Here is a 68477-nt window from a genome sequence, read left to right on the forward strand (position 1 = left end):
CGAATTGGAATGTTAGGCTCTGCAGGTTACACTGGAAATCTAATCCCAGTAATGTGGGCGCGCAGAGTTGGGGAAGGACGTAGAGCCTGTAGTTCTTAATCTCCCTCCCTTGCACCGTTAGGTTCGCGATGCAGAACCCTTTGATCTCTACGGAGTGGGATCCTGCAGCTAGGGAAATCTTTTGCGTGCTTGGATGGATGGTCAGAAAACAGCGTCTTACCGTGTCTGGGTGAATAAAACTTTCAGTGCTCCCGGAGTCGATCAGGCATGGCGTCTCGTATCCGTTGACCAGCACCGTTGTTGTCGTCGGTGATGGTCTGGCGCTTTAACCGTGCAAGCTTGCGAGGACTTTGCCGTCTCATCGCGAGTTGGTGGCGCGCGTAGACCTGGTTAACGGGCCGAACGTAGATGCCCTTCAGCAATGCGAGCGCCGTCGGGAAATCCTCTGCGTCTTCTATGAGAGGGTAAATTTCCGGGCTTACCCTCGGATGCAGGACCTGCATTTTCTGGTCTTCTGTGATCCGGCCGGGGGCCGTTCGGAGGTAGCCTTCAAAGCATGCTTGCCAGTGTTTAAATACTGCTGCCAAGTTTGCTGCGTGGGGGCTGATCCGCAGGCATTCCGGGGCGATCCGGAGCTCCATAGTCTTTTAAGCTCGCTTAATAAATTGTAGCGCACAATGACTTACGAGAGAGACGAGAAGTGATGAAGTCGATTCAGGCTTTATTAAGCGAGACTTGTCCCCAGCAGCTCAGCAACAGAATGAAGCTGCGGGGAGAAGCTCGGGTTCTTATAATCCGCCTTCAGGGCGGACCCAGGAGTCGGCAGCCAACCAGGACCCGGGATCTGTCAGCCAATAGCATCACGGCTTCACAGTCCCACATGACCCCTAATACATACCACCTCAAGGACCAAGGAGGCTCACCTGTCACTTTACAAGTAAGTGAAAATGGTGGGTCGGGACAGATGGCCAGGTAGTAAAAATGGGTCCTGGGAAAAAAGTTTGAAAAACCCCTGTTGTCCATGACTTGCTCCCGGAGATCACAGTTGTATTTGTTAAATGGTGTTGGACTCACATCCAGTGCCTATGGCTGGGGTAACAGTTCGGTGCACATGTTCCCTCGTTCTCCCCAGTGTATCTGACGGAAGTGAGTAAATGCGGGAAGCCCCATTTACCCCGATTATGGCATCACAAAGAATACGCCCCTTTTGGTGTTGGCGCATCTGATTGGTCAATACCGGGAAGACTGGCATTCCAAGAGGCGGAGCTCCAGCCGCCTTTTGCTCAGCGGCGTTGGGTGAGGATCGGAGGGGATGGAGGGAGGCAGAGCTGACCTGGATCCAGACGGGACCGAGAGGGAATTCCAGCAACTGATCAACGCCATAGGTGGCAGGGAGAGCATCTTCCTGATCGGGGAAGTGTGCGAGAGCCGGGACCTCATGTTTCAGTTCGTTAACAACTTGTTCCCGTGTTCTGCGAAACTCCACAGTAAACTCTCCGACTCGGGGAGCAGTCAGCAGACGACGGAGCCGCAGTGCAAGGAGCCCGACAACGAGCGGGAGTGTGAGACCTTGTTGGATTCTCCGAGCAAGGTGACCCACACGGTTAATGGGACCAAGGAGCAGCGGCGGATCAAAGCCCGGCTCATTCTCTTCCTCTTCCACCAAGATTTCATCTGTAACAAGCGGAACGACCTCGTGATCCGGGAGCTCCTGAAGGATGTTCGGCACCGGTCCAGCTCCTGGGAAGACCTGCCCGCTCTCATTGGGGTGGTCCACGCTGACACTGTTACCGGGGAGCTCCATGTGGCTGTCCGCCTCATAGAGTACTACCTGCGGGCAGTCTTTCACCGGCACCCCGGTGAATGCGTGCAGGCTCTTCCCTTCATAGCCAACCAGCCAGACTCTATGACACAGCTGAAAAAGACCACCTGTGTTGTCCTCCGAGCTGTCTCGAGCATCACAACAGGTATCTAGCAAGTTTCCCGCTTAATGAAAGGCATGATAGGATACTGTATTTTTGAATGGAATTGTAATGCATATTTGTTTTTGGTGCATATTTATTGCCCTCTCCATCTATCCTAATTGAATGTAGTTAATCAAATATTGTTGTAAGCCAGGAATAGCAGTCTAAGCCATTTATCCATCTTTGTACAACTATTCCATTAAAAAAAGATGTGGAGATGCCGGCGTTGGACTGGGGTGAGCACAGTAAGAAGCCTTACAGCAGCAGGTTGAAGTCCAACAGTTTTGTTTCAAACACTGCTCCTTCCTCAGGTGAGGAAGGAGCAATGTTCCAGAAACATATATATAGACAAATTCAAAAAAAGACACGCGTGTTCAATTGGAGGCAGGGTGGGGGAAACTGGGTGCTAGAGATCCCAAACCGTTTTTGTTTGGCTGCTGTCTCAGAGTTATGTCCTGGCACGCATACTTTGTTTCTTAAAGTGTACCAGGTGAATGAGAAGTGTCAGCTGTTTCAGACTGTACTTGCCCATAGAATGTCCATGGAGGTTTTACAAAATAAGTTGTTAGTGGGACATCTAAGCAACACGACGCCCTCTACATGTATGAAGAGGGCAAGCAACTGTGGTTCTCAATCTGATTGAGCGAAACATAGACTTTGCACTTGAGCTCCAGGATCTTATTGCAACAAAATTATGTGTGCGCCCTCTGACTCATTGTACTGGAGCATACACAATGAATGACCAACATACAAAATACTGCAGGTCTTCTATGATCCACAATTCAGCAATGGGGAGAAACACTCGGATTGGGAAATGCTGATTATCACCATATTTAAACCACCTTTGACAGCTAATTCAGTACAAACAATAAACCCTGAAATGAGTCTTCCTCCATACCAAACAACATTGCCCTGGCAGACTGAGTGGAGACCAGTGAGCTGCACTGCACAACAACCCAAACCCCCACTGTACCTCTCCTAAGCGGGCCGTTATTTTGGAGATCTTGATGGTTCCGTGTCTTTTTTTTTTTAGAAAATATTTTATTGAGGCATTTATAGTTTTAACATTTTAAACAACAAAGAAATCCATCACACAAAAATCCCACTCCGTGTAGGTTTTAACCAATCTCTGCAATGCTAACACATGTGGTTACCCTTAATGAGGAACACAAGACTCATTATCATCCCTGGGGACAAAATCTTAACTCCAAATAAGTGCTGAGATCCTAACGCACGTGCAGTACACAGACTTACCGTACTTATTTGAGGCAAATGTGAGTCATTTAAAAGAAAATGTTCAAGTTTTGTCTGTAGTGGCCTTAATTGGCTTCAATGCAGTAGTGGTACTAAGCTATTTATTTTGTTTTGTATCTTGAGCAATATGTTGCCTTAGCCAAGAGAAAATCTTTGAACCCTAGAACCGATCACCCTCTGTGGTTTTCTGATAACCTCATCACAGCCCCAGTTTTGAAAGTGCTCCACTAGCGTAATAAAAGGGGGCATTAGAAGATTTTCGCCCGGTAACTGGTTGTCAGAATATTCCCTTTTCTCGTTGGTTAATTATTATTCACTCATCGTCCATTCAAAACCTTTCTTTAGTTTTGTAATCCTTGTTAAATCCATTTTTTTTGTGCAATGGATTTTTAGGTTTGACTTTTTAAATGTTCATATAATGCGAGAAGTAGAACACAGTGTTAATTCCAAAGACTATATATAGTAATGAAAGGGGCATCAATCACCCTAGGCTTGGTGGAGGAGTGGCTACGGAATTAGTGGGAAAGCCCCATTGGGACTATTCCCCCATGCGGTCCCTCCTGTGGGCCACTTTTCCAGGGGTAGGCTACCAAGGGGGTCGGCAGCTCATTCTCCATGGATGCATTGAAACCGATTAAGATCCAGTTTTTTTTCCCCCCCACAACCAGGGGGAAATTTTCCCCCACAACCAGGGGGAAATAATGTATGTAAATCATTTGAATACCTTACATTTGGCATAATATAAAATATCCAAACTGAGAGAAGTAAAAGGTTTAGCTGATATAGTACATAGGTTGTTTTCAGTAATAAAAGAAAAAGTAGGACTTCCGGCAGCGGCCATGGAGGAGTAGGTCGCACATTTGATAACTCCTGCCTGTAACGGACATTTGGACCTTTTTCCCCCTGGATTTTATGGGATAAATCGGTGATGAGTGAGACAGTAAGGAGAAATCCCCCTCCGGTGTATGGAGAATTGGACCAGAAGTGGCCGTGTGCGAAGACAAAGTCCTATAAGGGAGACGCAAGTAGAGCTGGTAACATGGGACAGCATGGCGGGGCAGCAGGGCCGTGGGGAGACGACACAGTGGTCGATGGATCAGCTGGTGAAGCTTTTCGAGGATTGCTTCACCAAGCTGAAGAAGGACACGCTGGACCCGATTAAGGCTTCGATTGATCCAAGTGGTTCTGAATCAGGAAACCCACGGGAGAGCGATCCAGGAGGTGGACCAAAAGTTCCATGAGAAGTACATAACTGTGCTGGAAAACAAGGTGGGGATGATGAACGACCGCCAGAAAAGAATGCAGGAGAAGCTGGAGGACCTGGAGATTAGGTCCTGGAGGCAGAATCTCAGGATTGTTGGCCTCCCTGAAGACAGTGAGGGATCAGATGCGAGGGCTTATGTGACGGACATGTTGGAGAAGTTGATGGGGGATGGGGTGTTCCCTTGGCCCCGGGAATTGGACAGAGCGCACACAGTCCTCGTGAGGAAGCCCCGAGCGAACGAGCCGCCGAAGGCCATGGTGGTACGTTTTCACCGTTTCATGGGCAAGGAACACGTTTTGCGGTGGGCCAAGAAAGAACGGAGCAGCAAGTGGGAGAACTATGAGTTGCGCATCTATCAGGACCTGGAGCGGATTTGGCCAAGAGGCGAGCTGGGTTCAATTGGGCAAAAACGACTCTCTTTTTAAGAAGGGGGTGAAGTTCAGGATGCTGTACCCAGCCCGTCTGTGGGTCACACATGAGGAACGGGACCTCTACTTTGAAATGCCAGACAAAGTATGGACTTTTATTAAAGAAATGAAGCTGGAGGTGAATTAAAAGACACTGAAGCCTTGGAAAAATACTGTGGCGGCGATTTGTTGTGCTGGATTGTATAAATTTAAGTAGCGCTATGAGAAATAATGGGCTGTGTGGATGGTTAAAGGTTGCTTTGTCTTGCAGGGAGCTGGTTAGAGGGGGGGGGGGTGGGCTTTGGATTTGGTTCTGCTTTTTGGGTGATTATTTTTCTAAAGTGACTTTCTGAACTGTTTTTTTCCCCTGATGTTTGTTTACTGGGGAATGTGATGCTTTTAAAATGTTTATTCATGTGAAGGGAGAGGGGAGAGAACAATAGGGAGACAGACTGCTTGGTGCCAGGGGCGGGCGCTATCCAGTCAGCATGGGTCAGCTGACTATTGGAAGCGCAGTGGGGGGAGGGGGGTGAGCAGGTGTTAAGCTGGAGCTTGACTTGGGGGATTGGGTTTCTAGAGTTGTTGCTAGGGGGGGAGGTGGGAGGGAGTTGCTTTGCTGACAGGGGAGGAACTGTTACTTGGGAACAAATGGGAGGTCGGGAACGGTGACTGCCCGAGTGGGGACTCGAGGAAGCGGAGGGCGCGAGCTCGAGGCTGGCCTAAAAAGGGTGATGGCTAATCAGCAGGGGGCGTTGTTGGAAGCCCCCCGTCCAGGCTGATCACATGGAATGTTAGAGGACTGAATGGGCCGGTCAAGAGGGCGTGCATGTTTGCGCATTTGAGGGGGCTGAAGGCGGATGTGGCAATATGACAAGAGACGCACCTGTAGGTTACAGACCAGATGAGATTGAGGAAGGGGTGGGTCAGCCAAATGTTCCACTCAAGACTGGACTCAAAGACCTGGCGGGTAGCAATCTTGATCAGCAAACAAGTGGCATTCGAGGCAGGGAAAATTGTGGCAGACAAGGGGGTAGGTACATAATGGTGAGTGGGAAGCTGGAGGGGGTGCGAGTGGTACTTGTGAACATGCATGCTCTGAATTGGGACGACGTGGAATTCATGATGCGGGTTTTAGGTAAGATCCCAGACTTAGAGTCACATAACCTGATCATGGGAGGGGACTTCAATACAGTCATTGATCTGGAATTGGACCGGTCAAAATCCAGGACAGGTAGGAGGCCGGCTGCGGCAAAGGAATTGAAGGGTTTTATGGAACAGATGGGGGCAGTAGACCCATGGAGGTTTGCATGACCGAGGACGAAGGAGTTTTCCTTTTTCTCACCTGTCCACAAGGTATACTCTCGCATCGACTTTTTTGTTCTGAGCAGGGCGCTAATACCGAAGGTGGTGGACACTGAGTACTCCTCAATCGCAGTGTCGGATCATGCCCCGCACTGGGTGGATCTCCGGGTTAGTGTAGAGAGAGGGCAACGCCCGCTGTGGAGACTGGATGTGGGGTTGCTAGCGGATGAAGCGATGTGTGGGAGAGTTAACAAGTTCATCCAGAACTACCTGGAAACAAATGAAAAGGGGGAGGTCTCTGCAGCAACAGTCTGGGAAGCTTTGAAGGCAGTAGTCAGAGGGGAATTAATCTCGATACGGGCCCACAGAGAAAAGGTGGAAGGGGCTGAGAGGGACAGGTTAGTTGAGGAGATACTCCAGGTGGACAAGAAACTTGGAGGCCCCGGACGCGGAGCTACTGAGGGAGCGGCAGAGGCTACAGACGGAGTTTGGGCTGTTGACCACAGGGAAAGCGGTGGAACAGTTGAGGAAGGCAAGGGGGGGGACGATCTATGAATACGGGGAAAAGGCAAGCAGAATGTTGGCTCACCAGCTCAGGAAAAGAGAGGCGGCTAGGGAGAAGGGTAAAGTAAAGAATAGAGATGGTAGTACTGTCCTGGACCCAGCTGGGAGCCCCAATTGAAATTGAGGAAATAATGGGCTGGAGGGCATGCAGTCGGGCAAGGCCCCGGAGCCTGACGGCTACCCGGTGGAATTCTATACGTTTTCAGAGATATTGAGCCCACTGCTGGTGAGGACATTTAATGAAGCAAGAGAAAAGGGAGTCCCCCCCCCCCCCCCCCCCAACAATGTTGCAGGCCTCAATTTCATTGATCCTGAAACGGGAGAAGGATCCGGAGCAATGCGGGTCATACAGGCCGATTTCACTACTGAATGTGGATGCCAAACTTCTGGCTAAGATACTGGCCACAAGGATAGAGGACTGTGTCCCGGAGGTGATAGGGGAAGACCAAACGGGCTTTGTTAAGGGCAGGCAACTCAAGGCCAATGTTCGAAGGCTTCTCAATGTTATTATGATGCCCTCAGAAGGAGAGGAGGCGGAGGTGGTGGTAGCGATGTATGCCCTCAGAAGGAGAGGAGGTGGTGGTAGCGATGTATGCCCTCAGAAGGAGAGGAGGTGGTGGTAGCAATGGATGCGGAAAAGGCTTTTGATCGGGTGGAGTGGAATTACCTGTGGGAGGTGCTGGGAAGGTTTGGGTTTGGTGAGGGCTTCACTGACTGGGTGCGGTTGCTCTATCAGGCACCAGTAGTGAGTGTGCGTACGAACCGACTGAGGGATATTTTAAACTACACCGAGGGACGAGGCAAGGGTGCCCCCTCTCCCTGTTACTGTTTGCTCTGGCCATAGAGTCATTGGCCATGGCGTTAAGAGCCTCTAGGAACTGTAAAGGGCTGGTTCGGAGAGGGGGGGGGGGGGGGTGCGGTGGAGCACGGGGTCCCGCTCTACGCAGATGACCTACTCTTGTACATTGCGGACCCGTTGGAGGGGATGGGGGAAGTAATGCGAATCTTGGGGGAATTTGGCAATTTTTCGGGGTATAAATTGAACATGGGGAAAAGCGAGATGTTTGTGATCCAGTCAAGAGGACAGGAGAAGCGACTGGGAGAGCTGCCGCTTAGAATGGTAGGGAAGAGCTTCCGATATCTGGGAATCCAGGTGGCCCGGGAATGGGAGGTACTGCACAAGTTAAACCTATCCCGGTGGTTGGGACATGCTCCCACTATCGCTGGCCGGGAGGGTACAGACCGTGAAAATGATGGTCCTCCCCAGATTTGTCTTTCAGTCACTCCCCATCTTCATCCCGAAGGCCTTTTTCAAGCGGGTGAATAAGATTATTTTGGGCTTTGTGTGGGCAAGTAAAACCCCGCAAGTGAAGAAAGTGTTGCTGGAGCGCAGTCGAGGGGGTGGGGGGGAGGGAGGGGGTGGGGGGGAGGGAGGGGGTGGGGGGGAGGGAGGGGGTGGGGGGGGAGGGAGGGAGGGGGGGGGGGAGGGAGGGAGGGGGGGGGGGTTGGCGCTGCCAAACCTCTGCAACTACTACTGGGCGACTAATATAGCCCTGATTAGGAAGTGGGTAGTGGGGGAGGGGGAGGCATGGGAGCGGATGGAGGCGGCGTCATGTAAAGACACCAGTCTGGGAGCATTGGTAACGGCACCTCTGCCGTTCCCGCCGGTCCGATACTCCACAAGTCCGGTGGTAGTGACGGCTCTGAGGATCTGGGGGCAATGGAGGAGATATACGAGAGTGGAGGGAGCATCGATTTGGACCCCGATTTATTTATTTTCTTAGAAATATTTTTATTCAAATTTTTACATTTTCAACAAACCCCCCCTTTACAGAAAAAAGAAAAACAAAGAACACATAAATGAACATCTTACACCTACATCACAAATTCCCCCAATATACAAACCCCCATTAAGCAATAATAAACACAGTAGAAAACACAAAGTACACCCCCCCCCCCCCCCCCCCCAAAACCCGGGGTTGCTGCTGCTGCTGACCACCTCCTAACGCCCCACTAGAAAGACTTTGAAAGGCTGGGGGCAGTGGAGGTGCCACAGGGGTGAGGTAGAGGCTTCAGTTTGGTCCCACGTGGACTCGTGCCCACACAGGACGCCATCTCCAGCCTCTTCTACGCCGTCCCCTCTCCCTCCATTACCCACGTGCGTATCATCGCCACATTGGCAGCCCAGTAATACCCACACAGATTAGGTAACGCTAACCCTCCTCTGTCCCTACTCCGCTCCAGAAACACCCTTCTCACCCTCGGGGTCTTTTTCGTCCACACGAATCCCATGATGCTCCTACTGACCAGCCTTGCACAGACACTCAAGGCAAATTTTACCCTTTCCAATTTAATGAACCCTGCCATGTCGCTGATCCAGGCTTCCACGCTCGGGGGCCTCGCATCCTTCCACTGTAGCAGAATCCTCCGCCGGGCTACCAGGGACGCAAAGGCTAGAATACCGGCCTCTTTCGCCTCCTGCACTCCCGGCTCGTCCGATACCCCAAATAGTGCCAACCCCCAGCTCGGCTTAACCTGGGTGTTCACCACCTTAGACATCATCCTCGCAATACCCCTCCAGAACCCATCCAGCGCTGGGCACGCCCAGAGCATGTGGGTGTGATTGCTGGGCTTCCCGAGCACCTCCCACATCTGTCTTCCACCCCAAAGAACCTGCTCAGCCTCGCCCCTGTCATATGCGCTCTGTGAAGAACCTTAAATTGTATCAGGCTAAGCCTGGCGCAAGAGGAGGAAGAATTAACCCTACCCAGGGCGTTCGCCCACGTACCCTCGTTTATCTCCTCCCCAAGCTCCTCCCATTTACCCTTTAGCTCCTCCACCGAGGTCTCTCCTCCTCCTGCATCTCCTGGTAGATCGGCGAGACCCTGCCCTCTCCAACCCACACCCCCGAGAGCACCCTATCCTGAGTGCTGGAAGCAGCGGGTACTCCCTCACCTGCTGTCTTACAAACGCCCTTACCTGCATGTACCTGAAGGCATTTCCGGGGGGAAGCCCAAATTTTTCCTCCAGCGCCCCAAGGCTCGCAAACGTCCCATCTAAAAACGGGTCCCCAATCCTTCTAATTCCTGCCCTGTGCCAGCACAGGAACCCTCCATCCATTCTCCCCGGGACGAACTGATGGTTCTCCCGGATCGGGGACCAAACTGAAGCCTCTACCTCACCCCTGTGGCACCTCCACTGCCCCCAGCCTTTCAAAGTCGCCGCCACCACCGGACTCGTGGTATACCTAGTCGGCGGGAGCGGCAGTGGTGCTGTCACCAGTGCTCCCAGACTCGTGCCCACACAGGACATCATCTCCAGCCTCTTCTACGCCGTCCCCTCCCCCTCCATTACCCACGTGCGTATCATCGCCACATTGGCAGCCCAGTAATACCCACACAGATTAGGTAACGCTAACCCTCCTCTGTCCCTACTCCGCTCCAGAAACACCCTTCTCACCCTCGGGGTCTTTTTCGTCCACACGAATCCCATGATGCTCCTACTGACCAGCTTAAAAAAGGCCTTGGGGGTCAGGATGGGGAGGCACTGGAATATAAAAAGGAACCTCGGGAGCACCGTCATCTTCACCGACTGTACCCTACCCGCCAAGGAGAGTGGCAGCATATCCCACCTATTAAACAACTCCTCCATCTGCTCCACCAGCCTCGTCAAGTTGAGCTTGTGTAGGGCCCTGGACCCCGATTTATAATAACCACAGGTTTGAACCAGGTAGGCTAGATGGCGGGTTCCGGAATTGGCAGAGGGCAGGAATTAGAAGGATGGGGGATCTATTTATAGACGGGAGCTTCCCCAGCTTGAAAACTTTGAAGGATAAATTTAAACTGCCAGCAGGGAATGGTTTTAGATATTTGCAGGTGCGAGACTTCCTGAGAAAACAGGTGCCGGACTTTCTGCTGCTGCCGCCACGGGGGATACAGGATAGAATAGTTTCCAGTACCTGGGTGGGAGAGGGGAAGTATCGGATATTTACCAGGAACTTTCGGAGGCGGAGGAAACCCCCATGGAGGGGCTTAAGGAGAGATAGAGGCGGGTCTATGGGCAGATGCCCGAGGCAGGGTTAATACCTCATCATCATGTGCCAAGCTTAGCTTGATACAATTAAAGTCGTCCACCGGGGACACATGACAGTGGCTAGGATAAGCAGGTTCTTTGGGGTAGAAGATAGGTGTGCGGGAAGCCCAGCAAATCTGTCCACGTGTTTTGGGTATGCCCGAAGTTTTGGCAGGTTTGCTGAGGCAATGTCCATGGTGCTCAAAACACGGGTGGTGCTAAGTCCGGAGGTAGTGATCTTTGGAGTGTCGGAAGAGCCGGGAGTTCAGGGGGCGAAAAAGGCTAACGTCTTGGCCTTTGCGTCCCTGATAGCCCGGAGACTGATCTTGTTAATGTGGAGGGACTCGAAGACCCCGAGTGTAGAGACCTGAGTTAGTGACATGGGCGGGTTTCTCAGTCTCGAGAAGATAAAGTTCGCCTTAAGAGGGTCAATGTTAGGGTTCACCGGGAGGTGACTTTCTCGGGGAAAATTAAAATGTCAGCAGATGCAGTCTTCCGGGGGGAGGGATTGTTGTTGTATGGTTGAGGTGCGAGAAATTGGGTTGGTGGGGGGGAAATGTATATTTTACCATGTTGATGGCATTATTTATGTTACTGTTAAATACCTCAATAAAATATTATATATAAAAAAAGAAAAAGTAAATGTTCTAATTTTATAGGCATGTACTTGGACTCTAGATTTCCAAATTGTTAAATGCCTTAAGAGAACCATGCTTAGAGTTTGCTACTTGCACTTTCTGGCTTTGTTTATCACTTGGCTGGTGAAGCAATAAGTCATCAGTTAGAAGGAGTTAATGTTCCTTTTGATTTACAATCACACCCAAATCCTTTTACACTTGAGCCCTGTCAAGTCTTTATGATAGACGAGCTAATCTATGTGATCTCTATCTGTACAAACATGTATGGGCAACATATCAGAAAACCATTTTGTATCAAAGCAGGACCATAGTGTTGTCTTCTGTGGTCCCACCGTTGCAATGATATACACAGAACATATAGGTGTTTAACTGGAATGATGATTTATTGGCTAACGAGTGGAAAGATAACTAACAGATTACTGTACAGACAAAGTTACTCGAATTCCTCAGAAGCTACTCCATAAATGCAACGATCCTGTTGTATGTCATACTACCAACTGGCGGGTCACTCCAGTCATTTGATGGATGTCTGACACCACCTGCTGGCAGGAGGTCATACCTATAGTTGCATGCTCTGATATGCTACTTTATACATTCATGTGTGCATGCATATCACCACACATAGGAAACACTGCTGAAAATTCACGCTGCAGGAATAAAACTTTTCATCATTCAGTCAGTCCTCTTGCTTAATGCCTGCTCAGAAGCAACAGGGTGTGCATGGCAAGGAAAGATGATATTTTAATTCCAAATTCATTTTTAAGAATGCGTACAGTTTTGCTTGAAGGAAGAATCCTGCTAGAGTATGATAATGCAGTAACTTTTCTCTTTGAATAGCTATTGAAAGGTGTGTAAATCCCACATTTACTTGTCTATTCCTGCAACACACAGCACCACACCACTGACAAAACCTGAGAACTAAGACAATCAACCGGAGAATGAAACACCCTTTGGGACAAGAGATGCAAATTGAAGTTGGGAAACAGATGATGAAAATACCACCTGTACAAACATTTTTTATTTTGCTAAATGCATGTAGCTGTACTGTGCTTTCCTTGATAGAGCTGCTGAGATTCTGAACTCTGCTTTGGAATTTGTAATGACCTTTTTTGCTTCAACACCTCTATAGCACAACTCTGACACTGCACATTGCAGGAATGGATGAGCCACTAGGCCACAGATCTTTTAATAAATAGTACCTCCAAGGGACAAGTGACTACAGAATCAAACTCTAGATTGATCACTCCAGCCATATTGTGTGTACCATCATTGGTAATCTCTGTAATTGAAATGGAACCTTAAATTGTTGCTAACCTGGTACAACATGTCCTTTCTATTCAAATTACTTCAGTTATGTTGATTCTATGAGAATGGCAGTGATAATATCCATGGACGAGTAATCCACTACCTCAGCTGGTGGAATTTACAGTCCATTAATAAATCTGGAACATAAAGTTAATCTTAGTAATGGTGAACATGACAACTTCAATTGTTCTAAAACACACCTGGTTCACTTAATGTTCTTTAGAGAAGGAAATCTGCTATTGTTACTCGGTCTGGCCTATATGTGATTCCAGACCCACAGCAATGTGGTTGACTGTAGTTTCACTGCCCTGTGAAAGGGCCTTGCCAGCCACTTTGTTCAAGGGCAATTAAAGATGGTATCAATCTTAAAGGAAAAACATTTAATTACACATGGATGGGTGACAGGTAAGAAGATTGAACAATATTTTTTTTTAAAATAGCAAAGAATGACAGAGTAACAAGGAGGAAAAAATTAGAGTACGAGAGAAAGCTATCTAAAATATATCGACAGATAGTAAGAGTTTCTATAGATATAAGTAAAGAATTGACCAAGTAAGCGTTTTCCATAGAAATTAAGGGCGGGATTCTCCCCTAACCGGCGGGGCAGGCCGTACCGGTGCCGAGGAGTGGTGTGAACCACTCTGGCGTCAGGCTGCCCGGAAGGTGTGGAATCCTCTGCACATTCAGGGGCTAGGCCGGCGGCAGCGGGGTTGGTGCAGCGCTGAAGGGCCTCTGCCGGCCGGTGCGAGTTGGCACATGCGCGGGAGCGCCAGCGTGTACTGGCGTCATCCCAGCGCATGGGTAGGAGGTTTCTTCTCTGCGCTGGCCATGGCGGACCGTTACAGCGGCCGGCGCAGAGGGAAAGAGTGCCCCCACGGCACAGGCCTGCCTGTGGATTGGTGGACCCAGATTGTGGGCCAGGCCACTGTGCCCCTGGGGCCAGATCCCCCCGCGCCTCCCAGAGGACTCCGCGGGCCGCCCGCAGAGCAATGTCCCGCCGGTACGGACCTGGTGTAATCTACACCGGGGGGACAGGCCAAAAACGGGCTGCCGCTTGGCCCATCGCGGGGCGGAGAATCACAGGGGGGACGCTGCCAAAGGCCCCTGACCAGCGCAACGCGATTCCTGCCCCCGTCGAAAAACCGGCGGCGGAGAATCCAGCAGCCAGCGGTTGGGTGGGATTTACGCGCCCCCCCCCCCCCGGCGATTCTCCGGCCGGGCGGTGGGTCGGAGAATCCCACCCGATATCTGGGAATTAATGGAAAATTTGGAAATGGCAGATGAATTGAATAGGAATTTAGCATCAATCTTCATGATAGACGATACAAGTAACATCCCAGAAATAGCTGTAAATAAGGAAATGGAAGGAAGTCCAGAAAATCACTATCACCAGGGAAGTGATACTGAGCAAGTTGTTGTTGCTGCGACTGGCAAGTCCTCCGGTGCTGATGGATTTCATCCTCGGGTCTTAAAAGAAATGGCTCGTGATAGTTGGTTTTAATTTTCCAAAATTTACTAGATGTGGGGAACGTTCCAATAAATTGGGAAATAGTGCACGTTCCTTTATTCAAAAGGGAGGGAGACAGAAAACGGGAAACTACAAGCTTAACATCTGTCATAAGGAAATTGTTTAAATCTTTTATTAAAGGTATGATAGCAAGGCCTTTTGATAAATCCAAGGTGATCAGGCAGAGTCAGCATGGTTTTTTGAGAAAGAAATCATGTTTAACCAATTTATTGGAGATCTTTGAAGAAGTAAAATGTGCTGCGGATAAAGGGGAACCAATGAATTTACTGTACTTGGATTTCTAGAAGGCATTTGATGAGCTACCACATCAACAGTTTTTGGGTAAATAAAATATCATGGTGTAGGAAATAACATATTGGCATGGATAGAAGATGGGTTAGCTAGAGGAAACAGCAAGTTGGCATAAATGTGTCATTTTCTGGTTGGTAAGATGTAACAAGTGGTGTGCTACCGGGGTCAGTGCTGGGGTTTCAACATTTACAATGTATATGAATCACTTGGATGAAGGGACCAAAAGGTATGATTGCTAAATTTGCTGATGCTACAAAGATAAGTAGGAAAGTGAGTTGTGAATAGGACATAAGGAGGCTACAAAAGGATATAGATAGGTTAAGTGAGTGGGCAAAGATCTGCCAAATGTGAGAAAATGGACGATGGTCCATTTCAACAGGAAGGATAAAAAAGCATGGTAAATGGCAAGAGATTGCAGAGCTCTGAGATGTAGAGGGATTTGGGTGTCCTACTGCACTAATCGCAAAAAGTTAGGATGCTGGTACAGCATGTAATTAGAAAGCTAAGAGAATATTATCATTTATTGAGAGGGCAATTGGATACAAAATTAGAGATAATGCTTCAATTATTCAGGGCATTTGTGAAACCACATCTGGAGTACTATGTATAGTATTGGTCTCTTTATTAAAGGAAGGATATAAATGTGTTCGAGGCAGCAGAGAGAATTACCAGACTAATACCAGGAATGGACGGGTTGTCTTAAGAGGAAAGGTTGGACAGGCCTAGCTTGTATATGCTAGAGTTTAGAAGAGTAAGAGGTAACTCGATTGGAGCATGCGAGATCCTGAGAGGTCTTGACAAGGTGGATGTGGATCGGACTTTTTCCTCTTGTGGGAGAATCTGGAACTAGGGGCCACTATTTAAAAAAAATATTAGGTGAGGATAATTTTCTTTTCTGAAAGTAGTAAGTCTTTGGAACTCTCTCTTCCTCAAAAGACAATGAAAGCAAGCAGAGCATTTGAATATTTTTAAGGCAGAGGGAGATAGATTCTTGATAAGCATGGGACAAGGGGTTGAAAGGCTATCTTGTGCAGTCTTACTGAATAGGAGAGCAGGCTCGAATTGCCTACTCCTAATTCATATGTTCATATGTAATTAGGGATGAGCAACAAATGCTGACTGTGCCAGCGATGTCCACGTCCTTTGAAAGAATACAAAAAAAGAACGAGCAAAGGCAACAACTTTAGGAACAGATCAGTGAAGAAAACACCAAACCGCATTCAGTACATGCAACCTAGAGCAGTGAAGCAGGTAAACGCTTCTAATTTTTGTTCCTGAATATCCTTGGATTCAGCATTTATGGGCGTTATTCGCCGGAACAATTTCTAAGTGTGGTAGAGAGTGGGAATTGCCACGAGCTTCCCGGCACTCGGCCCAGTGAGGCTGGCGACGCCATTCAATGTTAATTGATCTACTTAACGAGAGGCCTCATGAGCTTCTCGTTGCAAATGAAGGCTCGCCAGATGATTCACCAGGACCGCGCTCGCCAGCCCCCCCGCTAACAAGGTTGAGCAGCACTTAAAGCTGCACTTACTCAGCCAACCCTAACCAGTCACAACAATGGCGCCGAGGAGACTGGCCCCAAGATCGGGGAATGCTGATCTGGGGAAGCTGCTGATGTGGAGGCCAGGAGGGATGTCCTGTGCCCCCGACGGTCCCGGAGAGTCAGCCACAAGGCAGCCAGTGCTGCCTGGGATGAGGTGACGGCCGCTGTCACCAGGAGGACTGGCCTCCAGTGTCGTAAGAAGGTAAATGATCTACACCGGGCAGCACAGTGCGTAGACACCAACCCCCCCAAGGGAGCAACCCCCCCCCCCCACAACAATTCTTGCGACCCCTCCCTTTACACCCTCCCACCCACCATTGTGAACCATTCGTGTGGCTAATGATGCCCCCTCTGTATCTCCTTAGGAAAAGCTCCCTCATAATCAGCAGGAGGGAGCCCAAGACTGGCGGAGGGGTGCCGGACTTGAGAATCCTCACCTCCTTCGAGTAGCTTGCCCTGAAGGTGACTGGGGTGGCCAAGGACAAATCAGTCACTCACGCGGAGGCTGGCGGTCGGTATTGTTATTGTGAGGAGTTATTGCCTCACTGACTGACCCATCCCTCCCACCGACCACATGTCCATTCTCCCGCAGGTCCTCCAGCCGACGGCGATGGCCCATCCCTGGCTGCACCCTCTCCTGATTCCAAGGAGAACAACTTGGAGGAGGCTTCGGGGGTACAATCTAGAGAGCACCACACTGCTGATGATGCACATCAGGTGGAGGCAGGAACCCCCAGGCGAGAAAGCAGTCAGGGGGCTGCTGGATCCCAGGACTCAGCTGGGTCCTAGCCTGATGCTCTGCCTGTGGTACAGAGGTACTCTGAGCTGATCAGGGGGAGATGTCAGTGTCACTCCAGCATTTAATAGCCGATTGGAGGAGTCTCGGAGGCTCCGGGCAGGAGATGCCACTGGTAATGCATGGCACTGAGGCCAACACTGCTAGGGTGGCGACCATGGTGGAGAGCCTGATGCACAATGTCAGCACCATTAGTGAAGGTGTCCAAGGCGTCGCATAGTCAGTGTCTGCCATGGCTGAAGGTCTCGGCAGAATGTCTGAATCGCTGGGGGATGTCGCCCAGTACCAGGCCGACCTTGATGAGGTTATGTGGGACATGTCCTACTCCCAGATGTGCATGGCCGAGGCACAGCAGAGCTTGTCCCAGCCGCAGGTGGGCATTACTGAGGCGCTGCAGAGTATGGCCCAGTCACTGAAGAGCATCACCGAGGGCGTCGTCACGATGCTGCTGGGGAGCCGCCAGGGCTGGCAGAGCTAGATGATGCAGGGGTAGAGTGAGCACTTGCTGGGAAGTCCGCTAAATGACAGGAGGCTGTTGGATATGGGGTGCCTCCCATTAATTATATGGAAATTGGGCTTAAGTGGTGATAATTGGTTTCTCGGCTTGCTACGGCGAGAACCCGATTTTGTCTATGGGAGCGGGCCGTTACATTACAAACTGTTTGGTGCCCGGCACGGTTCTCGTTGTTGGCCTCCCTCTATTCACCGGCCTCGTTTTGCTTGAGCGAGAGCGTAACGAGGCCAGAGAATCGCATCGTATATCTCTTGTGCTTTTTCAGTCAGTTCTGAGCTTCTGAATGTTCCATTTTTAAAGATGCAAAAGGCAGGGGTTTTGTGAATGGGTTCATTAGTCAGTTGGTCAGTGATATTGGATTGTAATACAAATACAGAAAATGTACAATAAACAAAAATAGTCAGAATAAACTGAACATGTAAACATTGGACTCCTCCAGATTTTACTTCTTTGCTTACTGACCATTAATCATTAATATGTGGTCAATAACATACACCTTATGGAAATGAATTCAATTTGGATTGTCAGAACTTGGGATCAGCCAGGAACTCCTCTTGTATATTTATTGTGTTTGTAACTAACGATAACAAAGATTTGGTGAACTGTCAAAAATTCCCCTCTTTTCCTCTCTCTTCCCATCTCCATATAACGCCACCCACCTAAAATAAAACAATCTGAGACTCTATGGTAAGGGGTTAGAAAAGGGCATTGAACTAATGTCATTGAACTTTACTTTTTAAAAAATGGGTACCACCTCCAGAAATGTGTTCCGCACACAGTCCCGGGCTAGTGAGAATTTTTGTAAACTGTGTTCAAAAACCAAATGGTCAGACTTGGAAAAGCAGGATACTGTGAATGCTGGAAATCTGAAACAAAAGCAGAAAATACTCAGCAGGTCAGACAACATCTGTGACCACAGAAGTGCCTGACCTGCTGATTGTTTCCAGTGTTTTCAGTCTTCGTTAGATTTCAAACAGGGCTAATGAACTGGAGAATAAATGATTTCAAATACATGGAGGTACATTAATTGAAATAATTTATTTACAAATGTGGACATTGCTGGTAAGAACAGCATTTATTGTCCATTCTAATTGCCCTTAAGGCAATGGTGAGCCACTTTCTTGAACCACTCAGTCTATGTGGATTATAGCTTTTTGTAACATTTTTGATACTGCTAGAAGGTTTGCTAGGCCGTTTATAAGATAACCATTGTGTTGTAGACCTGAAATCGCTAAACTAGACCGGGTAAGGAAGGTTTCTTCGCTTCAAGGACATTAGTGAAGCAGATAGGTTTTTATGACCATTTGGCCACCATTACCAATATTAATGTTTTATTCCAGTCGTATTTAATTTACTAAATTCCACAGCCTCCATGGTGGCATTGGATTTATGGCTCTGGATTATTTATTCAAATCTTCAGATTACTAACCCATTTCCATAGCCACTATGCTATTATACCTATCTATGTCGGTACAGTAGGGCTTTTCCTGAGATGACTGAAGCTCAAGAGATGCTGTGAAACTATTGGAAGTATTATATTTTTTTAAAAAGCAAAACCGTAATATATTAATCTGTATGGAACAATCCTGTAATGTCTGTGGCAGATATTTCATAATTCTAATTTGCCCCATCATATTCTCTGCAAAGCAAACATGAAATGAAATGAAAATCGCTTATTGTCACAAGTAGGCTTCAAATTAAGTTACTGTGAAAAGCCCCTAGTCGCCACATTCCAGCACCTGTTCAGGGAGGTTGGTATGGGAACATAGAATATATGTTAAATATAGACGAGACCAAAGGTCATTTGAGAATGATGTATTTTCTCTTTTATTGGTGTTTTCAGCTGCTGCTTTAAGCACATCGCTGTAATAGTGTCCTCTTGTGGCCATGTGTGTGTATATTAACCAACCCGGATTGAACTAATATTCACTTTGGTACCAGACTTCATGTTGTACACAAGTGGTTTCAGTGCAGAAGCAGGCCACCCGGCCCATCGAGCATGTATCAACCCTCCGAAAGAGCACCCCACACAACCTGCACATCTTTGTACTGTGGGAGGAAACCGGAGCACCCGGAGGAAACCCACAAAGACACAGGGAGAACATAACACCACAAAGACAATCCAAGAAGACCAGAATCGAACTGGGTCCCTGCACAATATGAGGCAGCAGTATTAATGACTGTGACCAAGGATCTAGAGAGTATCTTTACTGCTAATATCCTCAAAGATATTAGCCCCAGTAAAGCCATAAGGCACGTGCTATCAGACGTTTTGTGTAAACACAAGTGGCGCTACAATCCTAAACTGCTGGAGATTACTGAAAGCCTTCACTTTGGAAGAAGGAATCAATTGCCCAGTGACAACATTGGAGCTTTTATTGGGGCCTTGGCAAAAGCTATACATTCATTGTCATTTTGTAGAATTTCAAGAGAGAGTGTTGCGGGATTGTGCGCAGTTTAATAAATGAACACATTTGCATTAAGTTGATGACATTGCCAAGGTTAACTTTCGACATGGCTTGTCAAATAGCATTGTCCACGGACATGGCAGAACGTGACTTGAGAAGTTTCACAATTGCCAGTCATGTACTGAAGTAAATAAGCTGCAGCTGAGAAAGCAGAAGGACCTAGTGACAGCAGTTGGTGGTAGCAGTTATACAAGGCGCTGTTACCAGCGCTCAGACCAACATTGGGCACAGTTTGTGAAGTCCCAAGTGCTACAGCTGCAAAAAGGAGGGTCATCTTGCCAAGGCATGTCCACAAGAAGGTTAACAGAGAGAATGATGGCTGGAAGAAAATATATTGGCTGCATACGGTTGTCGAACTGCAGCAGGTTGATGAGGGGTTCAGTTGAGATCCATTTGATCAGAAGCATAAGGATGCCTCATGGAAACCTGCAGGGTACTGGTCCAAATAAATTGAATAGAGCTCCAATAAACATGGATATCAACACCAAGTTTGTTAGGTGCCTCACTGAGATGTGGAGGCTTGTGTAGTTGAATGTAAACCGTTTATTGTTAGCACACAACTGTATACATATCTCCAAGGTATTGGGCTAACTAGGTACTATCTTCATGCGGACTTTTCAGATTCTCTCTATGCACACTATCTACATAATGCGGGCGATTATTGTGCCACATTAACCCGGACTAACTTGAACATCCTTAGGCTACAGACATTGGTGCATCAGTTAACATGATTTCTGAATCACTGTATCATGAAAAGTTTAAAAAATATAATTTTATTCCAAATAATACAGAAAGTTCCACATTCATAAAGGCAAAATCAAATTACAAACAATTTGTCATTTTTCATCTCTTTTACAAACTTAACTGATTCTGCACCCTGCCCCCCCCCCCCCCCCCCCACAACTCACTGGCGACAAACCGAGATGGACGACCGCCATCTCATGTCAAATCCCTCCTCTGACCCCCTAAGGGCAAACTTAATTATCTCCATTTGCAGAAATTCTACCACACCCCCAACCACACGGATGCCTTCGGTGGCACCGCCGACCGCTAACCCAGTAGGATCTATCGCCGGGCACTCGAAGGAAGGCCACAACATTGGCCCACTTCCCTCCAGCTCCGATATACCAAAGATTGGCACCAAAGGGCACAGCTCCACCCTCACCCTCATAATGTCTCAAATACCGATGTCCAAAACTCGCCCAATTTCGGGCAGGGCCAAAACATATGCACGTGATTTGCCGGTCCTCCGTCACACCTGTCACGTGTATTCTCCACCTCTGGGAAGAAACGGCTCAAGCGTGCAGTGCATGAGTCATATGAGCCCTGTGATCCACTTTTGCAAGTCCTGAAAGACGTGCTTATTAGGTGAATTGGACATTCTGAATTCTCCCTCAGTGTACCGGAATGTGGCATCTGGAGGATTTTCACAGTAACTTCAAGGCAGTGTTAATGTAAGTCAATGTGTGAAGATTATTATGTCAGGCTCATCTTGGCACAGGAGCAGGTCGAGTTCACCCGATACAATATCCCCCTCCCCCAGTGCCACTCCCAGCTCCCTCTTCCACTTCCCTTTTATCATAGAATTTACAATGCAGAAGGAGGCCATTCGGCCCATCGACTCTACACCGGCTCTTGGAAAGAGCACCCTACCCAAGGTCAACACCTCCACCCAACACGAAGGGCAATTTTGGACACCAAGGGCAATTTATCATGGCCAATCCACCTAACCTGCACATCTTTGGACTGGGAGGAAACCGGATAAACCCACGCACACACTGGGAGGATGTGCAGACTCCGCACAGACAGTGACCCAAGCCGGAATCGAACCTGGGACCCTGGAGCTGTGACGCAATTGTGCTATCCACAATGCTACCGTGCTGCCCCTAGAAAAAAATAAAATTGCTTATTGTCACAAGCCCCTAGTCGCCACATTCCGGCACCTGTTCGGGGAGGCTGGTACGGGAATTGAACCGTGCTGCTGGCCTGCCTTGGTCTGCTTTCAAAGCCAGCGATTTAGCCCTGTGCTAAACAGCCCCATTATATCTCTTCTAATGATGCCTTCCACATCTCCAGAAACCACCCATATATATCTGAGATTCCACCCCAGCTCATGGCTTGATGACAGTCTATCTAACAGCGTGAGTGTTGGCAGCTGAGGGAACGAAGGAAACTCATTTCGTACAAAGTCCTGCACCTGTATGAACCAAAATTCACTCTCCCTTGGGAGCTGATCCTTCTCCTTCAATTCCTCCAGTCCCACGAACCTCTCCTCCACAAAGAAATCCCAAATAGTCTCCGCCTACTCCCAACTCCTATAATTTGTGTCTATTGCCGCCGACACAAACCTATGATTTCCACAAATTGATGACTGTACCGACATGCCCCTGCAACCCAAAGAGCCGCCTAAGCTGATTCCAAATCTTAAGGGATGCCACCATCACAGAGAGGGGCCGTAACCAGCACCTTTAGACACACCTCCTCCAATTGCCCCCACTCCGACTTCACCCCCGCCCAACCGCCACACTTTTTTTCCACATTCACCACCCAATAATAATAGGGCAAATTTAGAAAGGCCTCCCATCCCCTCTGCAGGAACACTCTCCGAATCCTGGGTGTTTTGCCCGTTAAAAGACTGGGGTTAGCATGTTTGACTGCAATGGTCATTTTAAAAAGAATTCTGTTTTTCAGAGCCTGAGTGTTTTTAGCAGCCAGTAGGTGAAATTGACAAAAGATTGTGTGGTTTGACTGGGAAAGTCCCTGGGAATTAATGAGTTAGAACATAGAAAAATACAGCACAGAACAGGCCCTTCGGCCCACGATGTTGCGCCGAACCTTTGTCCTAGATTAATCATAGATTATCATAGAATTTACAGTGCAGAAGGAGGCCATTCGGCCCATCGAGTCTGCACAGGCTCTTGGAAAGAGCACTCTACCCAAGGTCAACACCTCCACCCTATCCCCATAACCCAGTAACCCCACCCAACACTTAAGGGCAATTTTGGACACTTAGGGCAATTTATCATGGCTAATCCACCTAACCTGCACATCTTTGGACTGTGGGCGGAAACCGGAGCACCTGGAGGAAACCCACGAACACACGGGGAGGATGCGCAGACTCCGCACAGACAGTGACCCAAGCCGGAATCGAACCTGGGACCCTGGAGCTGTGAAGCAATTGTGCTATCCACAATGCTACCGTGCTGATCTTAAGAACAAATTAATCTACACTGTATCATTCTACCGTAATCCATGTACCTATCCAATAGCTGCTTGAAGGTCCCTAATGTTTCCGACTCAACTACTTCCATAGGAGTGCATTCCATGCCCCCACTACTCTCTGGGTAAAGAACCTACCTCTGACATCCCGCCTATATCTTCCACCATTCACCTTAAATTTATGTCCCCTTGTAATGGTTTGTTCCACCCGGGGAAAAAGTCTCTGACTGTCTACTCTATCTATTCCCCTGATCATCTTATAAACCTCTATTAAGTCGCCCCTCATCCTTCTCCGTTCTAATGAGAAAAGGCCTAGCACCCTCAACCTTTCCTCGTAAGACCAACTCTCCATTCCAGGCAACATCCTGGTAAATCTCCTTTGCACCTTTTCCAAAGCTTCCACATCCTTCCTAAAATGAGGCGACCAGAACTGTACACAGTACTCCAAATGTGGCCTTACCAAGGTTTTGTACAGCTGCATCATCACCTCACGGGTCTTAAATTCAATCCCTCTGTTAATGAACGCTAGCACACCATAGGCTTTCTTCACAGCTCTATCCACTTGAGTGGCAACTTGCAAAGATGTATGAACATAGACCCCAAGATCTCTCTGCTGCTCCACATTGCCAAGAACCCTACCGTTAACCCTGTATTCCTCATTCATATTTGTCCTTCCAAAATGGACAACCTCACACTTTTCAGGGTTAAACTCCATCTGCCACTTCTCAGCCCAGCTCTGCATCCTATCTATGTCTCTTTGCAGCCGACAACAGCCCTCCTCACTATCCACAACTCCATCAATCTTCGTATCGTCTGCAAATTTACTGACCCACCCTTCAACTCCCTCATCCAAGTCATTAATGAAAATCACAAACAGCAGAGGACCCAAAACTGATCCCTGCGGTACGCCAATGGCAACTGGGATCCAGGCTGAATATTTGCCATCCACCACCACTCTCTGACTTCTATCCAACTGGCGAAATTTCACACTATCCCATGCCTCCTTACTTTCTGCAGAAGCCTACCATGGGGAACCTTCTCAAATGCCTTACTAAAATCCATGTTCACTACATCCACTGCTTTACCTTCATCCACATGCTTGGTCACCTCCTCAAAGAATTCAATAAGATTTGTAAGGCAAGACCTACCCCTCACAAATCCGTGCTGACTATCCCTAATCAAGCAGTGTCTTTCCAGATGCTCAGAAATCCTATCCTTCAGTACCCTTTCCATTACTTTGCCTACCACCGAAGTAAGACTAACTGGCCTGTAATTCCCAGGGTTATCCCTAGTCCCTTTTTTGAACAGGGGCACGACATTCGCCACTCTCCAATCCCCTGGTACCACCCCTGTTGACAGTGAGGACGAAAAGATCATTGCAACGGCTCTGCAATTTCATCTCTTGCTCCCCATAGAATCCTTGGATATATCCCGTCAGGCCCGGGGGACTTGTCTATCCTCCAGTTTTTCAAAATGCCCAACACATCTTCCTTCCTAACAAGTATTTCCTCGAGCTTACCAGTCTGTTTCACACTGTCCTCTCCAACAATATGGCCCCTCTCATTTGTAAATACAGAAGAAAAGTACTCGCTCAAGACCTCTCCTATCTCTTCAGACTCAATACACAATCTCCCGCTACTGTCCTTGATCGGACCTACCCTCGCTCTAGTCATTCTCATATTTCTCACATATGTGTAAAAGGCCTTGGGGTTTTCCTTGATCCTACCCGCCAAAGATTGTTCATGCCCTCACTTAGCTCTCCTAATCCCTTTCTTCAGTTCCCTCCTGGCTATCTTGTATCCCTCCAGCGCCCTGTCTGAACCTTGTTTCCTCAGCCTTACATAAGTCTCCTTCTTCCTCTTAACAAGACATTCAACCTCTCTTGTCAACCATGGTTCCCTCACTCGACCATCTCTTCCCTACCTGACAGGGACATGCATATCAAGGACACGTAGTACCTGTTCCTTGAACAAGTTCCACATTTCACTTGTGTCCGTCCCTGACAACCTATGTTCCCAACTTATGCACTTTGATTCTTGTCTGACAACATCGTATTTACCCTTCCCCCAATTGTAAACCTTGCCTTGTTGCACACACCTATCCCTCTCTATTACTAAAATGAAAGTTGCAGAATTGTGGTCACTATCTCCAAAACGCTCCCCCACTAACAAATCTATCACTTGCCCTGGTTCATTACCAAGTACCAAATCCAATATGGCCTCCCCTCTGGTCGGACAATCTACATACTGTGTTAGAAAAGCTTTCTGGGACTTCCGGGTGCGGCTATGCGGAGCTAAGCCGCATGATTCGGCAGCTCCCGCTACCACGGACTTTCTGGCTCGTTAGAGAAGCCCCAACGGAATTTCTTTTGACGCGACCCGTGGGGAAGGGAAGAGAGAGGTCCCCCTCCAACTTCTATGAAACGGACCAGAAGTGTAACGGCCAAAGGAGCGGCACTGGAGCAACGGGAGAAGCGAGGGAAAGAAAACAAAATGGCGGCGGCCAGGGACAAAGGGGAGCTGCAGGAGTTCATCAAGCGCTGCTTCGAGGAGCAGCGCGAGGAGATGCGCAAGGAGATGCTGGCACCTATGCTTTTGGCAATTGAAGGACTCGGGATCACCCAGAAGGCCCAAGAAGTTAAGATCCAGGAGGTACAGAAAAGAGTCAGAACGAGGACGAGCTCGTTGGCCTGGCGGTGTGAGTGGAGCAGAACGAGGCGCTACACAAGAGGTGGGCGGGAAGACTCGAAGACCTGGAGAACAGGTCGAGGAGAAAGAATCTGCGAATCCTGGGTCTCCCTGAGGGAGTGAAGGGGGCCGATGCCAGGGCATACGCGAGCACGATGCTCGAGGCGATGATGGGCACGAAGGCCCCGGCGAGGCCGCTGGAGTTGGACGGGGCACATCGGGTGCTGGCAAAGAAGCCCCAGGCAAATGAGCCGCCAAGGGCGATGGTGGTGAGGTTCCACCGGTTCACGGACAGAGAGTGGGTCCTGAGATGGGCCAAGAAGGAGCGGAGCAGTAAGTGGGACAATGCAGAGAACCGAATATATACCCGGACTGGAGCACGGAGGTTGCAAAGCGGAGAGCGGGTTTAAACCGGGCCAAAGCGGCCTTGTACCGGAAAGAAGTGAAATTCGGAATGCTGCAGCCAGTGCGACTGTGGGTCACATACAAGGACCAACACTATTACTTTGAAACGCCTGAAGAGGAGTGGACCTTTGTACAAGCCGAAAAGTTGGACTCTAACTGAGGGTTTGTGAGGGTGGGGGGCATGTTTGAGGTTTGATGTGTGATGGTTGTTGTATATAGGGGGTCAATCACGCGCAGGAAATGTTACATGGGCTGGGGTTTATGGATCAGATGGGGGGAGTGGACCCATGGCGGTTTGCAAGGCCGCAGGCCAGGGAATTTTCTTCTCCCATGTACACAAAGCCTACTCCCGGATAGATTTCTTTGTTCTGGGTAGGGCGCTCATCCCGAGGGTGGAGGGGATGGAGTATTCGGCCATAGCCGTTTCGGACCATACCCCGCACTGGGTGGAACTGGAGCTGGGAGAGGAGAGGGACCAACGCCCGTTGTGGCGGCTGGATGTGGGACTGTTGGCGGACGAGGTGGTGTGTGGGAAGGTGAGGGGGTGTATCGAAAGGTACTTGGAGGCCAACGACAACGGGGAGGTGCGGGTGGGGATGGTATGGGAGGAGCTGAAGGTGGTGATCAGGGGAGAGCTAATCTCCATTAGGGCTCATAGGGAGAAGACAGAGGGTATGGAAAGGGAGAGGTTAGTGGGGGAGATTTTGAGAGTGGAAAGGAGATACGCAGAGGCCCCGGAGGAAAGATTACTTTGGGAAAGACGACGGCTCCAGACTGAGTTTGACCTGTTGATCACAGGGAAGGCGGAGGCACAGTGGAGGAAAGCGCAGGGGGCGACCTACGAGTATGGGGAAAAGGCTAGTCGGATGCTGGCACACCAGCTCCGTAAGAGGATGGCAGCGAGGGAAATAGGGGGAGTCAAAGATGGAAGGGGAGCCACGGTTCGGAGTGCGACGAAATTAAACAAGGTATTTAAGGCCTTTTATGAAGAGCTGTACAGATCCCAGCCCCCAGCGGGGGAAGAGGGGATGAGCCGAGTCCTAGATCAACTGAGATTCCCGAGGGTGGAGGAGCAAGAGGTGGCTGGTTTGGGGGCACCAATTGGGTTGGAGGAGCTTGCAGGCGGGGAAGGCCCCGGGACCCGATGGATTCCCGGTGGAGTTCTACAGGAAGTACATAGACCTGTTGGCCCCGCTACTGGTGAGGACCTTTAATGAGGCAAGAGAGGAGGGGACCCTGCCCCCAACAGTGTCGGAAGCGACAATTCCTTTGATCCTAAAGCGGGACAAGGACCCACTGCAATGTGGATCGTACAGGCCGATCTCGCTCCTCAATGTGGATGCAAAGTTGCTGGCAAAAGTGCTGGCCACGAAGATCGAGGACTGTGTCCCGGGGGTATCCACGAGGACCAGACGGGATTTGTAAAGGGCAGGCAACTAAACACCAATGTGCGGCGGCTCTTAAACGTGATAAAGATGCCATTGGAGGAGGGAGAGGCGGAGATAGTGGCAGCTATGGACGTGGAGAAGGCCTTTGACCGAGTAGAGTGGGAGTACCTCTGGGAGGTGCTGCGTAGGTTTGGGTTCGGGGGAGGGTTTATCAGTTGGGTTAAGCTCCTTTACAGAGCCCCGATGGCGAGTGTAGTGACGAACCGGCGGAGGTCGGAGTACTTTCGACTGTACCGAGGGACGAGGCAGGGGTGCCCCCTGTCCCCCCTGTTGTTCGCATTGGCGATCGAACCATTGGCCATGTCATTGAGGGAGTCTAATAAATGGAGGGGGGTGGTCCGAGAGGGAGAAGAGCATCGGGTGTCGCTATACGCAGATGACCTGTTGCTGTACGTGGCGGATCCAATGGAGGGGATGGTGGAGGTCATGCAGACTCTAAGGGAGTTTGGGGAGTTTTGGGGCTCTCAGCTCAATGTAGGGAAGAGTGAGCTCTTTGTATTACAGGCGGGGGACCAAGAAAGAGGGATAGGGGACCTACCGCTGAGGAGGGCGGAGGGGAGCTTTCGGTATCTGGGGATCCAGATAGCCAGGAGTTGGGGGACCCTACATAAACTGAATCTGACGAGGTTGGTGGACCAAATGGAGGAGGATTTCAAAAGATGGGACATGCTACCGCTCTCGCTGGCGGGTAGAGTGCAGTCGGTGAAAATGGTGGTCCTTCCGAGGTTTCGGTTTGTGTTTCAGTGCCTTACCATCGTGATCACTAAGGCCTTTTTTAAGAGAGTAAGCAGGAGTATTATGGGGTTTGTGTGGGCGAATAAGACCCCGAGAGTAAGGAGAGGGTTCCTGGAACGCAGTAGGGACCGAGGAGGGTTGGCGCTGCCAAGCCTGGGGAGCTACTACTGGGCAGCAAATGTGGCGATGATCCGCAAGTGGGTTATGGAGGGTGAGGGGGGCGGCATGGAAGAAGGATGGAGATGGCGTCCTGTAAAGGAACGAGCCTGGGGGCGTTGGTGACGGCATCGCTGCCACTCTCGCCGACAAAGTATACCACGAGCCCGGTGGTGGCGGCAACGCTAAGGACCTGGGGCCAGTGAAGATGGCACCGGGGTGCAATGGGAGCATTGGTGTGGTCCCCGATCAGGGGTAACCACCGGTTTGTCCCGGGGAAGATGGACGGGGGGTTCCAGAGCTGGCATCGGGCGGGTATTGGAAGAATGGGGGACCTGTTCATCGACGGGACGTTTGCGAGCCTAGGGGCACTGGAGGAGAAATTTGAGTTACCCCCGGGAAATGCCTTTAGATATATGCAGATGCGGGCTTTTGTGAGGCGACAGGTGAGGGAATTCCCGTTGCTCCCGGCACAAGAAGTTCAAGATAGGGTGATCTCGGGTGTATGGGCCGGGGAGGGCAAGGTGTCGGAAATACACCAGGAGTTGAAAGAAGAGGGGGAAGCGCTGGTAGAAGAGTTGTAGGGTAAATGGGAGGAGGAGCTGGGGGAGGAGATCGAGGAAGGTCTGTGGGCTGATGCCCTAGGTAGGGTTAATTCCTCCTCCTCGTGTGCCAGGCTCAGCCTGATACAATTTAAGGTGGTCCACAGAGCGCACTTGACAGGGGCGAGGTTGAGTAGGTTCTTTGGGGTGGAGGACAGATGTGGAAGGTGCTCAGGGAGCCCGACAAACCATGTCCATATGTTTTGGTCATGCCCGGCACTGGCGGGGTTCTGGAGAAGAGTGGCGGGAGCAATATCTCAGGTGGTGAAAGTCCGGGTCAAGCCAAGCTGGGGGCTAGCAATATTTGGAGTAGTGGACGAACTGGGAGTGCAGGAGGCGAAGGAGGCCGGCATTCTGGCCTTTGCGTCCCTAGTAGCCCGGCGAAGGATCTTGCTAATGTGGAAGGAGGCGAAGCCCCCCAGCCTGGAGGCCTGGATAAATGATATGGCTGGGTTCATAAAGTTGGAGAGGATTAAGTTCGATTTGAGAGGGTCAGCGCAGAGGTTCTACAGGCGGTGGCAATCATTCCGAGATCTCGCGGAGCGTTAGAGGAAGGCCGGTCAGCAGCAGCAGCAACCTTGGGGGGGGGGGGGGGGGCACTGCCGGGGAGGGTGGGTGAGCAAGAGATAACATGAAGGGTTGGGGAAACTGGCACGTACGGGAGAGAGCCAGGGTACAAAGCTGTGTAAATATATCATTTTGCCATGTATATATCTTGCTCTGCGCAATTTCTTGCTTTTTTTATTTACGGCGCGGGGGGGGGGGGGGGGTTATTGTTTGTAAGGGAGAAAAATTGTGTTAAAAAACTTTAATAAATATATTTTTTTTTTTAAAAAAGAAAAGCTTCCTGGGCACACTGCACAAACACCACCCCATCCAAACTATTTGATCTAAAGTGTTTCCACTCAAAGTTTGGGTCTCTGCTACTATTGGGGGGCCTATAGAAAACTCCCAACAAGGTGACTGCTCCTTTCCTATTTCTGACTTCAACCCATACTACCTCAATAGGGTGATACTCCTCGAACTGCCTTTCTGCAGCTGTGATACTATCTCTAATTAACAATGCCACCCCCACCCCCCTGCCTCTTTTACCAACCTCCCTAATCTTATTGAAACATCTATAACCAGCGACCTCCACCAACCATTTCTGCCCCTCTTCTATCCAAGTTTCCGCGATGGCCACCACATCGTAGTCCCAAGTACCGATCCATGCCTTAAGTTCACCCACCTTATTCCTGATGCTTCTTGCGTTGAAGTATACACACTTCAACCTATCTCCGTGCCTGCAAGTACTCTCCTTTGTCAGCGTTCCCTTCCCCACTGCCTCACTACATGCTTTGGGGTCCTGAATATCGGCTACCTTAGTTGCTGGACTACAAATCCGGTTCCCATTCTCCTGCCAAATTAGTTTAAACCCTCCCGAAGAGTACTAGAAAACCTCCCTCCCAGGATATTGGTGCCCCTCTGGTTCAGATGCAACCCGTCCTGCTTGTACAGGTCCCACCTTTCCCAGAATGCGCTCCAATTATCCAAATACCTGAAGCCCTCCCTCCTACGCCATTCCTGCAGCCACGTGTTCAACTGCACTCTCTCCCTATTCCTAGCCTCGCTATCACGTGGCACCGGCAACAAACCAGAGATGACAACTCTGTCCATCCTGGCTTTTAACTTCCAGCCTAACTCTCTAAACTATTTTATTACCTCCACACCCCTTTTCCCACCGTCGTTGGTACCAATGTGCACCATGACTTCTGGCTGCTCCCCCTCCCCCTTAAGGATCCTGAAGACACTATCCGAGACCTCTCTGGCCCTGGCACCCGGGAGGCAACATACCTTCCGGGAGTCTCGCTCGCGACCACAGAAACTCCTATTTATTCCCCTAACCATTGAATCTCCTATTACTATTGCTTTTCTATTCTCCCCCTTCCCTTCTGAGCCCCAGAGCCAGACTCAGTGCCAGAGACCTGGCCGCTAGGGCCTTCCCCCGGTAGGTCATCCCCCCCCCCCAACAGCATCCAAAACGGTATACTTGTTTTGAAGGAGAACGGCCATGAGGGATCCCTGCACTTTCTGCATGTTTGTTTTCTTTCCCCTGACTGTAACCCAGCTACTCTTGTCCTGTACCTTGGGTGTGGTTACCTCCCTATAACTCTTCTCAATCACCCCCTCTGCCTCCCGGATGATCCGAAGTTCATCCAGCTCCAGTTCCCTAACACGGTCTCTGAGGAGCTGGAGTTGGGTGCACTTCCCGCAGGTATAGTCAGCGGGGACACCGGTGGTATTCCTCACCACCCACATCCTACAGGAGGAGCATGGAACTGACATCCTACGGGAGGAGCATGCAACTGGCCTAGCCTCCATCCCCTCTTACCTGACAGAATATAGCTGCCCTGTGGACCAACTGGACCTCCGCCCTCCGACTCTGCTCCCAGTCAGCTGCACTCTCTGTAAACTCCTGGCTCCCTTCTCGCTCGTTGAGGAAATGAAATGAAAAGAGCATCTTGCTCCCTCCTCGCCTTACTCCCATAGTCACCAAACTCTCACTATAACACTCAAATGCACCAAATTCAGCCCTCCCTCAGTCACCAAACTCTCACTATAGCACTCAAATGCACCAAATTCAGCACTCAATGCAAACAAAGTCTGTACTGTAGGTGGATCACTTTTATACTGTGAATCTAGCCTCTGAAAAACTGGCCTCATCCAATTAACTAATTAACAAGCTCCAGCTGCAAGTACCTCCAAGTAGAACCTTTGTTTAAAGCTGATTGAAAATTCACCTTCTTCTAAACCAAACAGCAACTTTAAGTTAATTAACTAAATAAAAGAAAGACTAGACTTTAGATAAAAATGACCCCTTATACTCCCTCAGTCACCAAACTCTCACTATAGCACTCAAATGCACCAAATTCAGCACTCAGTGCAAGTTCTCCAACCTGCAGAGATAATTTGTTTTTCAGCTTGGGGAGATGAGGTCATTGCTGGGTGGAGCCAAGGACTGCAGAGAGACATTTTGAAAAGCTTTCGAGAGGGAAGTTTTGGAGAAAACTTTGGAGAGAGGAGTTGAATTCTGATCTGATTTGCCTGACTCTGATCCTTTATTCCCCCACAATAAGATAGATTGGGAGCTGTATGTTTATTTTCTTGTTGTTTAATGGGAAATTGGAAAGTAATGTGTAAGAGGTAATTGTAAGCTGTTCTTTTGGTGTGAAGTTGACTAGTTGAATATTGTATTCATAATAAAGTTTTGTTTTAAAAATAACCAAGCCCTATTTCTTCATGCAATCTCTCCTGGAGCAAATTATTCTTTCTGTACAATCTTACTAAAATATTGTCTTTTAGTCCAGTATCCTAGCCACTGTTGGGTTCTGGTCTGGGATCGTAATGATAACAAGAACCACAGTGAAATATGCAGCAAATACAACTGGCTAACTACTATCTAATTCCTAATCCCCCACTTTATCTTGCTATCACCTTCTATACAGGCAAACAGAGGGGACGGAGGGGTGTAAAGATAATGAGAATAAAAGATAAGAGCCTTTGTTCAGATTGTTGTTTCTAACATACCTTGCTTCAATGCAGGCTTTCACTTTGAGGTTTTCACTGTAGATTCATTCAGATTCTGTGTACAGCTGTATAGCTTTACTGGAGAAAACACGAGGGAGAAAAAGAGAGCAGGTCCTTGTCAGTGTGTGTGTCCAGGTATCAACTCTGCTTTCCTTAAGTCTCTGGAAATCATCCCACTTGGGCAGGATCACTCATCACCTGTTACCGGGCAGAATGTGGCCTTTTGGCCAATCCACTGCCCAACCAATCAAACTGAGTCCCACCCCATCCCTCGGGTGCCACAAAGTCTGAGTTCTCCCGTTTGAAAACTAGCAGCACCATATACTATGTTGCAACTTCTTGAATTCCACATTCCCTCTGCTGCTTGGCTGTAAGATCCATTTTCATTAAGTATCCAAGGGTCAAAAACAGCAAAAGTAAAGAAAAGGGAAATAAGGGAATCATCAGGATGGATCCTTACAATAGTCTATATATGTCTTGTATTTGTGGGCTCCATTCTGGGACCTGACTATCCAATAGTGACACCAGCTAGGATTGTAACAAACCGAAAAGACTTGAGGCTGAAAACTCATTTCCAATGTAGAGCATAGTTATCGGGCTATTCCTATAGTAGTAGTAGTACCAAAATCAGATAGTATTGTACGGATATGTGGTGATTACAAGGTAACTAAAGTATTTGTAATATAATCCACCAGATACTTTGCCAGACAGGGAGGATCTGCACACACTGTTTCATAGATTATCATAGAATTTACAGTGCAGAAGGAGGCCATTCGGCCCATTGAGTCTGCACCGGCACTTAGAAAGAGCACCCTACCCAGAGTCAACACCGCCACCCTATCCCCATAACCCAGTAACCCCACCCAACACTAAGGGCAATTTTGGACACTACGGGCAATTTATCATGGCCAATCCACCTAACCTGCACATCTTTGGACTGTGGGAGGAAACCGGAGCACCCGGAGGAAACTTTTTTGTATTAACTTTTTTTTTTGTTGAGATTTTTTATTTAAACCAAATGTGTAACATTTACAGAGAGAAAAAAGGCCATATGCAAAGAGCCTTAACATAGTGAAAACGAACAGTGGGAAAGAATAAACATGTTAATAAGGCACTTCCCCTGTCAGCTCTGTTTGCCCATGCCACACGTGTTCAACTAAACTAATGTGGCTCTAACACCCCCCCACCTCTTTGACCTCTCCTGCCCTCCCGAGACCTGACCTGCCAGGTCAACCCTCCGCTTGGCCCTCGCCCACCCCTCCTCCTACTCTTCCTGGTGCCCCCTGACCTACGCTAGCTACGCTGACCCCTGCCCTTGGCACCTGTCTGTCTCCCGCCCTCTCCCCACCCACCAAGGACCCATTAACCTGATTGTATCTCATCGTGCCCTTTCAAGTCCCTTAACCAGCCCAAACCCCCCCCCCCCCCCCCTTCCCCCCCCCCCCCCATCAGAGGCCCCAATCTCCTGCCGAAAGGTACCAAGTGCAGGGCCCCGTTTGCAGGCGCCCAAAAATACCCTACACAATGCGCCCTCCAGCCCCTGCTCTCTGTCCTGGCTGAAAACAATCTTGGATAAAACATTACAGTACAGGATAATTTAACAAACCGCTGCCACACAAAAGCTCTGAGAGCCCAGAGTCCTTTAGTTCAAGTCCAGCTTCTTTTAATAAAAGTCCACTCCTAGTCACAGCAAGTTAGGTTAACAGACCGCCGCCACTGTACAGCACTAAAAAAACGAAGTGCCTGTTAGTTCAAGTCCAGTTTCTTATCTTTAATGAAAGTCCAAACCTGTTCTGGTGTCTCAAAGTAGTAGTGGAGTTCCTCAAACGTAACCCAAAGCTTCGCAGGATACAGCATTCCAAACCTCACCTCCTTTTTGTAGAGGGCTGCCTTTACCTTGATGAATCCTGCACGCCTCTTGGCCAGCTCCGTTCCTAAGTCCTGGTAAATGCGCACCTCGCAGTTCTCCCATCTGCTGCTCCTCTCCGCCTTGGCCCATCGCAGCACACGTTCCCTGTCAGCAAGCCGATGAAAGCGGACCACCAAGGCCCTCGGTCGGTCGTCCATCCTGGGCTTCCTTGCGGGGGCTCTATGCGCCCCATCCAACTCCAGGGGTCGAGGGAAGGCCTCCGGTCCCATCAGCACCTCGAGCATACCCATCACGTATGCACCCACATCCGATCCCTCGCAGCCCTCGGGGAGGCCAACGATCCTCAAATTCTGCCTCCTGGCTCTGTTCCCCAGCTCTTCAAGTTGCTCCTGCATCCTCCTCTGGCGGGCGTTCAGCTCCTCCACCTCGTGCTCCAACTCCGTTACCGTGTCCGCCTGGCTGGAGAGCTTCACCTCTACCTGCCTGAGCGCCTTCTCTTGGACCGCCTGTGTCTCGACCATTCGGTCCATTACCGCCCTCATCGGGACCAGCGTGTCCCTCTTCAATTCAGTGAAGCAATTCCAGAAGAACTCCATCTGTTGCTCCCTTAGCCAGTGAGCCTCCGCTCCCTGGTCCCTGCCGTCCGCCATGCTTCGCCGCCCGGCCTGGGGTCCCCGCTGCTCCCGCTTCGATCCTTGCTGCTCCACTCGACCACTTCTGGTCCAGCTGTCCATACCCCGGGGGGGGGGAAAGCCTCTTCCCTATCGTCTCCTCCACCGATTCAGGTCGCCAGGTTCTGAAAAAGTCCGTTGGAAAAGGTCCGTTTGCCCATCGCGGGCGGGAGCAATCTGACCTGCGACCTGCTTCCTCTAGGGCGCTACCGGAAGTCTTGTATTGACTGTTAACATGCATTGGTTTATTTCAGTTTCGTAGGCTGCCAGTTGGTGTTTCTTCAGCTCCTGGAATTTTCTAAGGGCTGATGAGTCCAATTTTGCAAGAAATATGGATGATGCACTTCAGCTCCCATGATGACAGACTTAAATAGGTGCTCTAAGATTTAAGGATGGAGTTTGGGTGAAGGCACATAAATATGAAATGTTTAAAAACTGGAGTATTTGGGTCACGGATAGATGAAGATGGTTTACATCCTGCCAACAGCTAGATTGAATCATCACCACACTGGCCGAATATCTCTTGAGCTCTCTTCCTTTTTGGGCCTCATGAGTAACTACGGTAAATTCATGCCAAATTTGGAAACTTTATTGCAACCATTGAATGAACTGGTGTGACATAATGTTCAAATTGTGTAAAAATTACGATGTCAGTCGACACGTGCACGAGTCTGAACCATACCTGCCGACAATCAAGAACCCAGTTTAAGTTAATTAAACAGCAATTAGCTGATAGTTTACGTTACCTGTCTGTTTTCACAGTTGGTTGGCAGTGCAGCCATTGCAATTTAGCTGCAATCTTAATCCAGGGTGGGATGAAATTCAGGACTCAAATAAAATTAACAAAATGTGTCTGAGGATTGAGGTCTATATATGATTGAGCTTCCCAGGCTCTCTTGGCACAGTTTTTCCACTGATTATTTTTTTACAGGTCGACAGTGGCTGTCCCGCTGAGGGAGCACTTTGGAACTGCCAGCCCACACATTCCCTTTTCTTTGTGCCTGTCCTGGCAGTGCTCAGTCATTCAGAGCACATTTTGCACTGGATGGCTGTTAATTGGCCATCCATCGTAACATCACCGCAACAATGTGATCTTGAGTGGGAGCGGTTTTCACATCCCCTCCTGCCCACGCAGACTTTGGGCATATTCTGGACATAAAATTCAGGCCATTGATTTTCAGGGTAAGAAGATTTTATAACTACTTGTATGGTTGTTGTAGTTCACAATTTAAACTCATCATAAGCCACTGATAGCTATTTTGAACCTACTATCCACTTTGTCTGTAGCCGGGGTGCACAGATGGACTTTGATTTTATCTGCTTGTCAGTGCAACATTAAGCACAGACTATTGAAGATCATTGCGATGTCTAGATCTGCATCAGAGGTAGAGCCCAACAGGGGGGCTTTATTTTTCTTTTCGACGTAAATGAGCTGCCAATCACATCAGATGACATTGGTAGAACAACTCGTAGACAAGGGTATATGACTATATCGCAAATGGGTGGCCAACACAGATACTGTATTTGGAATTCAGGCCATTTTTATGTGCAAGAATGAACTGTAGGTTGATGAATGTTGTATTATGTGGGGTGCCAAAGTTGTAATTTCGGAGAGTTACAGATCGCACTTGCTATTTTAATTTCAGGGTCAACACTTAGGCCGTCAGGGCTGGATAAGGACATAGAGGACACAGTGAAACAGTGTTCTACATGTCAAGCAGTAGAAAATAAACTTTGGTTTGGGAAAGAAAGAAGTTTGGGAGGCCGAGGGAGAAGGAATTTTCGTTCTTTTCCCATGTGCACAGGGTGTACTCCCGAATTGACTTTTTTGTGCTAGATTAAGACGCTGCCGGAGGGTTGTTCGGCATGGAGTATTCAGCAATTGTTGCGTTGGATCATGCTCCGCATTGGGTGGAATTGCGGGTAAACAAGGGAGGGGGCCAGCACTTGCAGTGAAGCTTGATGTGGGGTTTTTGTTAGATGAGGAGATTGGTGAGCGGGTGAGGGCGGCCATTTGGGGGCACTCTGGAGTATGTGGAGCTGAACGACACGGGAAGTTTTGGTGGCCATGTTGTGGGAGGCATTACAGGCGGTAGTGAGGGGGGAGCTTATTTCGATACGGGTGCACAGGGAGAAGGCGGAGCATGTGGAGATGGAGAGGCTAGTGGAGGAGATCTTGCAGGTGAACAGTGAGGTATTCGGAGGCCCCGGAGCGGCAGGAACTGCAGATGGAGTTTGGGCTTTTATCCACGGAGAAAGCGGTTGGGCAGCTGAGGAGGGCGAGGGCGGTGTTTTATGAATATGGTGAGAAGGCAAGCAGGATGTTGGCACATCAGTTGAGGAAACAGGAAGGTAGATCGGGAAAGTGAAGGACAAGGGGGGGAATGGTCTTGGACCCAGTGGGGGTGAATAGGGTGTTTAGCGATTTTTACAGTAGGTTGTATGGGTCAGAGCCCCCAGCCGGGGTGGAGGGGAGGAGGCGGTTTTTGGAGGGATTGGAGTTCCTGAGGGTGGAGGAAGACCTGGATTGGGGGCTGGGAGCCCCCAATGGGCTGGTAGAAGTGGTGGAGGGGCTGGAGGCGATGCAGTTGGGCAAGGCCCCAGGCCCGGACGGATACCCAGTGGAGTTTTATAAAACTTTTTCATGGGCCTTGAGGCCCTTGTTGGCAAGGGCGTTTACCGAGGCGAGGGAGCAGGGGGTTCTCCCCTCCCGACGCTATCGCAAGCCTCGATCTACTTGATTTTAAAGATCCAAAAGCAGTGTGGGTCTTATAAGCCGATCTCACTACTAAATGTGGACGGCAAGTTATTGGCCAAGATCTTGGCCTCGAGAATTTAGGACTGTGTGCCAGGAGTGATAGGGGAGGACCAAACGGGGTTCATGAAGGAGAGGCATCTGGCGGCCAACATTAGGAGATTATTAAATGTGATAATGATGCCCCAAAGGGACGGGGTGGAGGTGATGGTCGCCGTGGATGCGGAAAAGGCCTTTGATCGGGTGGAGTGGATCTGTGGGAGGTTCTGGGGCGGTTTGGGCAGGGTTTTGTGGACTGGGTCCGGCTGCTGTTCCAGGCACCGGTGGCTAGTGTGCGGACAAACCAGGTGAGCTCGGACTATTTTGGACTGCTTCGGGTGACGAGGCAGGGATGCTCACTCTCCCCATTGCTCTTTGCCTTGGCGATGGCGTTGGGAGCGTCGAAGGACTGACAGGGGATAGTATGGAGGGGGGGGGGGGGTGTAGCATGGGTCTCGCTCTATGCGGACGATTTGCTGTTGTACATTTCGGACCCATCGGGAGGTATTGGGGGATTATGGGGATCTTAGAAGGATTTGGCTGTTTTTTGGGCTATAAATTGTATATGGGGAAGAGGGAGGTCTTTCCGATCCAGGTGAAGGGGCAAGAGAAGAGATCTTTCCGATCCAGGTGAAGGGGCAAGAGACGAGATTGGGAGAGATGCTGTTCAAGGTGGTGGGGGGAGCTTTCAGTTCTTGGGTATTCAGGTGGCGGAGGGGTAGGAGCAGCTGCATGAGCTACATTTGGCTGGGTTGGTAGAGCAGATGAAGGGGGACTTTAGGAGGTGCGCTCCCGTTGTCATTGCAGGGAAGGGTTCAGACGGTCAAGATGACGGTCCTCCCGAGGTTCTCATTCGTGTTTCAGAGCCTCCCAATTTTTTTAGGAAGGTGGAAGCAGTGATTTCAGGGTTTGTGAAGGTGGGCTACTTATGGGCCCAAATTGTTTGTGTACTACAAACAAGAGGCCCCAGCAGCGATCCCTGTGGAACACCTGTAGTGATTTCTGTATATGTTAATACATGATTAGTTAATGTGCAGTCAGTACAGTCAGATGATCACTAGATGCCAACACGAACAGGAACTATATAAGGAGTTTCCCGCTCTTTCTTAGTGTTTGTGTATTGCAGCTAAAGTATAGAGGTGACCAGCTCAGAATGTAGTGTATTATATTAATTGTTAGTTTAATCTAATCTTAGTTAATTTTATTACTAGTCAAAGTATTAAAGTAAAAGAACGCACTATATTATTTTGTTACTGAATAAAATAATTTGTCATCAACTGGAAGACTTTGACTGTTTATCATCAAGTTAAATAAAACTCGGCAAGGCAAATGAGTAATATATATTAGATCTCTGTAATATAACAGTCACAACCTTCCATTCAGACACAACTTTCCATTCAGAAAAACACCCTTCTACTGCTATCCTCTGCCTTCTGTGACCGAGCCAGTTCTGTATTCATCTTGCCACCTCACCACTGATCCCGTGTAACCACCTTTTGTACCAGTCTTCCATGAGACACCTTGTCAAAGACTTTACTGAAGTCCATGTAAACAACATCCCCCAATCTCTCCTCATCAATCATCTTTGTCACCGTCTCAAAAAACTCGATCAAGTTAGTAAGGCCATGACCTCCCCGTCACAAAATCATGCTGTCGTTCGCTTATAAATCCATTTGTTTCCAAATGGGTATAAATCCTGTCCCTGAGAATTCTCTCCAATAATTTACCTACTACCGACGTGAGGCTCACCGGCCTATAGTTTCCTGGATTATCCCTGCTACCTTTCTTCTTTTTTTTTTATTTTAAAAAATTTAGAGTACCCAATTCATTTTTTCCAATTAGGGGGCAATTTAGCGTGTTCAATCCACCTACCTTGCACATCTTTGGGTTGTGGGGGCGAAACCCACGCAAACACTGGTAGAATGTGCAAACTCCACACGGACCCTGCTACCTTTCTTAAACAGCGGTACCACATTAGCTATTCTCCAGTCCTCTGGGATCTCACCGGTAGCCAATGAGGATACAAAGATGCCGGTCAAGGCCCCAGCAATTTCCTCCCTTGCTTCCTTCAGTATTCTGGGGTAAATCCCATCCGGCTCAGGAGACTCATCTACTATAATGGTGGTCCCCGCCTCCCCCCTCCTGCTCACAGCTTCGTTCTTCCCAAAAAAGTCGATAGACGGCTGCCACTTCGGGCAAATCCTACATTCGAGCCCCCTCAGGGCGAACTTAATTTCTCAAGCCTGAGAATCCCAGCCATGTCACTCACCCACACCGGGGGGGTGGATGTATATAAGTTGTATGGAACTTTTGTATTTTTTTTCATCGAGGGAAAAGCATGATAGTGCCCTCTGATTTGAGTATGTATGGTTTCATCTTGGAGTTTACTGTCCAAAGGCAGGTCAGACCCACAGCACCATGACCTCCTTCACAAGAAAGACAAGGGGGCAAGTCCTGAATGTACCTCAGCCGGAACAGGAATCAACCCCAGTGCTGTTGGCACCAATCTGATCCATACTCCGCCCTCAGAGTTACTGAGGCAGCATGAACTTTCACATAATATTGTGGTCTGGAGCTATGAATAATGATGGTAGAGGCGTGTTGTGTGTGTCTCTGTCTCTGACCAGAGTAAACCAGTCATTCCGAATAGAGCACAAGTAAACGGCAGGCAAAGACGGTAGTACTGAGTGTATGAATGTGTGAATAATACATCCAGTATGTTTTTTAAAAATGACTTTGAAATAATTGAGGGATGAAGTAAAGACCAAGTAGTACCAGGTCAGATTTGAGCTGCTTGTCAGGATGTAAAACATGGTGGGGAGTGGGGCACAAGTCAGTTATTAAGTTAATTTGCAGATGCAAAGGCATGCAAGCTTTGTAAGCACTCATTAAAAGGGCGCCTGAATGCCTTGGCTTCACCTATTTGCCGTAATCCTTCATTTTTGTCTAACCAGTTGTCTATCCATGCTGCTACTTGATTTAAAGCAATGAGTCAAAATCCTGGACTCTCTTCCTATCAGCACAGTGGATGTACCTCGACTACATGAACTGTAGTGGTTAAAGAAGATAGCTCACCACCACCTTCTTGAGGGCAATTAGGGATGTGCAACAAATGCTGGCCTATTCAGCAATGCCCACATCCCGTGATTGAATTTTAAAATGTCTTTCATCGCTAATCTCAATTTCCAAGGTCCTTGAACATGTCATTTCCCTGATCTAGGGGGCAGCACGGTGACCTCATGACGCCGAGGTCCCAGGTTTGATCCCGGCTCTGGGTCACTGTCCGTGTGGAGTTTGCACATTCTCCGTGTTTGCATGGGTTTCACCCCCACAACCCAAAAATGTGCAGGGTAAATGAATTGGCCACGCTAAATTGCCCCTGAATTGGAGAAAAAAAAAATGAATTGGGTATTCTAAATTTAAAAAACAAAATTTCATGTCCTTTTGTACAAAAGCTCTTTTTTGTATCTCTCCAATCAATTTGACACATTCTAAGTCTACCCTATTCAAACAATATACCCTCTGACTCGGGTGCGTTATGCCTCTCTGTGACCTTTCTAGCCTTTGAGATAGTTCATTACAGCATTCCAGTGCCGCCACCCTATTGTCCAGCTTGTTTGGACAGTCTTCATTTGACTCTGCCCTTATCTGTCCAGTAACATCGATCGCATTGTTACAACGATTTCTCCTCTGAACTCAACATCATTACCTCCAGAGGTTCCCCAAAGATTCATCCTCTACTCCTTTGCATCATCTAAATGCTTGTTCCCTCTACTTTATCCACAGAGGAGAGTTGTTTTACACATGCATGCTGATGCCATCTCGCCGTACCTTTCCTTCAATTCTTTTGACCCTTCTAATGCCTTTTATGCTATTGGAATATTACTCTGATATCCAGTTTTGGATTAGTCCTAATTTCCTCCAGCTAAACATTGGGAAAACCATTGGTTTTTGGTACAACTCCACACTCCATCTCACTCTCTTGACGACACCATGTTGAACAGAATTGTTTGCAAACTTGGTATCTATTAGAAGCTAAGCCAAGTTTCTGAATCATTGGGCGGGATTCTCTGTCCCACCAGCCCTGTTTTCCACCCACGCCGGCAACGGAATTCTCCGTTCACACAGCCGGTCATTGGGATTTCCCATTGTGGGCCATTCCACGCCGTCTGGAATCGCACAGCTGTGGGTCCGCTGACGGCAGGATGGAGGATCCTGCCAACGGAGAATCCCGCAGGAGATCTTTATCAGCACACAAGCTGCCTACTTCCACTGCTGTAACATTACCTGCCTGAAAGCACCTGCTGCAGAAACTTCCATTCATATATTTGACAATTACTTCTATTTTATACACCCTATAATTTCTGCTCACTCTTTAGATCCAAAGGCTTAGGTTTGTAGATTTTCATGGAATCTGCAAAAATTACAGTCCTTAAAACCTACTGCTTTGGCACGCTTTTGGCCATTTACCAAAATATCTCTCTGTAGCCCGGTGTCTTGGTGAAGCACCTAAATGCATATTTTAAGAGATTGAAGAAATTCTGTACTTGTAGATTTCCACTAACTCATGTTTAAATCTACTTATAACATTGGTCTCCTTCATCAGTAAGTAATGAAATGGTGAGAGATGTGTACTACTGCTTGCAGGTATTACTTGAACAGAAAGTAATAATAAAAACCAGACTAGTAAATTACATTAAATTGCTTTGTTTCGGTGAAACAAGAAACTAAGGAACTTTTATTTTGCTTACAGATGTGAGGAAAAGAAGAGGGATATGTTTTCCTGGAATTCCCTGTTTCTTCAGGAATACCAGAAGACGTATAGAGGATAGACAAGTTAATAACATTCGGAATTGTATAGAACAAGAAGGTAAATGGAAAATGACACTGCCTCTTTTTTTAAAAAAAAAGTACAAAATTTTAAACATAAGTTTGCCTTTGTCTGGTACTTTCAGATGAACTAAATCTTCATGTATCCTTCTTAGAATAGTTCAGCATGAGAGGAGTTACTTTTCCCCATATCCATGCATTTGTTTCTCCTTTCAAGTATTTAATCAATTCTCTTTTGAAGATTACTATTCAATCTTTATACAGTAAGAACAACTTCAATTTATATAGCAATTAACATAATAAATTTTAAGGTGCTGTGCCTTGACATCGAGCCACTCAAAGAGGTATGTAGGTAAATGACCAAAAGCTTGCCAAAGAAATAGGTTTTAAGGACTGGCTTAAAGGAAAAATGAGTGGTAGAGAGATTTGAAAGCAAATTCTGGAGCTACGGGGCCTTGGCTGCTAAAGGCATGGCCACCAATTGTTACAATCCCAGCTGATGTTACTACTGGACAATCGGGTACCAGAATGGAGCATGGCTCAGTAGACTGCCTTTTTTTTTTTTTGTTTAGACATGGATGAGCAGTCACAGGGCTACCATTTAACAAAAGAATAAAACATTTATTAAGGATGAAAAGATTGACTGAAATATAATACTCTTTCAGCCTACTTATATCTTCACAAATGTACATAGATTTTTAAGGATAACATAAGTTGCAAAAATATATCTTGCACTATAATGTTCTCCGTAAATACACAGTCCATAGGCGGAAACAATAGGCAAAATGTGATCAGGCACCACGCACTGAAACCACGTTACAGATGCCACCAAATGTAGCTTCTGTGGATTTCTCATCAAATCCCCCCAGATGCTTATCACACTGTGAACCAACTGGTCTCACTGGAACTCTTAACTTCCACACACTACTGTGTTTCCAAACTCTACTCTCAAAACACATACTGTAGGACCTTCTCCCCAAACAATGCTTTCTTTTAGATGCCGCCAAGGATCCACTTACAGGATTTCAATTTGTTTTTTCAGTATTCCTCTGCTCTGGATTGCCACATGCATTCAAGCTTCCATATGCATTCAAGCTTCCACACAATCTCTCAGGTAGCCAGCCACGCAAACAGAACACCACTGCTTCACAGGCTGTATTAAGGTGTCATCAACCTTTTGATTTATCTCTGATGCAGCTGTCTCTTTAACTCCGAGCACTTTCTTTGCTTTTTACTTTAACTTCATCCAACTTGTTCAATTTCTTTTTTTTTCTTCCTTTAACTTAACTGTCTTCCTGAGACCTTTTTTGTTGTTGTTTCGTCTCCCTGGTTGTTTAGTTTTTCTCCTCCTGTTTTTTGGGCAGCATGGTGGCACAGTGGTTATCACTGCTGCATCACCGTGCCAGGGACTCAGGTTCGTTTCCAACCTTGGGTGACTGTGTGGAGTTTGCACGTTCTCCCCGGGTCTGCATGGGTTTCCAACAGGTGCTCCAAAGATGTGGAGGTTAGGTGGATTGGCCATGCTAAATTGTCCCTTTGTGTCCAAAGGTTGGGTGGGGTTACGGGGATAGGACGGGGTTGCAGGGAAGTGGGCCTAGGTAGGGTGCACTTTCAGAGGGTCAGTGCGGACTCGATGGGATGAATGGCCTCCTTCTGCACTGCAGGGATTCTTTTTTTAAATAAATTCTTTTTTTTCCAATTGAGGGGCAATTTAGCGTGGCCAATTCACCCCTGCACATCTTTTTGGGTTGTGGGGGTGAGATCCATGCAGACACAGGGAGAATGTGCAAACTCCACATGGACAGTGACCTGGGGCCGGGATTGAACCCGGGTCCTTGGTGCCGTGAGGCAGCAGTGCTAGCCACTGTGCTGCCCCCCCCCCCCCCCGGCCCCGTAGGTATTCTATGGTTCTAAATTTGCTTTTCCCAGCAGCACCATTGTCCTGTCAGGTTTCCTCTGGATCCAGTCAAAAACGCAAAAGTTCTTGGTAACCTAGGGTGACCCCCGGTTGCTAAGCAATAGCCAGTCTTTAATCCTGTTTACTTTCACATTGTAAACCTTTAATTACAGTGCAGGCACAGTTTGAAAGAGGGTAATGGCAGATTTGAAAGAAAAAGAACCATTGCAATATCAGCTAATGTGAAAACTAGGAAGGAATGTTGGGTTAAGGGAATAGGAGGACAAAACCAGAGGGCACTAGGGGATATACAAGAGAAACTAGAAGATGATGTGTATGCAAAGATGGGGAAGAGGGCAGGGGGCAACTTCAGATATTTGGCCCAGTGGGATAGGTGAAAGGAGGAACTTGGCAGAAGCAGCTGATCAGATGGCCTCAGCTTTTGTGACAAAGTGTTCCATGAACTCTTGTTGACAGTGAGGGTGAATGGAAATGGGAGAGGGGTTTAAAAATATGGATTGCATTGGAGGAATGAAGCTAGGTGGGATTATCATTGCATTCAGGGATAATCCTGGTAGGGTGAGCAGTTTTAGCAGATGAGAGCTGGACCTAATGATGCATATTGCAGCCCTGCCAGATCTGGCAAGAAATGGCTAAAGCAGTTGTCTGCGATATCTGTTTAAGTCTGTTGAGATTGGGTAACTCTGGGAAGCAAAAGTGGAATTTTTTCAAGTTTGTTTTTCCTGTGACGTGGGCCTTTCAGTTAAGGCAGATGTTTTTCCCTCGATCACCCACACAGTATGGAATTCAGTTAATGCAAGCTGGAATGGACAATGACGACAAGTTCCCTTTCCTAAAGATGGAAGCTGATGATAATTTGATTATTTTCTTGTGCTAACCTCTTGAGTTGCCATCCAATAGCAGAACCAGGCCTCCAGTCATATACATCAAGTGATACTGTTCTCCATTAGGCCATTGGTGAAAGGAGGTGCTGGTATTTGAAGTGTTCATCTAAATAAAATCAAAATAAACAAATACTGGGGATAATGTGGGGCTGTGTATTTAAAAAGCTGCTCCCTGTCTTCAGACGGAGCTGGAATATCATCCTTGGCAGATGATGCACGATCAATGACCACTAAAGCGAGGTTGTAGTCCAACTGAATGAAAGCTGCTGGGGCGGCACGGTCTCTTATACCTCGCCTAGCAGGGCGGAGCTACCATACATCTTAACCAATAGAAAGCATGCAGTTTCCACCAATGGTGCTCCAGCATACCAGATACCGTAATACCTCTACTACCACATTCACCTCCTGCTAAAAAGGAGTCCGGTGGGGGTGGTGGCCTGATACTACAAACATGGCTACGTGGTAGAATTAGTTATGGAGGTACCGTAATACCTCCGTACAGCGTTTTGTAACTATTTACAATTCTAATAACTATTTACAATTGGTGATTTAAATTTACAGTTTACAATTTAAAATGAAGCACTCAGTCGATCGGATGCCCTGGTCGTCCTCTGTGATCGTCAGACCTTTGGTGGTGACTCTGGTGGAGGCTCGGGCGTCTGTGACTCTGGGAGCGTGGCTTTGATCTCCATGGCAGCTTCGACACCCGTAGACGGCGCTGGTGGGGAAAACGGTTGACCTGGGAAGGGAGCGCCTGCGGGGTGCGTCGGTGGGTGGGGGGGCCTAGACAGGGCCGGCAGAAGGACCGATCTCCCTGTAAGGTGCCCTGGTGGAGGGGAGGGTGGGACTGGTGGCTGGGGTGTGCGTGGGGCTCCGGCGGGCGCCAGGTCTCATAGGGAGCCTGTATCTTGTTGGCCGTCGTGGTACGCCACGTAGGCGTACTGGGGGTTAGCGTGGAGAAGATGGACCCTCTCGACCAACGGGTCCGACTTGTGCGCCCGCACGTGTTTTCGAAGCAGGATGGGTCCGGGTGCTGCCAGCCAGGTCGGGAGCGAGGTCCCAGAGGAGGACTTCCTGGGGAAGACAAGGAGAGGTTCGTGAGGTGTCTGGTTGGTGGTGGTACAAAGCAGTGACCGGATGGAGTGGAGGGCATCCGGGAGGACTTCCTGCCAGCGGGAGACTGGGAGATTCCTGGACCGTAGGGCCAGTAGGACGGTCTTCCAGACCGTTCCATTCTCCCTCTCTACCTGTCCGTTACCCCGGGGGTTATAACTGGTCGTCCTGCTCGAGGCAATGCCCTTGCTGAGCAGAAAGTTTGTCGCTCATAAAGGAGGACCTTCTATCACTATGTATGTAAGTGGGGAACCCGAACAGTGCAAAGATGCTATGGAGGGCCTTGATGACAGTGGTTGCGGTCATGTCGGGGCAGGGGATGGCGAATGGGAACCGGGAGTACTCATCAGTCACGTTCAGGAAGTACGTGTTGCGGTCGGTGGAGGGGAGGGGGCCTTTGAAGTCCATGCTGAGGCGTTCAAAGGGAAGGGAAGCCTTTATCAGATGCGCTTTCTCTGGCCGGTAGAAGTGCGGTTTGCACTCTGCGCAGATTTGGCAGTCCCTGGTGGCTGTCCTGACCTCCTCGATGGAGTAGGGCAGGTTGCGGGTCTTGATAACATGGAAAAAGCGAGTGACCCCCGGGTGGCAGAGGTCCTCGTGGAGGGCTCGGAGGCGGTCCACTTGTGCGGTGGCACATGTGCCGCGGGACAGGGCGTTAGGAGGCTCGTTTAGCTTCCCGGGACGATACAAGATCTCGTAGTTATAGGTGGAGAGTTCGATCCTCCACCACAAGATCTTATCGTTTTTTATCTTGCCCCGCTGTGCATTATCGAACATGAAAGCAACCGACCGTTGGTCGGTGAGGAGAGTGAATCTCCTGCCGGCCAGGTAATGCCTCCAATGTCACACAGGTTCTACTATGGCCTGGGCCTCCTTTTCGACTGAGGAGTGGCGGATGTCGGAAGCATGGAGGGTACGTGAGAAGAAGACCACGAGTCTGCCCGCTTGGTTGAGGGTGGCCGCCAGAGCTACGTCAGACGCGTCGCTCTCGACCTGGAAGGGAAGGGACTCATCGATGGCGTGCATCGTGGCCGTTGCAATGTCTGCTTTGATGCGGCTGAAGGCCTGGCGGGCCTCTATCGACAGGGGAAAAGCTGTGGATTGGATCAGGGGACGGGCCTTGTCCGCATAGTTGGGGACCCACTGGGCGTAGTAACTGAAAAACCCTAGGCAGCGCTTCAGGGCTTTGGAGCAGTGGGAGGGGGAACTCCATAAGGGGGCGCATGCGTTCAGGGTCGGGGCCTATTACTCCATTTCGCATTACGTAGCCGAGGATAGGCGGTCGGTGCTAAACACGCATTTATCCTTGTTGTACGTAAGGTTAAGGATTTTTGTGGTCTGGAGGGATTTTCGGAGGTTGGTGTTGAAGTCCTGCTGGTCGTGGCCGCAGGTGGTGACATTATCGAGATACGGGAATGTTGCCCGTAAACCGTACCAGTCAACCATTCGGTCCATCTCGCACTGGAAGACCGAGACCCCGTTGGTGACACCAAAGGGAACCCTTAAGTAGTGATCGAGCCGCCCATCTGCCTCGAAGGCAGTGTGTTTGCGGTCACTAGTGCGGATGGGGAGCTGGTGGTAGGCGGACTTAAGATCCACCGTGGAGAAGACCTTGTAATGCGCGATCCTGTTTACCAGGTCGGATATGCGGGGAAGAGGGTACGCGTCCAGCTGTGTAAACCTGTTGCTGGTCTGACTGTAGTCGATGACCATCCTGTGCTTCTCCCCGGTCTTTACCACCACTACTTGAGCTCTCCCGGGACTGTTGATGGCTTCAATGACTCCTTCCCTCAGTACCCTTTGGATCTCTGACCTAATAAAGATCCGTCCTGGGCATTGTACCGTCTGCTCCTGGTGGCGACGGGTTTGCAATCCGGGGTGAGGTTCGGAAACAGGGAAGGCGGATCGACCTTGAGGGTTGCGAGGCCGCAGACAGTGAGGGGGGGTATAGGGCCGCCAAATTTGAAGGTTAGACTTTGGAGGTTACACTGGAAGTCTAAACCTAGGAGTGTGGCCGCGCAGAGGTGGGGAAGGACATAGAGACGGAAATTTTTGAACTCCCTTCCCTGGACTGTGAGGTTTGCGACACAAAACCCCTTTATCTCTACTGAGTGGGAACCGGAGGCCAGGGAGATTTTTTGATTAACGGGATGTATGAAGCTCTCCGTGCTCCCAGAGTCGATTAGGCAGGACGTCTCGTGCCCGTTGATAAACACAGTCGTTGTAGCAGTTGAGAGTGTTCGAGGCCGGGACTGATCCAGAGTCACCGAGGCTAATCGCAGCAGTTGAGTGTTCTCTTCGGGCAGTCGAGTTGGGGTCCTGGGGGTTCATCCAAGATGGCGGCTCCCATTGGTCGCACATGGCTGGGCGTGCACAAAATGGCGGCGCCCAGCTCTCTAACGTGGCGTCCGCGGGACAAGATGGCGGCGCCTGGGGGCCGCACATGGCCCCGGAGTAGGAAAATGGCGGCGACCGCTGGCCGCCCGGGGACCGTGGAGAGGTTTGTGTTGGCGGTCCGCATTCGCCGCCAGAGACCGCGGCAACCGCACGGGCCTGGCATACCCCCACAAAATGGCCCTTTTTGCCGCATCCCTTGCAGTTGGATGCGCGGGCTGGGCAGCGCTGGCGGGGGTGCTTGGCCTGCCCGCAAAAGTAGCAGCGGGGCCCCCCGGGGATGCCAGGCCGCCTTGCGCACAGGCTTGTGGGGGGATGGGGGATGTCTCTGGGTCGGCTGCGGAGGGGTTCCACGCTGCCCAGGAGGCTGCCGCGCGGTCGGGAACGTAAGCGCGGCCGTTTCTGGAGGGCACATCCAGGGAGCCTGCAAGGGCCCGTGCCTCCTTGAGACCTAGAGTCTATTTTTCTGGCAGTCACTGGCGGATTTGTGAGGATCGCATACCTGCCACGAAAGCGTCCCGGACCAAGAGTTCAATGTGTTCGCTCGCTGAAACTTGCGGGCAGCTGCAGTTTCTCCCCAACACAAGGAGTGCACGGTAGAATTCTTCCAGCGATTTCCCCAGGGGTTTGTCGCCTCGTTGCTAGCAGGTGCCGGGTTTACCGAGCGAATATAATGTCCTTTTAGCAGCTCTATTGCTGCATCGAAGTCTTCCGCTTCCTCGATGAGGGTGTAAATCTCCGGGCTCACCCTTGAGTGCAGGACTTGCATTTTCTGTTCTCCCGTGGGTGTGTTTTCGGCCATCCCAAGATACCCTTTAAAGCACGCCAGCCAGTGCTTGAACATTGCCGCTGAGTTCGCCGCGTGGGGGCTGAGTTGCAGACACTCCAGCTTGATTCGGAGCTCCATTCATTTTTTAAAAAACTAGCTTATTAAATTAAACTAGCTTATTAAATTGATGCACGATCAATGACCACGAAAGCGAGGTTGTAGTCCAACTTTAATAAGCTAGATGTTTCCCCCAGCAGCTCAGGTACAGTATAAAGGCTGCTGGGGCGGCACGGGCTCTTATACCTCGCCTAGCAGGGCAGAGCTACAATACATCCTAACCAATAGAAAGCATACAGTTTCCACCAATGGTGCTCCAGCATACCAGGTACCGTAATACCTCTACTACCACAGCAGATCAGTACTATGGTCAAGAGTCTGGAGAAGATCTGTGTTCAAATCAAATCCCGAATGAAGGGTTAAATGCTTCCAATTTCTGATTGCTGTAAGGCACCTGTGAAAAATTAGTTTGGATTATTTCCACCCAGTTCCCAATGAAAGTTGGCTCCATGCATAAAACCTATTAATTGGCAATCTCACACTGAGTTCCCACAGAATGACTGATGTGGGGAATGGAAAAATCTGTGGTCCAGGTGTTCTTCTGTGGTTTGACAGAAGCAAACTGAAATGAAATGAAAATAGGAGTTTTACTCTGTATTGCGGTGTCCTATATCTAACCTAAGATGTATATACTGGGATGGCAGGACTGATGTATGAGGAGAGATTACATAGAACATACAGTGCAGAAGGAGACCATTCGGCCCATCGAGTCTGCACCGACCCACTTAAGGCCTCATTTCCACCCTATCCCAGTAACCCCACCTAACCTTTTTGGTCACGAAGGGCAATTTAGCTTGGCCAATCCACCTAACTTGCACATCTTTGGACTGTGGGAGGAAACCGGAGCAACCGGAGGAAACCCACGCAGACACGGGGAGGACGTGCAGACTCCGCACAGACAGTGACCCAGCAGGGAATCGAACCTGGGACCCTGGTGCTGTGAAGACACAGTGCTAATCACTTGTGCTATCGTGCTGCCCTGTGCTGATTGATTCAGTTAGGATTATATTTGCTGTAGTTTAGATTAGAAGAATGGGGGGAGGGAAATCTCATAGAAACATCTAAATTTCTAACATGACTAGACAGGGTAGATGCAGGAAGGATGTTTCCAATGGTGAGGGGGAATCCAAAACCATTGGTCACAATCTAAGGCTACGGGGTAAACCATTTAGAACTTTGATGAGGAGAAATTCCTTTACCCAGAGAATGGTGAGCCTGTGGAATTCGCTAACTCGGAAAGCGGTTGAGGCCAAAACATTATTTTCACGAGGAGTTAGATATAGCTCGTGAGGGTAAAGGGATCAAAGGTGGAAAAACAGGAACAGGTTTGAGTTTGATGATCATAATGAGTGGCGGAGCAGGCTCAAAGGGCCGAATGGCCTTCTCCTATTTTCTGTGTTTCTATGTATTTGATGCTGGCTGCCAAAATAATTGAATTTAATTCCTTGGCTTTGTTGTCCTCATAGTGCCCTCATATTCATAAGCTCAAGTCAAATTGACTGAAATAAAATTGAAAATATAGCAATTTAGAATCTGGCTTTAAAGTAAATGATATTTGTGGTATGAAATGAAATGAAAAATGAAATGGTATTGTATTTGTAATACTTACGTGTTGTATTTTTTTAGGAATATCCAAGAATGCTGGGACAGATGCTGTTTCGCAACAATTGACAGTGGGTCCATCCACGGTTGATGGCTTTAAAACTGACCTACAGATTGACTCTGGTGGAAATAATGGAATGAATATGGAAACTGAAGTTTAAATGATTTTTATAAACCACTATTTTCTACGTTTGCGCATTTATTAGAGTACCAGGACCTGAGAAAAACAAATTAAACACTTGATTTTCCAGAGGTGACATTTCTCTTTTTTTCAGTGTCATGACTGGGGAGAGTTGTTAGTCTGGATTATCTGAACAAATACCTGTTCCAGAAGAACCTGAAATATGATGGTATTGTAGTCCTCACAGTTAACCTATGATTAGAGAGTATGTACATTCAGTTTTAGACGTCTTTCACTCAAACAAATTCACTGGCTGTAAACATGTGAAGAGAATCCTGACATAGTCCAGTTCACCATTTTCTGAATCAACCCCTTTGCAGAAGACTTGTTGACAATCATGAAGAGAGACGTCTTTTCTGCCATTTGAAGAGAAATATGCAAAACTGAAAAGGTTTGCCATTCCTTCCTCCTGTGTAAACCATACTTTTTATTTTAAACACCCGAATGAAAATCTATTCAGTGAACAAGGATAGTTTCATATAGATAAAACCACAATTTTATAACTTTTAATATTTTTAAAAGTGCAGTGCAGTTTAATGCCAACCAGCAAACTTTTACTATATCTGTCAGTAGTTTGAGTTTAGTCCATTTAATTGCTTCTGTTTGCTCACAAATGGAATAAAATATTGCCTTTTTAAATATAACTTTAGTAGAAGATTTTAAAAGATTATATGATTACTTATTTTCAAGATAATACGTTAGATGTAAAATTTTGTCAACATAAAATTACAATATAAATTTTAATGCTGCTGACGTTGAAACACCTTTCTGCATTCAGATAATTCTGTGTAAAGAATGAAATCATTTTTTTTGAGAGTAGAAAATGAGGATGACTATAGCAAATTGCCTGCTTCAGCAAAGTCACCTACTCCAAAGATAGGGGGCCAAATTCTCCACTGTCGGGACTCTCCATTTTGCCGACAGCCCGGGGGTTTCCCCGATGGTGTGGGGCTGGCCCACAATGGGAAACCCCATTGACCAGCCGGCAAAACGGAGAATCCCGACGGCATGCTGCACCAGAAATCTGGTGCAGCGGGATGGAGAAATCCGCCCATGGTGAGTCATGTATGGAAGAAAGTTGACACCTGAGCTGGTAGAGAAAATATTTGTTTTGTTTGGTTTGTAACCACCTTTTGTTAAAAGAATGGGCTACCAATAGAGTATTGGAAATTGAGTATACAAGTTTTATAAAACATAAATTAATTGATTGTTGAATTGATATTTATTGTCACATGTACTGAAGTACAGTGAAAAGTATTTTTCTGTGGCCAAGGGAACGTATACAGTACACAGTACATTGACAGTGGTGCATCAACAAATAGTGATTGGTTACAGTGCGGAACAAGGCCAAACAAGAGCAGCATAGGGCGTTGTGAATAGTGTTCTTACAGGGAACAGATCAGTCCAAGGGAGAGTCGAACAAATGTTATGGGCCAGGGTTTAGAGAACCCCAAAGTGTATCATGGAGTTCACCTGACCCACACTTTTACTAGATTGTGGTATGGGGAGCACACGGCCCACTCTACAGGTGTGGTACAGCAGAAATGGAAAAGTATTTTTTAAAGCAAAACAATGTTTATTCTATGAACTCAAGTTAACCTTCTTAAAACATGCAGTGAACATCTTAGCAACCATGAATTCAAATATAAGCCCCAAAGAATACAACACTAAGTAATTCTTACTTTCCTTTTAACATCCAGAAGACTTAAAACACCTTTTAACAGAAGCACATCAGGTTAAAGTCACTACTGAGAGCAGTTATTAGTTTTAAATCACCAAAGGATCGATTTACATTCTTTAGATTACAGAGAGAGACTCTAATACACCTTCTGGCTGTGACTGCAGCTATCCAGCTCTGAAAACAAAACTAAAACATACCCTGCAGCAAACAGCCTAAAACGAAAGTAAAAACCTGGCAGACAGCCCAGCTCCATCCCCTCTCTGACATCTCTACAGTAATAAACACCCATTTCTTAAAGGTATTCTCACTACAGATATTTATATACACACCCATTTGTAAACACCCATTTCTTAAAGGTACTCTCACATGACACAAAATATAATTTGTTTACATTTCAAAACACCACATTGCCTTCTTGTTCCATCCTAGACTAACATACTTGGATTATGCCGAGAAGTAGTAAAACTCCAAATAGGAAAGCTCCATAGCCTTCCCTAGGCCCACTTCCTCCTCCCCCAACTCCAGCTTGCATTTGTATGTATCAGAGACATTCCCTTGCCCCATTGCATCCCGTGATAACATCTTATCTATCAATGGGGTCTAAGCAATTATGGGGGAACGAGGACATCTCTTTACGAATGAAGTTTCTCACCTGCAAATGTCTAAATGCACCCATCCTTGGGAGTTGAAATTTCTCCTCCATCTCCTCCAGACCTGCAAACCTACCTAGAATCATAGAAGTTTACAGCATGGAAACAGGCCCTTCGGCCCAACCAGTCCATGCCGCCCAGTTTTTACCATTATGCTAGTCCCAGTTGCCCGCACTTGGCCCATAACCCTCTATACCCATCTTACCCATGTAACTATCTAAATGCTTTTGAAAAGACACAGTTGTACCCGCCTCTACTACTACCTCTGGCAGCCCATTCCAGACACTCACTACCCTCTGAGTGAAGAAATTGCCCCTCTGGGCCCTTCTGAATCTCTCCCCTCTCACCTTAAACCTATGCCCTCTAGTTTTAGACTCCCCTACCTTTGGGAAAAGATGTTGACTATCTACCTTATCTATGCCCCTCATTATTTTATAGACCTCTATAAGATCACCCCTAAGCCTCCTACGCTCCAGGGAAAAAAAGTCCCAGTCTATCCAGCCTCTCCTTATAACTCAAACCATCAAGTCCAGGCAACATCCTAGTAAATCTTTTCTGCACTCTTTCTAGTCTAATAATATCCTTTCTATAATAGGGTGTCCAGAACTGCACACAGTATTCCAAGAGTGGCCGTACCAATGTCTTGTAGAACTTCAACAAGACGTCCCAACTCCTGTATTCAATGTTCTGACCAATGAAACCAAACATGCCGAATGCCTTCTTCACCACCCTGTCCACCTGCGACTCCACCTTCAAGGAGCTATGAACCTGTACTCCTAGATCTCTTTGTTCTATAACTCTCCCCAACGCCATACCATTAACTGAGTAGGTCCTGGCCTAATTCGATCTGCCAAAATGCATCAACTCACATTTATCTAAATTAAACTCCATCTGCCATTCGTCGACCCACTGGCCTAATTGATCAAGATCCCGTTGCAATCCTAGATAACCTTCTTCACTATCCACTATGCCACCAATCTTGGTGTCATCTGCAAACTTACTAACCATGCCTCCTAAATTCTCATCCAATATAAATAACAAATAACAGTGGACCCAGCACCGATCCCTGAGGCACACCACTGGTCACAGGCCTCCAGTTTGAAAAACAACCCTCTACAACCACCCTCTGTCTTCTGTCGTCCAGCCAATTTTGAATCCAATTGGCAACCTCACGCTGGATCCCGTGAGCTTTAACCTTCTGCAACAACCTACCATGCGGTACCTTGTCAAAGGCTTTGCTAAAGTCCATGTAGACAACGTCTACTGCACTGCCCTCATCTACCTTCTTGGTCACCCCCTCAAAAAACTCAATCAAATTTGTGAGACATGATTTTCCACGCACAAAGCCATGCTGACTGCCCCGAATCAGTCCTTGCCTCTCTAAATGCTTGTAGATCCTGTCTCTCAGAATACCTTCTAGCAACTTACCTACTACAGACGTTAGGCTCACCGGTATGTAGTTCCCAGGCTTTTCCCTGCTGCCCTTCTTAAACAAGGGCACAACATTCGCCACTCTCCAATCTTCAGGCACCTCACCTGTGGCTGCCGGTGATTCAAATATCTCTGTTAGGGGACCCGCAATTTCCTCCCTAGCCTCCCACAACATCCTGGGATACATTTCATCAGGTCCCGGGGATTTATCTACCTTGATGCGCTTTAAGACTTCCAGCACCTCCTCCTCTGTAATATGCACACTTCTCAAGACATCACTATTTATTTCCCTTAGTTTCCTAACATCCATGCCTTTCTCCACCGTGAATACCGATGCGAAATATTCATTCAGGATCTCACCCAACTCTTGTGGCTCTGCACATAGATGTCCTTGTTGATCCTTAAGAGGCCCTACTCTGTCCCTAGTTACTCTTTTCCCCTTTATGTATCTGTAGAATCTCTTTGGATTCTCCTTTGCATTATTTGCCAAAGCAATTTCATGTCCCCTTTTTGCCCTCCTGATTTCCCTCTTAACTCTATTTCGACAATCTCTATACTCTTCACAAACAAATCCCTGAACCTCTCAACCCCTTTTCTCCTCCATATCCTGTACATTGCGTCCAGCCCTGATGGTGCAAACCTATGATTAACACAAATTGGTGACCGTAAAGAGATATCCCCCAGTCGAAAATGTTGCCTAAACTGGTTCCAAACTCTTAAAGGTGCCACTATCACCGGGCTCGTCAACTGTCTGACCAGTGAGAACGGAAGAGGGGCAGTAACCAACGCCCTTAGACACAACCCTACACAAGAGGCCTCCTCGATCCGACCCCACCCCACACCCAGCACCTCAAACCATCTTTGCATGCATAAGGTTTGGCAGCACCAACCCACCTGATTGTCACCCTCGTTGCATGAAAGCTCTTCTTTAAAAATAAATTTAGAGTACCCAATTCTTTTTTCCAAATAAGGGGCAATTTAGCGTGGTCAATCTACCTACCCTGTGCATCTTTGTGGAGGTGAGAACCACGCAAACACGGGGAGAATATGCAAACTCCATACGGAAAATGACCCGAGACCGGGATCAAACCCGGGTCCTTGGCGACGTGAGGCAGCAGTGCTAACCACTGCACCACCATGCGCCCAGAAAGCTCTTCTAATCCTGGGAGTCTTTCCTGCTTCGACAAAGGCAGAGATTAATCTATCAACCCGAGTGAAAAAAGATTTAGACAGGAAGATTGGAGACTCTGGAACATGAATAGAAACCTCGGTAAAATGTTCACTTTGACCGTGTGTACTCTACCCGCCCAGGCTAGTGGAACGGCATCCCACCTCTTCAGGTCCCCCTTCACCTCTTCTACCAGACTCTCGAGTTCAGCTTATGTAACAATCGTGCCACCTGAATTCCTAACTACCTAAACTGTGCCTTGGCCAGTTTAAAAGGCAGCCTCCCCAGATCTATCCTCTTCCCCAAGGAATTTACTGATCTTTGCTCTTATTCAATCTATACCCTGATAGGGTGGCACAGTGGTTAGCACTGCTGCCTCACAGCGCCAGGGACTCTGGTTCGCTTTTGACCTCGGGTGATGTGTGGACGTTGCACATGCTCCCCGTGTTTGCATGGGTGTCCTCTGTGTGCTCCAATTTCCTCCCACAGTCCAGAGATGTGCAGGTGAGGTGGATTTGCTATGCTAAATTGCCCCTTAGAATGGGATTGCAGGAATAGAGCAGGGGATTGGACCTGGGTAGGGTGGCATTTCGAAGGGTTGGTGCAGACTCGATGGGCTAAATGGCCTCCTTCTGCACTACAGGGATTCTGTGAAAAGGATCCAAATGTTTTCAACAGTTCCAAAATTTCTCCGATACCTGTGAGAGGATAAGAAACGTACAATATCAAATCATCTGCGTAAAGGGATACTGTATATTCCTCATCACTCTTTCCTCCCCCTCCCCATACTTTCCATTTCCCTGACGATCTAAGCTCAATGGCCAACAGTTCAATTGCTAACGCGAACAGTAGTGGAGATGGGGCATCCCTGTCTCATGCCCCTGTGTAGTCGGAAATATCCTGAGCTCACAGGATTGGTCCAGACACTAGACATGGGTGTAAGTTCCATTGTATGTTTGCGTTTTGGTAAATGTAGGCTGTGTAGTTAACACTATTCAGCTCAAAACTATCCAGGTCAAGCAAAACGTTTCTGTTTTAAATTTGGAAAATTAAGGGGTGCACAATGCTCATCTACAGTACTCCAAAAGTAGAGGTTATTAGTTATTGTTGATACTAGTTTTGTAGAGATCAATCTAGGTAGTTCAATGTTGATGCCAAGAGGTTAATTGATCATGCTACAATAAGAGAAACTATGAAGTCACAAATTTTCCTATTAAGTGGATTTGAAAGGGTTTTTTTGGTTGCATGCAGTTTGGGGGATGGGGGGAAACGAGGGAATTGTTTTATTCTTACAATCTCCGTGGAGACCGATAACTTTTAAAGAGAAATGTGAAATTCTGGTGAACAGCTGAAAGAACAACTCAAGATTTCAGATTTTTAATTTTTTTATTGTAACAAGTGAGTCGACTAACACTTTTTTTTTGTAGGTAACTTGTACTTTAAAATATAAAGAGGAGATCCCCATTTAACTTTTAGCACAGCCCAAAATCTCCCACTATAGTTAGATGTTAAACTCTCCTTTACGTGGACACTTCATCCTTGAAGAGCCAGATTAAATCCTGATGGCTTATTTCCTTTTTACTTTCTCAGCAAAGTAAAACCGCTGATCTCAAAACTTTCACTGTAGGGTTTATACTGCAGATAATTTCCCTCTAGCTCTAAGTTAGACGAGTCTTCTACCTGCCTTTAAATCCTCACAAACTCGGCCTTCAATCTCAGTGCAAGCTCCCATCTGCGTTCTGCTTGAACAATAAAGTCAATATTTTATTTTGCTTCAGGTGCAGGAATGGCTGCCTCTATGTCCTGCGTCCTGTCCCTCAGATGATTGCAGACCACACCAAAGAGAAAAGTCATCTGTCTGTGATATTCATGGTTTTGTAAGGATGTCTGGTCTCAAAAAATGGCTTTCTCTGCCCTCATCCCTATGGCAATGTGAAACAGCAGCAGGCTGCCTCCACCATTGATGTCCGTCCTGGGAAAACATCTAGACATGGTAGCAGAGCATGGAAGGCTAAGAAGATGGAGGGTCACTGAGAGGGCACGGGGAGGTGGTTGCGGCATCATCAGTAACTAGGGACAGTTAGAGTCATGATTGTACTCCAGTAAAATACTTTACACCCGAGACATGTGAAGCCTCTGTCACATTATTCCGCACTGTGCCAGCCTGCACCCCTCTCCCTGTTCGCCAGTCCCAAACCCCTCGGCACGGTGATCCTGGATCTAGCCAAGGTCACCGCAGCTCTGAACCTTTATTCCTCAGTTCCAGAGCTCAAATGGGGATCTGTGTGGCATTTCCCAACCCACAGCCCACAAGTGCATCCATGCAGTCACGGATACCCTGTTTGCCCGCGCAGCTGACTATAATAAACTTTGACTTTGACCAAGTCCACCAAGATACCTGGGCAGCAGCATTCTCCGCCATAGAACATAGAACGATACAGGGCAGTACAGGCCCTTCGGCCCACGATGTTGCACCGAAACAAAAGCCATCTAACCTACACTATGCCATTATCATCCATATGTTTATCCAATAAACTTTTAAATGCCCTCCATGTTGGCGAGTTCACTACTGTAGCAGGTAGGGCATTCCACGGCCTCACTACTCTTTGTGTAAAGAACCTACCTCTGACCTATATCTATTACCCCTCAGTTTAAAGTTATGTCCCCTCGTGCCAGCCATTTCCATCCGCGGGAGAAGGCTCTCACTGTCCACCCTATCTAACCCCCTGATCATTTTGTATGCCTCTATTAAGTCTCCTCTTAACCTTCTCTCCAACGAAAACAACCTCAAGTCCATCGACCTTTCCTCATAAGATTTTCCCTCCATACTAGGCAACATCCTGGTAAATCTCCTCTGCACCCGCTCCAAAGCCTCCACGTCCTTCCTATAATGCGGTGACCAGAACTGTACGCAATAATCCAAATGCGGCCGTACCAGAGTTCTGTACAGCTGCAACATGACCTCCTGACTCCGGAACTCAATCCCTCTACCAATAAAGGCCAACACTCCATCGGCCTTCTTCACAACCCTATCAACCTGGGTGGCAACTTTCAGGGATCTATGTACATGGACACCTAGATCCCTCTGCTCATCCACACTTCCAAGAACTTTACCATTAGCCAAATATTCCGCTTTCCTGTTATTCCTTCCAAAATGAATCACCTCACACTTCTCTACATTAAACTCCATTTGCCACCTCTCAGCCCAGCTCTGCAGCTTATCCATATCCCTCTGTAACCTGCTACATCCTTCCACACTATCAACAACACCACCGACTTTAGTATCATCTGCAAATTTACTCACCCACCCTTCTGCGCCTTCCTCTAGGTCATTGATAAAAATGACAAACAGCAACGGCCCCAGAACAGATCCTTGTGGTACTCCACTTGTAACTGAACTCCATTCTGAACATTTCCCATCACCCACCACCCTCTGTCTTCTTTCAGCTAGCCAATTTCTGATCCACATCTCTAAATCACCCTCAATCCCCAGCTTCCGTATTTTCTGCAATAGCCTACCGTGGGGAACCTTATCAAACGCTTTGCTGAAATCCATATACACCACATCAACTGCTCTACCCTCGTCTACCTGTTCAGTCACCTTCTCAAAGAACTCGATAAGGTTTGTGAGGCATGACCTACCCTTCACAAAGCCATGCTGACTATCCCTGATCATATTATTCCTATCTAGATGATTATAAATCTTGTCTCTTATAATCCCCTCCAAGACTTTACCCACTACAGACGTGAGGCTCACCGGTCTATAGTTGCTGGGGTTGTCTCTGCTCCCCTTTTTGAACAAAGGGACCACATTTTCTATCCTCCAGTCCTCTGGCACTATTCCTGTAGCCAATGATGACATAAAAATCAAAGCCAAAGGTCCAGCAATCTCTTCCCTGGCCTCCCAGAGAATCCTAGGATAAATCCCATCAGGACCCGGGGACTTATCAATTTTCAGCCTGTCCAGAATTGCCAACACCTCTTCCCTACGTACCTCAATGCCATCTATTCTATAGCCTGGGTCTCAGCATTCTCCTCCACATTATCTTTTTCCTGAGTGAATACTGACGAAAAATATTCATTTAGTATCTCGCCTATCTCTTCAGACTCCACACACAACTTCCCATCCCTGTCCTTGACTGGTCCTACTCTTTCCCTAGTCATTCGCTTATTCCTGACATACATATAGAAAGCTTTTGGGTTTTCCTTGATCCTACCTGCCAAATACTTCTCATGTCCCCTCCTTGCTCGTCTTAGCTCTCTCTTTAGATCCTTCCTCGCTACCTTGTAACTATCCATCGCCCCAACTGAAACTTCACACTTCATCTTCACATAGGCTTCCTTCTTCCTCTTAACAAGAGATTCCACTTCTTTGGTAAACCACGGTTCCCTCGCTCGACTCCTTCCTCCCTGCCTGACCGGTACATACTTATCAAGAACACGCAGTAGCTGATCCTTGAACAAGCTCCACTTATCCAGTGTGCCCAACACTTGCAGCCTACTTCTCCACCTTATCCCCCCCAAGTCACGTCTAGTGGCATCATAATTGCCCTTCCCCCAGCTATAACTCTTGCCCTGCGGTGTATACTTATCCCTTTCCATCATTAACGTAAATGTCACCGAATTGTGGTCACTGTCCCCAAAGTGCTCTCCTACCTCCAAATCCAACACCTGGCCTGGTTCATTACCCAAAACCAAATCCAACGTGGCCTTGCCTCTTGTTGGCCTGTCAACATTGTGTCAGGAAACCCTCCTGCACACACTGTACAAAAAACGACCCATCTAATGTACTCTAACTATATATTTTCCAGTCAGTATTTGGAAAGTTAAAGTCTCCCATAATAACTACCCTGTTACTTTCGCTCTTATCCAGGATCATCCTCGCCATCCTTTCCTCTACATCCCTAGAACTATTTGGAGGCCTATAGAAGACTCCCAACAGTGTGACCTCTCCTTTCATGTTTCTAACCTCAGCCCATACTACCTCGGAAGATGAGTCCCCATCTAGCATCCTCTCCGCCACCGTAATACTGCTCTTGACCAGCAGCGCCACACCTCCCCCTCTTTTGCCTCCTTCTCTGAGCTTACTAAAACACCTAAACCCCGGAACCTGCAACATCCATTCCTGTCCCTGCTCTATCCATGTCTCCGAAATGGCCACAACATCGAAGTCCCAGGTACCAACCCATGCTGCCAGTTCCCCTACCTTATTTTGTATACTCCTGGCATTGAAGTAGACACACTTCAAACCACCTACCTGAACACTGGCCCCCTCCTGCGACGTCAAATCTGTGCTCCTGACCTCTATACTCTCATTCTCCCTTACCCTAAAACTACAATCCAGGTTCCCATGCCCCTGCTGCATTAGTTTAAACCCCCCCAAAGAGACCTAACAAATCTCCCCCCCCCCAGGATATTTGTGCCCCTCAGGTTCAGATGTAGACCATCCTGTCTGTAGAGGTCCCACCTTCCCCAGAAAGAGCCCCAGTTATCCAGAAATCTGAATCCCTCCCGCCTGCACCATCCCTGTAGCCACGTGTTTAATTGCTCTCTCTCCCTATTCCTCATCTCACTATCACGTGGCACGGGCAACAACCCAGAGATAACAACTCTGTTTGTTCTAGTTCTGAGCTTCCACCCTAACTCCCTGAAAGCCTGCCTGACATCCTTGTCCCCTTTCCTACCTATGTCGTTAGTGCCAATGTGGACCATGACTTGGGGCTGCCCCCCCTCCCCCCTAAGGACCCGGAAAACACGATCCGAGACATCACGTACCCTTGCACCTGGGAGGCAACATACCAAACGTGAGTCTCTCACGCTCCCACAAAATCTCCTATCTGTGCCCCTGACTATAGAGTCCCCAATTACTAATGCTCTGCTCCTCTCCCCCCTTCCCTTCTGAGCAACAGGGACAGACTCCGTGCCAGAGGCCCGTACCCCATGGCTTACCCCTGGTAAGTCCCCCCCCCCCCCAAGTATCCAAAGCGGTATACTTGTTTCTCAGGGGAACAGCCGCAGGGGATCCCTGCACTGATTGCTTCTTCCCAGTCCCTCTTACAGTTACCCATCTATCTCCAATCTTTGGTGTAACTAATTCCCTGAAGCTGCTATCTATGACCCCCTCTGCCTCCCGAATGATCCAAAGTTCTTCCAACTCCAGCTCCAGTTCCCTAACTCGGTCTTGGAGGAGCTGGAGATGGCAGCACTTCCTGCAGGTAAAATCAGCAGGGACACGAACGGCATCCCTCACCTCAAACATCCTGCAGGAGGAACATTGCACTCCCTTCCCTGCCATCCCTCTAACTTTCTACCAAGATCTGGCTAACAACTAAACTAAATTTAAAAAAAAAAAATAATAATAAAATATGGTACTTGCCTCACACCAATGGGTTTTATTATTAGGTTAGAGAAGGAGGGCGGGTGGGAGACATTACACGTGTAGTGTCTCGGGTTTCCTCTCCACCAGAATTTATTGGTGAGGGTCTTCCCAGAAGTCCGTGGGTCGAACTTCCTGTTCCCGCCTTAAACACTAAAATTTTTTTAAAAACAGCAAAGAGGGACCGAAAATGGGACCAGGTAAGTGTTTACTGCTGAAATTGACCAGCCTGCTCCTGTGAAGGTCTCCCAGAAATCACTAACGCACCACTCCCGCTGAAATCGACTAGCCTGCTCCTGCAAAGACAAGTGTTTTTAAAGGATACACTTACCTCCCAGAAATCACTTGCGCACTGCTCCCGCTGAAATTGACTAGCCTGCTCCGCTCCCGCTGAAATCGACTCCATCATTGGGATGCCCCAGATCCGGAGGTAACAGATGGCACCCATGTCACCATACGTCCTCCAAGGGATACCCCAGGGTGACCAGATGGCTCTTGGGGTATAAGGGGCACCCGCTTAGCACCTGGCTAATGACAGTCCCTTAACTGGAAAAATAAATTGGGTACTCTACATTTAAAGAAAAACAAGCAAATTACACAGCAAACAGCAATACACTGAAGTTACCCACTTTATACCAGAGACAGAAATTCAATAAACAGTCAACAAGAAACGAAACCACCAGCATCTGAGTCAGTCCATACACCATCCCCCCCCCCCCCCCCACCCCCACCCCCCCACTCCAGCAGCAGCCCCACATCAGTGAAAGCGTACCCAACGCCTGTATAGGAAAGCATGCATGTAGAAAGTAGTGCGTGCACGTTGGCAAGAGTGTACTTGTATGAAAGAGTATATGAATGAATGTCTGCATATGGGCGTCACGGTAGCACAGTGGTTAGCATAGCTGCTTCACAGTGCCAGGGTCCCAGGTTCGATTCCCGGTGTGGAGTCTGCACCTTCTCCCTGTGTCTGTGAGGGTTTCCTCCGGCTGCTCTGGTTTCCTCCCACAAGTCCCGAAAGATGTGCTGTTGGGTAATTAGGACATTCTGAATTCTCCCTCCGTGTACCCAAACAGGTGCCGGAATGTGGCGACTAGGGGCTTCTCACAGTAACTTCATTGCAGTGTTAATGTAAGCCTACTTGTGACAATAATAAAGATTATGTGCATGCCTGTAAGAGTGTGCGTGTGTGAAACACGAGCAGCACAGTCCACCGGAAAGTGACACACCGACACAGCATGGCGGGAGAGAAAACACCCCTCCCCAGAGGGAGCACAGTTCAGTCCAAGGACAGGTTCCTCCTACAAAAGTCAAGGCAAAATCCATAGTAAACATAGAAACCACAAAACAGGTAACAGCACAATGAAAATACCAACCATGAACAAAACCAGTAAACAGGAAATAAGAAAACAAAGACACCAGCATCCCCAGCAGCAGTGAAAAGGCACCCAATGTAATAATCGCTTATTGTCACAAGTAGGCTTCAATGAAGTTACCGTGAAAAGCCCCTAGTCGCCACATTCCGGCGCCTGTTCGGGGAGGCTGGTACGGGGATTGAACCCGCGCTGCTGCCTTGTTCTGCATAACAACTGAGCTGCTTAGCATACTGTGCTAAACCAGCCCCTGTGACAATGGTGGCACAAAGCAAGGCGGGAGAGAGAAAGAGAAACCATTCCCCTTCACCAGTACGGATTGTGGTGAATGTATAATTACTGATAATTCACCAGTGCACTGTGTTATGTTATTAACCCTGTGGGCTCTACCTATGGGCCATTGTGTGGCTTCACCCACAGGGGATATGTTGGGGCATGTATGGGCTCCACCCCCTTTACAGGAAGTATAAGAGCTGCTGACCTGCGGGGCCGCCTTCAGTGTTGTACCGGTCACAGGCAGGCTCAGTTCTAAGCTGATTAAAACCACGGTTTACTTCTCCACGTGTCCTCGAGTGAATTGATGGTCGCATCAATTTAATCAGCTTAAAATACTACTATGGAATCAGCCCTCAAACCTGACAGACTGGAACTCAATCCACAGGCCGCGGAGGTGAAAGAAATTTTTTCACATTGGCTTTGATGCTTCAAGGCCTATCTCGCCGCGTCATCTACGCCATCTGTCACTGACGAACAGAAGCTGAGCCTCCTCCACGCACGGGTGAGCCATCGCATTTCTGTCCAGCTCGACGAAGCCGCTTCCTATACAGAGGCCCTCGCACTACTCGAACGCCTCTATGTGCGGCCTGTGAACGAGGTATACGCGCGACACGTCTTCACTACTTGCCGCCAGCGCCCCGGGCAGTCGCTAGATGATTACCTACGCGGCCTCAAAACCCTCGCGCACAACTGTAACTACCAGGCTGTTACGGCCACTCAGCACATGGAGCTTGCCATCTGAGACGTTTACATGGCGGGGGTCCGATCGAACTATGTGAGACAGCGCCTGCTTGAAAAAGTGGCCCAGGACCTGGACGACACGGTAAAACTGGCTACCTCTCTGGAGGCCGCTTTTCAGAGCCCTACTGCGTTCCCAGCCAATCACGCAACCCCCTCGTGGGCCCCCGACCCGAGACTACCCCAGACCTGTGCCGCGCGGCCGCCTGCCCATCATGGGGGGCTACCTTGCTACTTTTGCGGCCAGTCCCAACACCCCCGACTGCACTGCCCGGCCCGCAACGCGAACTGTAGCAGCTGCGGGCGAAAAGGACACTTCGCCAAGGTCTGCCTGGCCAGGCCTAAGAACTCAAACTCACAGACCCGATCCACAGACTCACAGGCCCGCAGACCCCGCAAGCTGGCAGCGTGTCTGCCGACTCTGCCTCCGCATAACATGTGCGACTCATGGGGGCCACCATCTTGGACACCATCTTCCTCACCGCCCGCCACACTCGACCAACGGGGGCCGCCACCTTGGCTGCCATCTGCTATGCCGCTCTACACGTATGACCTACACGGACAGCCATCACGGGGCCGCCTCAGCACCTCCCGTCACGCCGCCGGCTACCCATACCTCAGCGCGGTCACCCTGGACCAATCGCGACCTAAGCACCTCCGGAGCTCCATGATGGCCGTCCGGGTTAACGGGTACGAGACACCTTGCCTTTTCGACTCCGGGAGCACAGAGAGCTTCATTTGCCCAGACATGGTAAGACGCTGCTCGCTCCCAATATTCCCGACGCAACAAACCATATCCCTCGCCTCTGGGTGGCACTCGGTGCAAATCCGAGGGTGCACTACTGCAACCCTCGCGATACAGGGCGCTGAGTACGCTAATTTTCAACTACATGTGCTCCAGGACCTCTGCGCTCCTCTCCTTTTGGGACTCTACTTCCAGTGCAACCTCAGGAGCCTAACTCTTAAGTTCGGGGGGCCCCTGCCCCCGCTCACCATATGCAGCCTCGTGACCCTAAAAATCGCCCCCCCCCCTCTTCGCAAACCTCACCGCCGATTGCAAGCCAGTAGCCACCAGAAGCAGACGGGATAGCATGCAGGACAGGACGTTCATTAGGTCTGAGGTCCAACGTCTCTTGCGGGAGGGGGCCATAGAGTCCAGCAATAGCCCCTGGAGAGCTCAGGTGGTGGTCGTCAAGACCGGGGAAAAGTTCCGGATGGTGGTTGATTACAGCCAGACCATTAACCGGTTGACGCAACTCGATGCGTACCCCCTTCCCCGGATTGCAGACATGGCAAATCAGATCGCGCACTACCACGTGTTCTCCATGGTGGATCTGAAGTATGCATACCACCAGCTCCCAATCCGCCCGGAGGACCGCCACTACACGACGTTTGAGGCAGAGGGCTGCCTTTTCCATTTCCTCCGGGTCCCCTTTGGCGTCACGAACGGGGTTTCGGTGTTCCAACGAGCGATGAACCGAATGGTGGACCAGTATGGGCTGCGGGCCACGTTTTCATACTTGGACAATGTCACCATCTGCGGCCATGATCAGCAGGACCACAACGCCAACCTCCACCGATTTCTCCATACCGCCCAAAAACTCAACCTCACCTACAACAAGGAGAAATGCGTTTTCCACACAACCAGGCTAGCCATCCTCGGCTACGTCGTGGAAAACGGGGTCCTAGGGCCTGACCCTGACCGTATGCGCCCCCTCCTACAACACCCTCTCCCTCACTGTCCCAAGGCCCTGAAGAGGTGCCTTGAATTATTCTCCTATTACGCCCAGTGGGTCCCCCAGTATGCGGACAAAGCCCGCCCACTATTTAAGGCCACCCTCTTTCCACTGGAAGCCGAGGCCCGCCAGGCCTTCAACTGCATCAAGGCGGACATCGCCAAAGCTGCGATGCGCGCGGTGGACGAGTCCGTCCCCTTCCAGGTGGAGAGCGATGCCTCAGAGATCGCTCTCGCCGCCATCCTCGACCAAGCAGGCAGACCGATAGCGTTTTTTTCACGCACCCTCACCACCTCTGAAATTCGACACTCCTCGGTCGAAAAAGAAGCCCAAGCCATCGTGGAAGCCGTGCGGCACTGGAGGCACTACCTCGCTGGTAGGAGGTTTATCCTCGTCACCGACCAACGATCAGTTGCCTTCATGTTTGACAATACGCAGCGGGGCAAGATCAAGAATGATAAGATCTTGAGGTGGAGAATCAAACCCTCCACCTATAACTACGATATAGTATATCGTCTTGGGAAGCTCAATGAACCCCCAGAGGCCCTGTCCCGCGGCACATGCGCCAGCGTGCAAGATGACCGAATACGGGCTATCCACGATGACCTCTGCCACACGGGGGCACCCGGCTCGCCCATTACATCAAGGCCCGCAGCCTGCCCTACTCCACCGAGGAGGTCAGAGCTATAACCAGAGACTGCCAAATCTGTGCGGAGTGTAAACTGCACTTCTATCGACCAGATAAGGCCCACCTGGTACAGGCATCCCGGCTCTTTGAAAGTCTCAGCATCGATTTCAAAGGGCCCCTCCCCTCCAATAACCGCAACATGTACTTCCTTAACATCATAGATGAGTTCTCCCGCTTCCCGTTTGCCATCCCCTGCCCTGATATGACCACCCCCACTGTCATTAAAGCCCTGCATAGTGTCTTCACCCTGTTTGGTTTCTCCAGTTATGTCCACAGCGACAGGGGCTCGTCGTTCATGAGCGACGAACTGCGTCAGTACCTGCTCAGTCAGGGCGTTGCCTCGAGCAGGACTACCAGTTATAACCCCAGGGGAAACGGGCAGGTGGAGAGGGAGAACACGACGGTCTGGAAGACCGTCCTACTGACCCTGCGGTCCAGGAATCTCCCAGTTTCTCACTGGCAGGAGGTCCTCTCCGATGCGCTCCACTC

General features: G+C 48.7%; 1 protein-coding gene across 2 annotated transcripts; it reads left to right on the top strand.

The window, feature by feature from the left end:
• The first annotated feature begins 1290 nt into the window (after window positions 1-1290).
• On the top strand, window positions 1291-53011 carry LOC140389723 (uncharacterized protein C2orf72 homolog). 2 transcript variants are annotated; one of them, XM_072474174.1, is made up of 3 exons: window positions 1291-1967; window positions 42820-42936; window positions 51718-53010. In XM_072474174.1, exons 1-3 carry the CDS (start codon window positions 1313-1315, stop codon window positions 51852-51854), a joined length of 909 nt encoding a protein of 302 aa, XP_072330275.1. In that variant the 5' UTR covers window positions 1291-1312; the 3' UTR covers window positions 51855-53010. The 2 variants fall into 2 exon arrangements, with proteins under 2 accessions (XP_072330275.1, XP_072330276.1); XM_072474175.1 differs by lacking the exon at window positions 42820-42936 and having other exon boundaries at window positions 51718-53011.
• Window positions 53012-68477: the final 15466 nt, after the last annotated feature.

Source organism: Scyliorhinus torazame, chromosome 14 (genome assembly GCF_047496885.1).
Source record: "Scyliorhinus torazame isolate Kashiwa2021f chromosome 14, sScyTor2.1, whole genome shotgun sequence".
In the NCBI taxonomy this organism is placed as follows: Eukaryota; Metazoa; Chordata; class Chondrichthyes; order Carcharhiniformes; family Scyliorhinidae; genus Scyliorhinus; species Scyliorhinus torazame.

Excerpts from the sequence above, each read along its gene's own strand:
- LOC140389723 (XM_072474174.1), top strand. The coding sequence starts at position 1,313 with ATGGAGGGAGGCAGAGCTGACCTGGATCCAGACGGGACCGAGAGGGAA. Across the intron at positions 1,968-42,819 it reads TGTCTCGAGCATCACAACAG|ATGTGAGGAAAAGAAGAGGG; the intron begins GTATCTAGCAAG and ends TTTTGCTTACAG. Across the intron at positions 42,937-51,717 it reads GAATTGTATAGAACAAGAAG|GAATATCCAAGAATGCTGGG; the intron begins GTAAATGGAAAA and ends GTATTTTTTTAG.